The sequence below is a fragment of the Pelmatolapia mariae genome, linkage group LG22 (assembly GCF_036321145.2).
Source record: "Pelmatolapia mariae isolate MD_Pm_ZW linkage group LG22, Pm_UMD_F_2, whole genome shotgun sequence".
NCBI lineage: Eukaryota > Metazoa > Chordata > Actinopteri > Cichliformes > Cichlidae > Pelmatolapia > Pelmatolapia mariae.
In genome coordinates this window covers 1732519-1804607 of record NC_086245.2, presented here as the reverse complement: position 1 = coordinate 1804607, position 72089 = coordinate 1732519, and the positions used below count along the sequence as shown (strand labels likewise).

General features: G+C 41.8%; 2 protein-coding genes and 1 gene segment (V, D, J or C); 1 reads left to right on the top strand and 2 right to left on the bottom strand.

Annotated features, from left to right (window-relative positions):
• Positions 1-13164: 13164 nt before the first annotated feature.
• Positions 13165-34344, bottom strand: LOC134619856 (uncharacterized). Its single transcript, XM_065470042.1, has 5 exons — positions 34338-34344; positions 33995-34233; positions 23204-23366; positions 14359-14466; positions 13165-13643 (listed from the first exon to the last, which is right to left on the bottom strand). The coding sequence occupies exons 1-5, from the start codon at positions 34342-34344 to the stop codon at positions 13318-13320; spliced, it is 843 nt and encodes a 280-aa protein (XP_065326114.1). The 3' UTR covers positions 13165-13317.
• A 1786-nt stretch (positions 34345-36130) lies between these two features.
• On the top strand, positions 36131-39611 carry LOC134619853 (Ig kappa chain V region 3381-like). The segment is given in 2 exon segments: positions 36131-36158; positions 39289-39611. Coding segments are annotated over 2 exon segments (351 nt in total).
• Positions 39612-61452: 21841 nt separating this feature from the next.
• LOC134619825 (histone-lysine N-methyltransferase set-1-like) lies at positions 61453-67770 on the bottom strand. The gene is made up of 5 exons (XM_063465657.1): positions 67605-67770; positions 67359-67521; positions 67046-67238; positions 66025-66126; positions 61453-61523 (listed from the first exon to the last, which is right to left on the bottom strand). The coding sequence occupies exons 1-5, from the start codon at positions 67705-67707 to the stop codon at positions 61515-61517; spliced, it is 570 nt and encodes a 189-aa protein (XP_063321727.1). The 5' UTR covers positions 67708-67770; the 3' UTR covers positions 61453-61514.
• Positions 67771-72089: the final 4319 nt, after the last annotated feature.

The window sequence follows — 72089 nt, the reverse complement described above, 5'->3', positions numbered from 1 at the left end:
CTGAGCCAAAGCAGTTCCGGTGGGCGGCCACGCCGGCGGCGGCCACTGAGCAGGTCCGGAGGTCGACAACGCCGGCGACGAGGTCCAGTCAGCGGCCTGGAAGGTGGCTGCTGACGCCGAATCCGACGTGGACGAGGAGAAGGTGGCGGAATGGCAGCTGCAGGAGGCGGCGTGGGAGCTGGCGGTGACGGAGGAGCAGCTGCACTGCCAGCAGGCGCGGAAACCCCTGGCTGGAGACAGGCAGGGCCAGCGGGTGCGGAAACCCCTGGCTGGAGACAGGCAGGGCCAGCGGGTGCGGAAACCCCTGGCTGGAGACAGGCAGGGCCAGCGGGTGCGGAAACCCCTGGCTGGAGACAGGCAGGGCCAGCGGGTGCGGAAACCCCTGGCTGAGGAGCGGCCAGGCCAGCGGGTGCGGAAACCCCTGGCTGAGGAGCGGCCAGGCCAGCGGGTGCGGAAACCCCTGGCTGAGGAGCGGCCAGGCCAGCGGGTGCGGAAACCCCTGGCTGAGGAGCGGCCAGGCCAGCGGGTGCGGAAACCCCTGGCTGAGGAGCGGCCAGGCCAGCGGGTGCGGAAACCTCTGGATGCTGTGGCTGCCGGTCAGGGAACTGAACAGGATGGTGAATGAGTGACTGGACTGACTGGACAGGAGGAGACTGGACTGACTGGACAGGAGGAGACTGGACTGACTGGACAGGAGGAGACTGGACTGACTGGACAGGAGGAGACTGGACTGACTGGACAGGAGGAGACTGGAGAACAGGACACTGAGCTCCAGGGGACGACTGGACTGACTGGACAGGAGGAGACTGAGCTACAGGGGACGACTGGACTGACTGGACCAGAGGAGACTGAGCTACAGGGGACTGGAGGACAGGAGGAGACTGAACTACAGGGGACTGGAGGACAGGAGGAGACTGAACTACAGGGGACTGGAGGACAGGAGGAGACAGAACTACAGGGGAGCTGTTGCCTGAGCCGGGGACAGCAGCTAGCCTAACCAGGGATAGCGCGAGGGCGTGAAAGGCTGGATCAGGAGGTGGATGAAGAGGTGAAGTAGCAGGTGGGCCGGTTAGCTCTTCCAAGCCTCTAGGGAGGTCAGGCTGGGTTCTGGCTTCCCTCAGCCTGGGCGCTGGGACAGGCACGGGAGGTCGCTGGACACCAGTCACCCCCACCCGAGAAACAGGAGCGGGTGTGGAGGTAGACTGGGTTACAGCTGCCCTCGTCCTCGGAGCTGGCACAGGTTTGGGTGTAGGCTGAGTGATAGGGGTGGAAATAATGACTGGGTGGGTGATACTGACAGGTTTATCAGGGATTATTCTGGTCCTTCTGCCACCACTATTTACAGTCTTTGACTGAACAGTCTTTGGGGAGCAGAGCAGAAAAAATCTTCCCAGTCCACATCGTTTAGGAGGGAAACTCCCCATGAATCAGAAATGAGTCTGTTCTTTGTTTTAAGTGAGGAATCAGATGATGAGTGCGAAAAACAGTCACTGGAACTCACCACCGGGAGTTGCTCAATATAGTCCATATTATGGCGGCGTGTGCGCTGCTTTCTCCGGGAAGAGGAAGCGGGCGGAGTAAACAACTGAGCCTCTGGCGCGGGAGCCTCCGTTGAGCCAAGGTGGAGGGCGTAGCCGCTGTGCCGTGGCGAGGCGGAGAGGCTGGAGAATGAAGCTGCCAACGGGCGAGCAAGGAGCGGAGTGGCGAGGGAGCGAGCGGCCGAAGCTTGGCCAGTGACGCCCACTCTCCGCGGCGAATGCTCCGATGCAGTAGAGGCAGCAGGCGGAAGAACGCGGCGTCCTCGAGGCCCGCCCAGAGCCAGACGAGTCCCTGCGAAGACGTGCTCACTCTCAGCGAAGAACCGCTGTTTCCCCCTAAGCTCCGTCCAGCGAAGGAGCGCTGCCTCCTGCCGCTCAAAGAGTTCAGAGTTCGCTGGGTCCACAACGCGGGGTCGTGTCATTCTGTCAGGGGTTGCAGTGCGGATGAGGGAAGGAGGACCCAAACGCTGGACTCACAGGTGGGTGAAGGTTGGTGTTTATTGTAGACAGAGTGAACAGAACAGAACAGAAGTAGGAAATGGCTGGCTGGACAACTGACTGAATGACTGACTGACCTGACAGAACTGAACATAGGACAACCTAACAGCGACAATGACACGACAGAGAACCGGTAAAGCTGAGGAACTTAAATACACAGACTGGATGATGACGATAATTGGACACAGGCGAATACACAGCTGAACATAATGAAACAGGAAATGGTAGGAGTGGAAAAAACAGAACATGAACTGAAAACGCTGGGTCAATGACCCAGGAATCCTGACAGAACCTGATGATCCTTCTGATGCACACTGTAAAATGTAATATTGTGTTTAATTAAAAATATTAAATAGGCTGAACTCAATTTTTATCAATTTGTTATTAGAACTCGATTTAAATAAGTTGCCAGTACTTTTTATGCAAAAATGCTGATAAACTCAATTTATTTGAGTTGTCTTAACTTAGAAAAACTAAGTAAGCTGGAAGTTTTGCTTCTCAGGGCGGAAGGATGAAAGATGCGTTTTGAAAATGCCACGTGACTACCGTCCTCCTCCCTCGCGGATCAGTCCGCATGTTCATGGTGCATGTTGAGCAAACCCGGAGAAGCGTCAGCTCAAGAGACTATTGTTGTCATTGCTGTGGATCTTTACCTGATACACTGACTTGGTGAGTAAATGTTTGCTCTTATTCAAACTGATTTTGTGGCTTCTCTTAGTTTAGCACCAGGTTTATAATCTTGCTAGCTAGTTAGTGTTAGCCTAGCATTGCTGCTGCCGCTGGGCTCATGTTACTTAAAAATTAACACCACAGCCTTAAAAACCTTATATGAAACTATGTCGGTGAATTTTTTTGTTGATTGTTTGAAATAAATAAGTGAGATAAGAGCCCAGACAAAATTCTTCGGGAGGTGCAGCCGTTAGGGGTGGGGTAGGTGTGGGGTGTGGGGGGTGGATAACAGAGCTCTCCGAAAACGTGGAAGCACTTTTGCAAATATGTGATATTTTGATAAATTAAGTAGATATTTGAGCATTACATAGCTACATTCTCACCTGAAAATATCTTAAAAGGTTATTTTGTGACCCAGAAAGGGTAGTCTGGGGAAAAGGAGGATCGCATTTGTCAGCCGGTTGTCGGAGCCTGTTCGTACTTGTAAGCGCGGCAATGGCGGAGGAGCGCGGCTAAGAAACTTATTATTTTTTCTGGGTCACAAAATAAACTTTTAAGATATTTTCAGGTGAAAATATAGCTGTGTAAAGTTCAAATATGTGCTCGATTTATCAAGACATCACATATTTGCAAAAATGCTCCGACGTTTTCAGAGACGTCCATTTTTTTTCATGCTTTGTGGCAGCTTTTGAACATCTGTGGCATCTATTAATGTCAAATCTAGCCTTTATTTAACAACATAAGTAAACTCTATGTTACAATGATTGCACAGCCATTAAGGATCAAATCAGTTTCTGAAAAATGTTCTGTTTTTTCTCCCTCTGCTTGCTTCTTACTGTCTTTGAGGCTCGGGACCAACACTCCTGCTGTTGGACAGAAAGACATCAAGTCAGTGGTAAGGATTTTGGTTTTCCAATATATTAGCAACTGTCAGTGACATTTATATTAATCAGGCTGAACTTTAATCATACTTTAGATCAGCCTGTTTTACTTATTGTTTTATTTGTGCTTTGATTTGGGGAAGTTGTTTCTTTACTGATCTTTTCCTGTCTTCTGTTATTAGACTTGAGATGTGACAGCACTATGCTGTTGCTGGTGACTCCAGTTAATTCTACAAGACATGCTGTGTAAGTAAACAAATAACAACAGTTTGGTCTGCATTTCTTGAAAGATCACATCCCCCAAACTTACTTTAGAGCAGGGGTGTCGAACTCTAGGCCTCAAGGGCCAGTGTCCTGCAGGTTTTAGATCTCACCCTGGGTCAACACACCTGAATCAAGTGATCAGTTCATTACCAGGCTTCTGGAGAAGTTCAAGACACATTGAGGAGGTAAGTTAGCCATTTAAATCAGCTGTGTTGGATCAAGGAAACATCTAAAACCTGCAGGACACTGGCCCTTGAGGCCTGGAGTTTGACACCTGTGGTTTAGAGGGTCTACACCAGGGGTCCCCAATCCCAGTCCACCATGTCCGGTGTCCCTGCAGGTTTTAAATGTGTCCTTGATCCATCACAGCTGATTTAAATGGCTAAATTACCTTCTCAACATGTCTTAAGTTCTCCAGAAGCCTGGTAATGAACTGATCACTTGATTCAGGTGTGTTGACCCAGGGTGAGATCTAAAACCTGCAGGGACACCGGCCCTCGTGGACTGGGATTGGGGACCCCTGGTCTACACTGTATATAGTGAAGTCTGCAAGTTTTCTTACAGCAAAATTTTTTTTGTGCCCAAATCATTTTGCACATCATTAGAATGAAAGTTATTGGCCATGTTTGCATAGCCCTTTTTAAAATGATGCTTTCATGACATTATTGTGTGTAGGGTGGTGGTCAGGGCTATCCAGACTGACAATTTGGGACATTGAATGTCACCTCTCTGGTGGGGAGGGAGCCTGAGATTGTCTAAATTGGAGTCTGTTTTATACCAAATGCAGAAAAAATGTTTTAAGAAAGCAATTAAGTTCATGTTCCAAAAATATGATTGTTTGCTTGCAGGACAACAGGAGAGATGAGTCCTCCGTCACAGATGGTGTGGTCAGTGAAGATGGTCGCCTACAGGTTCAAGCTCATTGCATCTCCAACCCACATCCACTGCCACTGTACTTAAGGGAAGTTATAGACTTTCTTCTGCACTTACATTTGGATCACCTCGATCCATGACAGTCATTCAGGCAGTAATGCCTGGACTGGAAACAAACCATCCTTAAAATATTACAACATTCTAGCTCATGTGTTGGAATGAAAAACAAATGTGTTCTTTAAATCAGAGACTGCACTTGTGACAGAACAACAAATATTTTATTTTGATTATATAAGTAAGTACAAAACAAACTTGTGGTAGGCCTAAACTTATTTTCAGAATAATTACATCTGAGACTTTGTTTCATTGTAAGATTATAACAGTGATGGCAATATAATTGTTTGTTGTTCAACAGAACAGTGTCCAGTATGTTGGCTGTTATACTTTGGTGTGTTTGAAAATAAAAGTTGGGCTGATTTTAACATCATTACAAAAAGTGTTGTTAATTATTTTTAATCATATTCAGGTTACCACAAATTGTTTTTTCATTTAGTTGAGCTTGAAATGTTTGTCAGTAGGTAAACAATTAGTATTGTACAGTCAGAAATATCAAGTTATTCTTAATACTGCAGACTTGCAATGTATAAGTTGTCCTAACAGTCATCTTAAGTAAGCTTTACTTAGTTTTTTTGAGGCAACGAGTTTCCTCAATTTTTTTGAGTTCTAGGAACTAACAAGGCTGTACAGTGTACTCAAAATGAGTAAGTTGCCCTAACTTGGTCATATTAAGTAAACTTGATCCAATTTTTTTGAGTTCTGGGAACAAATGAGCTTGTACAGAGTACTCAAAATAAATAAGTTATTCTAATTTAGTCATTTTTAGCTAAGCTTTACTCAATTTTTTTGAGGCAACGAGTTTCCTCAATTTTTTTGAGTTCTGGGAACTAATTAGATTTTACAGTGCAGGTGATGGTGACAACTGTAATGAAGATGGGGCCTCTGAAGAAGACCCTGCAACATTGTTGTCTAACAATACAGACAGCCTCATAGATTTAAACATGATTACACCAACTATAAATTAGTACATTTAACAACACATTTTTAAAATAAACATACGGCTTTAACTTCTTACCACTGCATTCTTCAGTGAAGACACTGAAAGACACCTGAGATGACTTCAAAAGTTCATCAAATATGTCCAAATCCACTTCCACTCCAGCAGAACAGGACCAAATTGGTAGAACTTGGCAAACTGAATTTCACCAGCACTAAAAAAGAAACAATCAGTGAAGTTCTATATGAATTTATAATTCATAAATCCGTAATTCACAGTTTTACTTTGATAATATTCATAAATTCTTTATTGATTCGATTACTAAAAGAATTATTCATTTAAATTAGCAATCAATGTAGTGAAGTAAAATTACAGTATTTGCCCTTGGACTGCAGTGAAGGCTTTGAGTAAAGTACAAGGAAATCAAAACAATACTTACATGAATAATATATGAATAAATTTACTTAGTTACTTTTCACTTACTTTTCACTTTTCATCACTACACTCAAATTACCTCCTTGCAAAAATTTGGAGTAATTGTAGGCATCGTCTGTCTTTGGTACCCTGACCCATTTGCTCACTCCCTTAAACTCGACAGGAACCAGCATATCGCCACCTTCCAAGAGTAGAAAGCTATATATAATAAGGTCAAGCATAGAACGTTTCTTCGCAAAATATCTAGCATGTCTAGTCCCTTTAGACTGAGCTAAAATTCATTTTGTTAAGAAAGAACATCCTTGGTCTTTAATTACTACAAACTGCTTAACTGCACTGCAATACAGTAGTCTTTTGATTATCGCGGGGGTTAGTAGAAACCATATTTCTATTTTATTATTTTTATATACTTTAAGCCATAAAAACTCTCCTTTCACTCCAACAAACCCTTATATAAACATATTATTCATTTTTAGGTTAAAAAATGCTTATTTTGCCATGAAAAAAAAACTATCTAAAAAAAGAAAAATGCCTACTTGTCACAGAAATCTAACACCCCCCTCTCAGGAATGTGGCCCGGGCCATAACTCTGGTGTTATGCAAGGTACTTTCCCCCCTCTTTAATGCCACAGGCCTTACTGGAGGACAAAAGGTGGTTGCCATGGTAATGGGAGTGTTGTCTACAAAAGGGTCATCTCTATATATGGATATGTCCAGAGAGGTGCAGAAAAAGAAACGTGAGTCGATATCAGGCCGCCCTCCACTCAGGATGATCTGATATCCTCGTGTCGGTGTTGTTCCCACATCATCATAATAAATGTTGTTCCAGGTTCGTCATTGCGAGTGACTAATAACATTGTTGTGATGTCATACTATTGCAAGCCAAGCGATTCATTCATTTATGAAATTCCAATGTCGCAAGGACAATATGTATAATGCTTACCGTTTATTAAAGAACAGTATCCTGAAATGCAAAGAATTCAAACAGAGGCGGTTTCTCGCAGGTTAAGTAGATTTTTTTTTAAGGTTTTTTTTTCCGAAGTCACAAAAGTATGACGTCACAACAATGCGATTGGTCACTTGCAATGTTGAACCTGGAACAACATTTATTATGATGATGTGGGAACAACACCGACACGAGGATATCAGATCGTGCCTCAACTCATTCTACCAATCATGTTAACAATCTGTTTCTGTGACCAGCAATAAAAGTGTTTGCTGCCTGGGTGTGGTGCTCTTTGTTCGTTTGGGTCTTCTGAGTGGGCAAAGAGACTTTGTCTCTGAGCCAGAGACGGAGGTCCATGGCACCATGTAAAACTCATTTGAAATTCTAACCCTTGATAATAAATTGTGAAAACTTATCATTTGACCATATTTTTCTTTTCTCATGAAAAAAACTGTAACATGAGCCACGGTTGTACTGACTGTGTCACTCAACAATCCAGCGTTAACTGAAGCTCAGTTCCTCTGTAAATCAGTGAGCTTCCTGACGAGTATCATCAGCAGCAGGTGAGTGAGTTTGAAATTTTGTTCATGACCTGTGTAGTATGTTAACACTATTGGAAGTAAAAACAACTTGGGCCATGTCCACACTAATACATTTTCTTTTAAAAATGCATCTTTTTCTCTGAGTTTCGGACTTCTGTCCACACTGAGACTGAGTTTTTGTTCAAGGAAAATGGAGCTTTTTTTGAAAACGCTCTCCAAAGTAGATGAATTTGAAAACACCGTTTTTGAGTGGCAGTGTGGACTGCAAAAACAGAGGCTTTCGATGACACATTTTAGTCATGTGATGCAGTCATGTAACCAATTCAACTACGATGGCGGAAGGCATTGTACAGCAGTTATTCTGTTTGCTCTCAATTTTGACAGCCCTATTAAAGATTAATATCAGTTTGTACATGCTCCAGAAGACGGAATGTTTCCTCAGAGCTGTTGCTCAGCAACTTTGTACTCTTTTGTTACTCGTAGCAACAACTCCACCTCATTGTCAGTGCATTTAAAAAATGTGGTGCTTTTCCTCAACATTTTGGTGCAACGTTTCAAAGAGCCTGGAAGTAAACAAACAGCAGACAGAAATGATGCAGGTCGAATCATCTTACATTCCACGCATGCGCAGTACAGGAACATATGTATTTTCAGTGTGGATGAACAATTTTCAGAAGCGATTGAAAACGATAGTGTGGACGTGGAGCGTTTTTAGACAAAAACACTGTTTTCAGATGTATCTGGATCCTTGTAGACGTAACCTTGAACTCCAATTTTGAAAACACACTTTACATTTTTTATATAAAGCTCTGACTGGTACTCTGAGTATGAGTTTGTGTGAAGCTCCGGCTGTGCACTGGGTGAGATTGTCTGACTGTGGTCTGGGAGAGAGTCCTGTAACTCTTTGTCAGTAAAATACACTATATAATAACCAATGTTGTGCAAGTTACTTTGAAAAAGTAATTAATTATATATTACTAGTTACTTCTTCAAAACAGTAACTGAGTTAGATTCTGACCACAAGTTTTTCAAATAACAAAGTTATATGCAGCTATTTATCTAAAAATGCAGCCATGCATCAAATAAGATGGTGCACAAATTATTTGTGCCACTCGAAAAAATAATTTCTGTCCACTATAAGATAAAGGAGAAACTCACAAGCCTGCTACCTGCAGGCCTGACAGCAGCAGTGTGCGATTGTACATGTGCGCAGCTTAGCGGGAACGGTGCTCTCTACGCCATACATGCCAACCCTCCCGATTTTTCCGGGAGAATCCCGAATTTCAGTGCCCCTCCCGAAAATCTCCCGGAGCCACCATTCTCCCGAATTTCTCCCAATTTTCCACACGGACAACAAAATTGAAAAACCATATCGCAGAATTCATAGCGCGGACCAGCCAATTCCAGTTTCCAACAATGGCAGCAGCTACTTAGTTTTAATATTACTCTTATTTCTCTTTCTGGGTCGCAAAAATCTTTTAACATATTTCCAGGTGAGAATGTAGCTGTGTAAACTTCAAATATCTGAGCCGGCGAGAACACCAAACTCCCGACACACATACTCGGGTTAAACATGATATATAAATCACTTTGATAACTTAAAAATGTTATTGTTTGGCTTTTTCAGTGTTTTATTTGTTCGTGAGTAAATCGGTTTGGCTGAGATTAAAGTTATTCAATTAGATTAAATTAAATTTAACTTTATTAATCCCTCGGGAGGGTTCCTCTGGGGTTTTCACACAGCTGAATAAACGTCAAACAGAAAACTGAATAAACAGAAGTGTGAGACGGTCGAGAGTTTACGCCAGCGCCCGGTTATATTTTAGATAGCAAGGAGCAGACGGCAGAGTTTCACTCCACCGAGAGAGCTCGTGATGTAGTACCCGGCTTTCTTTAGACCGCGAGGGCCAGGTCCTCAGGTGGAAGCAGCCTCTGAATTTGGACACCCCCACTGTTTCTGGCCAGCCAATAATAACGGTGACATTTAACGTATTTTATCCGATAAATAAACACTGTAAAATGTATTTATCCCCCCCTCCCCCAACAGCCCTTTTAAATGTCTCCCTAATTCTGAGGTCTCAAGGTTGGCAAGTATGCTCTACGCCTGGTGTTGGGCGTAAACCAGTACATGTGTACATCCTTTAAATGGGTAATCTTCTGTACTTATATAGCTCCTTTCTACTAAAGCTGACCACTGAAAGCACTTTCTACTTAAAGCCCAAAACACACTTCTTCACACTGTGCTTTGTGTAAGATTCACACTCAGACTTCTGTAGGTGCACTCAGGGTGGTTTGGGGTTCAGTATCTTGGTGCAGGACACGTTTACCATGCGGACTGGAGGAACTGAGGATTTTTTAATAACTGTATCACTTTATTGTTGTAGCGAAAGGCGATTGTGAAAATCAGCTGATTGTTGCAGAAATGCACAGGAAGAAAAAAAATCATGCCTATTTGATTTTTTTGTTTTTTTCCAACCCACACACAGAAAACTGAAAAGCCTGAACACAAGTAACAACATAATTGTAACTGTAATGTAATTACTGACCTTGGTACAAACACATTTCTACTACAGTGTCACAGTGCAAGCCGTCAGAAAACGTAATGGACCCAAAAGACAGTTTCAACACTAAGATACGCAAAAAAAAGAGTTTAATTACAGGAATGTGAATATATATGCACAATGCTTGTGTACAAGTGCAAGCTTTTTACAGGTGAGAGTGAAGCTCTAAGTCATAAACTAACACTAGTGCACAGGCAGGGAATATATACAGGGGGTCAGCCAATATTGATAATACTATGGGCAGTGACAAACACTAACAAGCACAACTATGACATGAGCAAAGACACTATGACTATGAATACTAAGGTGGCAAAATATACATGAACCAGAGCTCTACATCTATGAGGAAACACTAATCACTAATCATGGGAAGAGAACAGGTTACTGTGAGTTGTTTGTTTGCGAGCATGAGCATGATAATGGGTCCCATGACTGGAAGTGGATGTTGAAAGGAAGAGCTAATCAGACCGAGGAAGAAGGAAAGTGATCCAGAGGTCAGGGCGTCTGTAACAGAGGAGAGGTGAGTCAAAAACTGAGAAACAACAGGTTTGCAGTGATATTTCCAATGACAGTATTCTATGGCTTATTTGTCCACAGGTAGAGGCATGCAAGAGAGGAGGGTCGGTTTGAGAAGGTCCGAGTGAGTGTGCAATTAATCCTGATCTGAGACCTATGGCTGAGATGGCTGCACGTAAGTCTAGCGACTGGGTTGAAAGGAACTGTAGGCTGTTGGAGAGGATGTCCAACGATAAAACTAGAAAGAGAAAGCAAGCTGAGTTTAAGCACAAAGATAAAATACATGAATTTTGCGACACTAACACTGGTTAGCTGACGTTCTGGTGAAGAGTAGTTGTCATGGCTAGACTTCCTGCTGCGTTAATCAGCTCCAGGTGCAGCTCCTGAGAGAGAACAAGGACGGCTCCGCCCAGAGGAGGAGACATGACATACAGTGGAAAAACACTGCCACTCACCCAGACCATGACATACAGTACACATTGCTGTGTCAATAAAAAACATAATGTGATAAAAGTTACACATTGTGTTGTAACTCATCACACTGAACACTGGTAGTGTGTGAGCAGTATCAGAATCCCAGCATGCCTCTTCAGGAGTGTGGACACTGGTCTCTCCTGAGAGTAGAGTCTGGGAGCACATTTGTTTAAAGTTTGGCTGAAATTGGGCCACAAAATAGGACAATAATCCCAAACACAACAGCAAATCTAGAACAGAATGACTGAAAAAGGAAACAATATCAAGGTGTTGCAATAGCCCAGACAACTACCAGATCTCAGTCCCACTGAAATGCTGTGATGACAGCTTTGCACAAATGAATGCCTGCAAACCTCAATGAATTGAGGCAATGCTGTAAAGAGCAGAAAGAGCAGTAGGCCAAAATTCCTCTAAAATGATATCAGAAATGATGAAGTCATAATGAAACTGATTATTTCAAGTTATCACAGACTATTGATTGATTATGAACGCTGTTTTCAAATATATGAGCATCTTACCTCATCTGACATTCTATTTAAATAATTTTCTAACAAGGTGAAGAATGTTTTCTTTATTTCTTAATGTCCTGATATGTAAGAAATTAGAATTGACAGCGAGTATCCTTCCTTTTTTTATCACTTAATTTTATTTTTTGAAATGACAAGTTCTTCTATTCAGTCAGATGATTTCCATAGAGAGGCACTTTGCATCAGCAGCACCATGCTCCAGTGCTCTGGGAGAGTTTATAGTCCTGAGAGTTGAACACTGGATGACTGACAGCTGTCCTTCATCACAACAGAAGCCACAGAAATCCTCCTCATCAAAAACATGACTTTGATCTGCGTCCTCATCTGGACTCTCCTCTGCTGCTGCTTCACAGGTAAAGTCCAGAGAATCAAACTCCTCTCCTTTATCAACATCTGTCCCTCTGAAATGAAGCCCACAAAACCATGAAGCTGCTTTATGTTTTTGTCTCTGTATCCTCAGAGTCCAGAGGACAGATCACAGTGACTCAGCCTGGAGCAGTGAGCTCTGCTGTGGGAGGAACTGTGAACATCAAGTGTAGGACCAGTCAGGATGTTTATAGCTCCAACCTTTTAGCCTGGTACCAACAGAAAGATGGAGGAGTTCCTAAACTGCTCATTTACTATGCTAGCAGTCGAGCATTAGGGATTCCAGCTCATTTTACAGGCAGTGGATCAAACTCTGACTTCACTCTGACCATCAGTGGAGTCCAGGCTGAAGATGCAGCAGTTTATTACTGTCAGAGTGATCATGTTATCAACAGTCAGTATGTGAAAAACAGTCGTACAAAAACCTCCCTCAGTCAGACTGAACAGAAAATGAAGTGACTGCTGCAGCTGGAAGATACTGCAGAGACTGATACACTTCACTGAGGACACACACACACACACACACACACACACACACACACACACACACAGAATTAAACTTCAAATAACACACATGAAACATGAATTCATTTTAGAGTTTATCACTTTTAGAAAAATATTATTTTTTATGTTTGACTTTTATTTAATAACATTGAATAAAATAAAGAAGGGTCTCATCATGGGTCACATGCAGGTTACAGTAATCTGTCACCATCTTTTGCTGCCTCTGCTACACCCAACAGGAAATGAAGCTACACAACGAAAAAGATTTTAAAACTATATATAGCAGGGAGCAAATGTTGGCTGTGACTTTATTTATTGACTTATTGCTTTATTTATTCATGAATTATTATTATTTCTTTTTTTTACATTTACAGTCTGATGTGATACAGCACATGTGATGCTGTCAGTAAAAGTTACTGAAGGAGAGATTTTCAGTGTATGGAAGCATCACTGCTGAACCTGAAGGATGATTATCAGACAGAAGAGCAGCTGAATGGAAACACATGAAAACCACTATTTGAAGACCTCAGTTTTTATTTGAAGTATTAAAACCATCAACAGTGCCACAAGCATGAAAACATGAAAACTATCAAAGCAATACAGACACAGAGGGAGCAGACTGAGAGAAGCTGCAGACTAAAGCCAGTATCAGAGTCCCAGTGACTCAGCTCAGGACTGGGAACACTGGTCTGTCATCAGAGTCTGTGAGAGTGGAGTGTGGGAGCCCTGGGTGGCCTCACAGGTCACAGAGCCCACCTTCTCCCACTGGTCTGCAGGGAGCCTCAGGGTGCTGCTCCAGCTGTAGTGGCCGTCATTCTGCAGCGCCCCGGGGCTCCTGCTCTCCTCTCCACTGCTGCTTCTTCCATCCACCTTCCAGGACAGCCTCCAGTCTGAGGGGAAGCCCTTGTTGGCCACACACATGACTGTAGCCTTCCCCTGCTGCAGCTCCTCACTAGAGGGCGCCAGCACGGTCAGGGAGGGGGGGACTCGACCCACTGCAGAGAGAGAGAGAACAGATGTTAGAGAAACTGGGAGTTTGCTCTCCAGTTGTTTCACTTCCCTCTCTGAGCTTGGTAACCATGGTAACAGACAGGCTTCATTGCTGAACCATGGCAACAGACGAGTTTCAGTATCAAAGATAAAAATATTAAAGCGTTTCTTTGACTTCTGATGTTCTCGTGTGTGTTATGTTTGAATAATTTATTAGTTTTATAATTAGAAAACAAACAAAAATTAAAATGTGAGAATTTTGTCATAAACAATTTATTATGTAAAAAAGAAAAAAAACATAGACTTGTTTTTGGTCTATTTGGGACAAATAAAAATAACTGTACTTAATCACACTTTAAAATTGATAAAATGATCAAACCTCAGACAGCTCACTGTTAATGTGTTGTTAATAATGTTAAATCTGTAAGAACTATTAATTTTAAATGGACGTCACATTATTTGCAGCAAAAGGTCGAAGACAAAACTTTTATGGAAATGTAAAATATATAAACTTTTTCTACTTTTCTTCAAGAAAAAAACGTTTTAAAAGTTTAATTTCCAGTAAAAATAAATGCACAAGACAATTTAAGTCTAAATTCAAAATTTACACTGATATTAGATTTTATATTTATGAGAAACATGAAGTCTTCATGTTGAAGAAAATGAAATTAACCTTAATGATACAGGTTTTAGCTTCATAAATGAGTCAAATGTACTTACAGTTAACATCCAGTCTGGTTCCTCCACCGAACGTGTACCACAGTGATACAAACTCATTGAGCCGCCGTACAAAAACCTCTGACTGTAGAGAGACACGGCTCTCTGACTCTGAAACAAACAAACTCAACTAAATAATTCACTGTTTGTATCATTTTATAAAAATAAAAACTGAAACAAGAAACAGTGCAACCTGTTTTTATGAGTTGCATTTTTAAAATTAGATTCACAGTTCAGATAATTTTATTAATTCCAAAATGTGTTTGCAGCTTTCCCACACTACCTGCTCACATGGTCAAACTCACACAGCCTACAGTCTTTAAACAATAATCACAAGCACTGTTGCAGGTCAAGGCAGAGATAAACAAGCAATGAGGTCAAGGACAAAGTAAATAAATACATCAAAATGAACAAAAATGTTAAAAATAAATAAATAGAATATGAAGGGTAAATGTCTCAAAATGAACAATCACAGAAACATTCATCTAAATGACTCCTGTCAGCGTTCAGGAATCTAACAGCTGAGGGAATGAAGGATTTGAAGTTTGTGTTTGTTCTACACTGAGGTACAAGGTAACGGTGACCTGAGAACAACTTCCTGAACTCAGATGACAAAACACGTTCAGGATGGATAATAATGTTTTTGTCCTTCTTCATTTTCAGAGTGAACACAAATCTCTCTGCCTGACCTCCGTGGTTTTGGAGCAGGTAGTTATAAATAAAATACTGAACCAGCAGTTCAAGAAATAACTTTCTATAAATGGACATTAAAAGTGTCATGGTCAGGGTGAGTTGGCTGTTTTTTTCATGATGTCTCTGTGCTTCCACCTCTGGGCAGAGCCCTCGTCAGCACACCTGCTATGCTCACCTGACTGTGATCCAGGACAAGCGGCAGTATTTAAGACCAGCATCGACATCTCTTCTTTGCTGCTCCGTCTGCTCAAAACATGTTAGTTACTGTCACTGGCTGGGTTTCTGACCCAGCGCTCTGAGTGTATTTTGTATTCGTCTTATGTTAGATTTGTGATTATAGTTCATGTGTTATTCCTATTTAACTTTTAGTTGAAGTTAAAGTTAGCCATTATTTATCATTGTCTCCTTGGTTTCTGTGTTTGGGTTCTTGTCTAGTTTACCATGTGTGCCAAGTCTGTTAAGCTGGTATTGTCTTGTCTATGTTTCCTGTTTTATTTTGTAAAGGTGCTGTGTTTCCCTTGGTCAGTGTGCTTAGTTTTATATCTCCCCAGTGTGTCATTATGTGCATTTGTGTCAGCTGTTTCCTCATGTGTTTCCACTTCCCATGATCACCTCTTGTGTGTTTAGTCTGTGTGTTTCCATTCGTTCCTCATCATGCCGTCTGTTTCCTCACCCTTCTTGTCACCTCGGGTCTTTCATGATGTGGCGCAGGACATGTTCATGTTTCTGCTTCTCATAGATATTTCAGAGCTTTCATGTTCTGCTGCATCATGTTCATATTAAATTATAGTCATTTCAATTTTTCACCAGTATGGTTTAAGTTTAGTTTTGCTTAAAGTTTTGTTCTCGCCTGGTTTTCTGTTCCTGAGTCTCAGACAAATACAGGCTCGCTTTTTGTTGGAATTCTTCTGTCTCCTCGTCTGTGTCCACACCTGGGTCCTCCACACACACGCCACACGATCTGCCCCCCGCAGGAAGTGACAGTTACAGGCAATGTTCCCTCTAAGCTGCGCACGTGCGCAATTGCGCACTGCTGGCACGGTCTCTGCGCACAGAAAATCTGCGTTGCGCACAACAAAATCTAACCTCAATTGAAATTAAAATTAATACTTTAACAATTCTGTTTTGCAGTGTTAGTCAGTGAGTGACTGGCTGCTCCCATATGGGATTAGAACGATGCCACCTTATCCTATAGTTCAGCCAATAATGCGTATATACGCAGCCAATCAACGTCGTTGACAGGCTATGACAGCGTCCTTATGTGCCGACACCGGTGTTTGAGCTGGCAAAACGGCGTGGCTGATGTGGAGTGAAGCCACGTTAATGACAACGTGTACAACCATTGGAGATGTGAGCAGGACAGACGGAACAACTGACGGAAAAAGTGTGGACTTTATACCAGTTTTTAAATTGTGTTGATAGGCCACGTAAAACCAGAGTTATGATAAAAATATCTGCAATGTTTGCTTTTCTTCCTGAACACTATCGTTCTTTATGTTTACTGCGGGAAGAAACGGTAAAAACGGCGTTTTATAAGAAAAAAGCCCTCTCCACCTGTGAGCAAAAACAAACCCCACCCCCCTCTTCCTTTCCTATTCGTCCAAAAAAGTACCATGTCGACCAATCAAAAAATGATATGGCAACGCGGCATCTAGTTGTTAAGAAACGGGAGGAAGTTTTAGGAGTGACAGCGGTGTTTTGAGATGTGAGAGATTTGAGACGTTTAGCGCAAATCTTGTGTAGTTAGTGTGTAGTGTAGTCAATAGTTTTGTTGTGTGTGTCAGAACAATGAGGCGACTGCTGAATGTTACAGGTGTTACAGGAGTGATACGTCTCCTGTTGTCAGGCCTGCAGGTATCAGGCTTTTGTTCTCCTTTATCTCATAGTGGACAGAAATTATTTTTTGGAGTGGCACAAATAATTTGTGTGGCATCAGATTTGATGCAGAACAGCTGATTGTTCTGTAAATAGTTTGAAATGTTTATTTAAAAACGCCTTGGCTGCATTTAAAAAAAAAAGCTGCAAAAAACTTAGTTGTTTGCCAAACTCAGTTACTTTTTTGAAGAAGTAACTATATAATTAATTGCCCAGCATTGGTCGTTATATACTATATTTTGCAGACAGAGAGTTACAGGACTCTCTCCCAGACCACAGACTCATACTCATAATACAAGTCAGAGCTTTATAAAAAAAAAAAAAAAAAAAAAAAAAAAAGAAAGTTGTGTTTTCGAAATTGGAGTTCAAGTTATTTTTACTTCCAATAGTGTTAACATACTACACAGGTCAATGACTAGATTTTTTACATTTTCATTGTAAGTGGGCTAAAGCAGTTAATTAAAAGTAGTCTAACATAAATGTAAACGCTGTAATTTGATCATTTTAATACACCATGTAACTTGGATGGATTCGATGCTGGCGTGACCACAGTGCACACGTCTGATGTCGCTCACAGTGGTCTAAGGGATCGCTCAGGGAGTTTGTGTGTTCGCTCAGACACGTGAAAAATTAGAGGGAACATTGGTTACAGGCCACCTTTGCATCTCGTGCTGTGTTTAACTTTCCTTGTTCTCCTTGTGCTCTCAGTAGCTTCTCAGATCCATCAGTCACATTATCAGCAGTTTGCATACCTACCTTTACGCTGGTCATGCTCATGCTGCTTCATGTTCACGGACTCATGTTTCATCACCTGTCTGCTCTCCTGCCTTCAACTGTTCTGGATCACTGGATTAATCATGTTGAGCTCAAAACACTCATCCATCCAGCTCACCCAGCCAACATCGCTCCCACTGGAGCGACCTCCACTCCACCTGCCAAAACCTTCACTTTGTGATCCCCACGCTAAGAAATCTTCTCCGGTGCCATTGTTTATTATTGTGTTGCATAATAAAGCTTGTGAGGGAACTTTATCCCGACTTCCTGTGATTGAATCTGTGTTTGGGTCCACATCCACGTGCTGGCCTCCAGGTTCCTTTGTATAAAGTTAAACTAAACGTTTTTTTATTAACATTATAAGAGTTCAGCCTTCTTAACAATTATTTATTCTCTCTTATTCCTGTTTTACGATGGACTCTGTTCACATTGAACTTGAGCTGACGTTCAAAGATTGTGCTGAGTTACAAATATCTTGGTACAATCTGGACGTCCAGTCCATGAATAACATTGACTTCCTTCTCACTGTTACAGCTTCTGAAACCATTTAGGTTCAAATATTTATCATTAGATCATTTCACAAATCACTTCACAAAAGAGGACGGTGTCATCAGAAAGACTGATTATAAATCTGTTCTCATAAGTCCTGCAGCTGTTGGTGTACATAACTGTAAACCTCCGTCATGACTCGAGAGGCGCAGCGTGCTTGAGGAGAGTTTTATTTACAGCACACACAGTTTTTCTTTCTGTTCTGACTCTGACCAGACAGCTTTGCAGTTGTCTCCACCGTTCACCTCAGGTCCCGGTGTCACTGAAAAAAGGTGAGAGTGTGATTACTGCTCCTCGAGCTTGCTGCACCACCCCTCCCCTGCAGTGGAGCCAAAGACCTCACCTCCACCACAATAATGAAATAAGTGATAACAGAACACAGGCCTGAGGTGAAGCAGAGCTCAACACAATCCTACATTTGTCCATTAAGGAGAACCTGTTGACCCTTTCACTAAGAAAGTTTAAGTTTTGGTAGGAAGTTTAAAATGAGAGACAAGTCTCTCACTCAGCATATGAGGCTGCATCTACCTCTTGAGCCCCAACGCCACTGGTACTGGGGGCAAAGGGGGGTGATTCTGTTTCATTAGCTGTAACACGAGGTCGGCTATGTACATACCAGCATGTGTGGTATCCACTGAAACCTCAGAATCTCAGCTAAAAGCTCATATAAATCATTTCTCCTACCACCAAACACAGTGAAAACAAACAATTAAAAGAGCAGTTATGTCATTTTGCAAAACTTGCGTAAACACAAGTTGAACCCCATGTTCACTCCTCCACATCTAATCAGGAAAATGAAACAATTTGCAAAAGCAGAGGTCTCACAGATTCTTCACGCTCTGATCAAAATTCACTTAACCAGCTGCAAAAGAAGATCATTGTCACGGTTCTGGGTCGGTTCGACCCAGCATTTTGAGTTGTTATGTTTTGGTTTATTTTTGAATGATGGATTATTCCTGTAGTACTGGTGGTGGTGGTGATGATTATGATGATGATAGATTATTATTAGTTTCATGTTTCTGTTTATCTGTGTTTAAGGATTTGTTGTCATATGTATTGTTTGAGTTGCGTGTGTTATTCTGTCTGCGTCTCTGTGTAGTGTTTTCTTGTGTAGTGTGATTACTGCTCCTCGAGCTTGCTGCACCACCCCTCCCCTGCAGTGGAGCCAAAGACCTCACCTCCACCACAATAATGAAATAACAGGTAACAGGTAACAGAACACAGGCCTGAGGTGAAGCAGAGCTCAACATAATCCTACATTTGTCCGTTAATGAGAACCTGTTGACTCTTTCACTAAGAAAGTTTAAGTTTTGGTCTGGAAGTTTAAAATGAGAGGCAAGTCTCTCCATCAGCATATGAGGCTGCATCTACCTCTTGAGCAGTGATGGGAATAACGGCGTTACGAGTAACGGCGTCACCTCACTGCATCTTATATCAGTTGCACGGAAGTAACTGTAAATAATCAGGGCGCTATAGCTTTAAGCAGCTGGGCGCGCTCCCGCAGACGGCAATTACGATCACTTTTTGGCACAACACCTGGAGCTAGGGGGCAAAACAATTGCATGAGTGCTGCTGTTTGACTGAGGAAGAATAAAGTAGTCGTGGTAAGTCAATCACATGACCACTTTAAGATGACAAAGCAACAAGGTGATATATACCAGCTTTTAAATTTTGTTGATAGGCCGCGTAAAACCAGAGTCATGATAAACAATATATACGCGTGTTTTTCCTGAATAGTTTCATCACGTTTACAGTCTAAGGACAGCGCTAGCAAGCACTCTCTGCTTATGACCAAAAAAACCCCCCCAAAAAACCCAGCCCGTTCGTGTTGGTGGAAAAATGTACCATGTCTACCAATCAAAAAATGATATGGCAACATGACATTTGGTAGGAAGAGGGTGATATTTTAGGAGTGACAGCGAGAGAGAGAGAAAAAGAGAAAGAGCGAGCTTTGAGATGTGAGATTTGTGACGTTTAGCGTGTTTGTAGTGTGTAGTTAATGTGTTGTCTTGTGTAGTTAGTGTGTACTGTTGTGGATAGTTTTGTGTTGTGTGTCAGAACAATGAGGCGACTGCTGTCTCCAGGTAGAAAACAGGAGTGATACACCTGCTGCAATCAGGCCTGCAGGTATCAGGCTGTGATGTTCTCCTTTATAGTGGACAGAAATTTTTTTTTTTTTGGAGTGGCACAAATAATTTGTGTGACATATTATTTAATGCAGAACACCTGATTGTTATGTAAATAGTTTGAAATGGTTATTACAAAAGGGTAAAATAATTTCTTTCTCATCACCCAAAAAGAAAGAAGAAAACAAAAATATTCAGGAACTAGAAAAAAGTATCAAATCCTTAGAAGAAGCCTACGTGTGCGACCAAGATCAAGAAATAATGAACAAAATATGCAAAACAAAACTAGAATTAAAAGAAATTATTAATAAAAAAACCACAATTCCTAGTACAAAGACTTCGCTTGCAGAATTTTGAACACAGTAACAAATCAGGTCGATTTCTAGCTAGCCAGTTAAAAATAAATAAAGAAAAAACAACTATATGTGCTGTTAAAGATTTATCTGGAAACACAATATATGACCCTGGAAGAATAAACAACATTTTTTGGGATTTCTATGAAACTCTATATTCACCACAAATTGATTTGTTTCTTGACAACGTAACTCTTCCAAAATTACTAGACAGTCAAGCAATGGCACTGGATTCGCCACTGACGCCAGGTGAACTCCAGGAAGCCCTGATAAGTATGCCCAATAATAAGGCTCCAGGTCCTGACGGCTACCCTGCCGAATTCTACAAAGAATTCTGGACAATTTTGGCACCAGTATTCCACGGAATGTTGTTGGAAATCAAGGAAAATGGCAGACTACCACCAAATATAATTTCTGCCAACATTAGTCTCCTGCTAAAACCAGGCAAAGACCCTTTATTTCCCTCAAGCTATTGTCCAATATCCCTTATAAATGTAGACCTCAAAATAATCTGCAAAGCCCTCTCAAAAAGATTAGAGAAAATAACCCCCCTCTTAATTCATCCTGACCAAACTGGTTTCATAAAAGGTAGGCACTCATCAACAAATACACGCAGATTACTTAATTTAATAGACTACTCATGCAGTAAAAACATTGAAAACACAATATTATCTCTAGATGCAGAAAAAGCGTTTGACAGAGTTAACTGGAAATTTTTATTTGCAACTTTACACAAATTTGGTTTTGGAAACTCTTTCATAAACTGGCAAAGAACGTTATATAATTCCCCAACAGCTTGTGTCAGAACAAATGACCAGACATCCTTCAGCTTCTGTCTCCTGAGGGGCACCAGGCAGGGATGCCCACTCTCCCCCTAACTTTTTGCAATTTTTATCGAACCACTAGCAGCAGCATTTAGACAGGCTACAACAATTAAGGGCATAAAATGTAAGAATGTAGAACATAAAATCAGCCTTTATGCGGATGATGTGTTGCTATTTCTCCAAAACTCACAAACCAACCTTTCTGAGGTAATTACTCTAATAAACTGGTTTTCAAGAGTTTCAGATTATTCAATTAACTGGTCAAAATCTACAGTTCTTCCAATTAACTGCTCCTTCCATAATTCTTCTTCTGCCCCACTACAATCTGGAAATATTAAATATTTAGGTATTAATGTCTCTCCTAAGCTTTCAGACTTAACTAAATTAAACCACATCCTACTTCTAAAGAAAGTAGAAGGCGATCTGACTAGATGGAAATCTCTACCCATATCACTCATAGGAAGGGTCGCCACTATAAAAATGATGATCTTGCCAAAAATAAATTACTTATTTTTAATGATCCCGAACAAACCATCACAAGATTGGTTCAGATCTCTGGATTCATATATTTCTAAATTCCTTTGGAAAGATAAACCCCCGCGTATCAGCTTAAAAATGCTTCAAAGAACCAAGGATAAAGGAGGATAAGATCTGCCTAATTTTCAACAATATTTCTTAGCCAACAGGCTTCAGTACATCTCAGGATGGTTAAAATGTACCTTCTTAGATGAGCCCTGGCTAGATGTTGAACAGGCACTATGCAATAATCTAGAGATTTCAGACCTACCATTTATCAGCTCAAACATCAAAAGACATGAATGCTTTAAAAGCATCAACATCAGCTCTTCTCTGACAGCATGGTGGGAGTTTCTAAAAATAACGGAGTCTTCATTAGTCCCATGCAAACATCTGGAATAACCCTGACATATTACAAAACGTAATATGATTAATTTTCCAGAATGGAGTGGTAAAGGAATCAAATACTTAGAACATATATTAGAAGGAACAGACTTTATTCCATTTGACAGACTAGTTACACAATATGGGATCAACAAGAGAAGATTTTTAGAATATCAACAAATTAAATCCATAGTAAAAAAGAAATTTAACCTCAGTCAAGTTGAGTTGGATATGTAAAGACTTATCAAAGTGTCTGAAATGTAAAATTCCAACCTCCCCTTTAGTGTGCTTGTTGGGCAAATTGGATGATGTCACTAGAGAAACTAATACAGTCCACATGGTTTTTACTGCCCTATGCATTGCCAAGAAAACGGTCCTCATGAACTGGAAAAATAAAAATAATCTTAATTCTAGCCAATATAGAAACCATCTAATAGATCATATTAGTCTCGAGACAGCCTCTGCCACCACATTAGTCAAAGCCAATCAAATGATGCAGCCTTTGATTGGCTGCATCACCTAGTGGGGGTGGGGGGTCGTGGTTTGGTCCCACCTTCGCCATTGTGGTTGATGTGGAGGTAGGGACAGGCTTAGGGCGTCTGGAGAATCCCTAGGGACGTTATCCCTGGAGGGCTTAACCCAGGGGTTGTGGTCATAACCTGGTTAGTGGCTCTGGTTGCTCTTAGAGGGTGTTCTCCTTGTGGCTGCGTGCAGCAGGGCTGGGGGAGGGTCTGTGCTGGCGGACGTAGGTTACTGGCCTGGTAGCCTGGCTGCCCCTGAGTGGATCCGGGGCAGGCGTGGGGGCTTGGGGTTCGGGGGTGCTTCGCCTCCGTGCTAGGGCTCTGGCTCAGAAAGACCCTGTTGTCTCCCTTCAAGCCTCCTTCTCCTCTCACCTCCCTCATTATCAGCTCCTTTTCCTGGAATGACAGAGACAAAAACACCTGCCTGCCCAGCCTTGATTATTTAATATTATCCTGATACTGATTCTATTTATCTATTTCGGGACATTCTGTTCGGACTCCCTTTGGACCAGAAAATATCCTTCTAACCGTTTTCTAGTGTGATGCGTAAGCATGCAGCAAAAAGAGACCCTCTGCTCTTCTACATCAGTTCTCAATATTTCAGTCCAGACATAGTGCTGGACGAAGCTTTTGACCCTCAAAACACAGAGAGCCAACTTGTAAAAAGGGCACATGTGATGTGAATATAAAAATAAAAGTGGAAAATGTTTAACTTCTTTAAAGAGCTTTAAAAAGGCCTTGGGGTCTTAGGTCCTTGTTGGTGTGTCGCCGAGGTTGTGGGCGGGTGGGTGCACGGGGGCTCAGCCCTGGCGCAGGGGGCCTCTGGCGCATCGGCCTAACTAGAGGGCTCTTCAACTGACAGGGAGTTTGTTCCATCCTTGCAGGAGTCCACTCTGCACGTGAAGGAGAGTCATAAGAGAGGTGGAGAATAAACTTAACCTGGGTGTCCACTGTCTTGTGCAGTCTGGGAGATGATTGAATGTTAGGGCGGGTACAGTTTCCTCTGCGGTGGGGTCGGGTGGGCTGCCCCGGGTCCTGTGGGGCTGGGCAGTCTTGCTGCCGTAGACCCTAATCTGGATGGGCCTGGGCTCCCTTGCCTTGGTGGGTGCCAAAGGACGGGGGTGCCTACTGGGGTCAGCGGGGGAGCTGGGGAGCTGGCCCCAGGGAGGGGCATCTTGCTCCTCCCTTCTTTTCCTCCCCATCCCCGGCTGCCTCCCTCTTCCCGCTCCAACACACCCACCCACACAAGTAGCGCCTTGGGGTGCGGGTGTGTCACCAGGGTGCAGGGGAGGCATTTCCCCCCCCCCGTGCCCTTCTGGCCACCTGTGCCTCAATTTTATTTCACAACTTAGACATCCACATTACTCACACTCTCATAACACATACATATAGGGCCTTGAGGGTGGGTACGTTAACAGCGTCCAGTGGACGGTCTGTGTATTCAACCCCACCTCTGGCGCCGGTGCCCACCTCTCAATTTTAAATCCATGTAGACATTGAGGATTCTCGGGACGGGCCGTGCTAACACCTGCTGCTCTCTGGCAGCAGCACCATGCTCTCCCGTGTTTTAAATGCACCTTAGAACAACACACAGCAACACTACACATGAGCGAGAGGAGGGTGGTTTGGGGTCTTCACACACCCCTGTTCTCTGCTGGCCATCGGGGCGGGGGGGCTGGGAGGCGGTATGCTTGCCTCCACCCCGGGGGAAAGGGTAACATCTCCTGGGTCTAGGTGCCGTTTCCCCCTCCAGGGGCGAGGGTACCTGGACCCGGGGTATAGAGAGTGTTTGGGGAGTGTGATTGTGTGTACAGTGTCCATGTATGTCTATCCTTACGTTGGGTGAGTGCTGAGTATTTGTATATGTGTGCATGAGGGTGGGAATGCATGTTTGTGTCTGTGTGTGCCTGTTTGTCTGTGTTTATATGTCAGGTCGGGTCTTACACTCCACCTCTCTGGGAACTCCCAGGCCCTCCAAAGGCCTATCTCCCCTCACCACACTCCCTGCCGGTAACTGATGCCCTCAGGGGTTGGTGCGTTGGTGGTTCTTGGTGTCCGGGGCTGGGCGCTCAGGTATGTACCAGCTCACTCCCGGTGACTACTTAGCGGGGCCTGGTGCCTGTTGCTCGGTCAGGCCTCTTCCGGGGCAAGGGGTCCCTCGGGCCTCCGGCCTCTGGGCCTCTGCGGCTCAGTTCACTCTGGCACAGCTGGCTGCCGGCAGAGCCGGCGGGCACGCTAGTGCAGCCCCCTCTGGCTTCTGCTCCGTGGCTACTGGGTGACCCCTCATCTGGGGCTCTCCTCAGCTCTTCCCAGGAGGGTGGCACGGATGCCCCTCCGGTGGTCCTCCTTGGGCTCTCGCACTCTGGGGCCTCTGGATGACTGGGGCCTGGATCTCCTCCATGCCTGCTTCATGCCCTGGGGGACGGGGCTATGGCCCTCTACACCCTCTAGCAGACCATTACATGGGGAAATCTTTTGAATACAAGCGCGCTGATCCACACGGGTGTGCACACGGGTGTTCACTGTTCGTAGACATAAACTACACCTTTATTGGCTGCTATTTCCAAGCACAATGTGAGCTGTCGGTCCTGCTTGCTACACAACAACATTCAACATTTAGTATTTACTGCTGTTTACACTTAGCTAGATTAACATGATGGTGTTGTGTTTAGTATGTTGCTCTGTTTTTTTTTTTTTGCTTGTTTTCTCTTCTTTTTCTCTCAACAGGTGATCCAGGAGATTTTTTTTCTCTTCTTTCTCTTTTTAATTGCCCTTTCTTACTGTCCCTCTTCCCTTCTGTTTTTCTTTTCCTTCATCTTTCTTTCTCCCTTTCCTATCCCTCAGTCATGTCTGTCCCGTCTGTAACAACTGAAAATAAAATAAAATAAATAATAACAACAAAGGTTGATCAAATGGACCAATACGGCAAAGCCATGATGATCCATTTGGCAAAGTAAATCCATTGGGTATTCTTGTTGGTCTTCAGACAACAATTCTGACGGCTAAAGAACCAAATGGGACAGGCAAAAAAAAAAAAAAAAAAAAAGGGTAAAAGGTAAATGGCTGCAAATAACTTTGTTGTTTGCAAAACTTGTGCATAGGATTTTAAAATTGACAATTTATATTTACATTTAAAGTTATGAAATATGATTCAATACACATGTTTGTGGTTGTTACAGGAAAAAATATAACTTTATTTGCTTTGAATCTCAGCTAAAAGCTCATATAAACCATTTCTATAACCACCAAACACAGTGAAAACAACAAACAATTAAAAGAACAGTTATGTCATTTTGCAAAGTTTGCATAAACACAAGTTGAACCCCATGTTCACTCCTCAGCATCTAACAGGAAAATGAAACATTTTTCAAAAGCAGAGATCTCACAGATTCTTCACGCTCTGATCAAAATTCACTGAACCAGCTGCAAAAGAAGATCACAAATATGTCAAAAAAGTCAAATATGATAATCAAGACTTATGCATGCAATTTCTCTGTAGCTCATTTCAAAATATTCTCGAAACAAGCATCTTTAGTTAGATCAATTCTGCTGTTCAATTGGCAAAATGCCTGATTATGAGTTTATACAACCCACTGTAACATTTCTGTGTTTCACTTCAGCAGCATCAGTCTTTGCACAGATGATGTTCAAATGTTAATCACTGGCTTTCTGGAGTTTATTTGCTAGTGAAGCATATTTTGAAAATGGTTATATGCAATACAATCCAAAAATAAATTGGGCAAGGAAAAAAATCTACGTACTTTTTCTGTGTTCCCACCTCAGTAACTTTGATACAGTAACATCTGCTGTAATATTTACACCTTTACACCCCGACCTTGCATACACAATGCAGGCATCACATGGGGAGACAGGTCGGAGATTGGTAGTATTACGGAAAAACACTGAAATGTACAATACAATGGGAAAGTCCAAGAGTGAAAAAAAGAGGCCTCTACTCATGCTGGGCTCCTATGGGAGGACAGCATGAGAACAGAAAACAAAAAAACTCCTCTGCACAGAAAGCACATAAATGTCCACATCACAACATTTTTGAGCACGTGAAAAGCAACAGGGATGGGCAGGGGCTGAGGAGTAATCCGAAGCAAACACAGCAGCCATCCTGCCCTGCGCTATTATTCCAGCGCTGGGCCCAGACCAGCCGTGTTCTCCAGGAGGGAACAAGCATCGAAGGCGTTTGGAAAGGGAGGGGGGATGAGTGACTGCGTATCAGTATATGTGTGTGTGTATGTGTGTGTCCAGAGTTCAGCTGAGACAGTGTCCTTCGCCCTGCCAGGCTAAGTAAACAGTCTTCCAGCCAACCCAGGTGACCTTGCATAGAATGGGAAGAACAGTCTAAGCACGTGTCGGCTTTATTTGATACCAAGATTGTCTACACAGAGTTTGTAATTGAAGAGAAATACTCTATTCGTTTTGGGCATGTCATTTTCAAACAGGAACCTCAGAAAGACCCTGTTGTCTCCCTTCGAGCCTCCTTCTCCTCTCACCTCCCTCATTATCAGCTCCTTTTCCTGGAATGACAGAGACAAAAACACCTGCCTGCCCAGCCTTGATTATTTAATATTATCCTGATACTGATTCTATTTATCTATTTCGGGACATTCTGTTCGGACTCCCTTTGGACCAGAAAATATCCTTCTAACCGTTTTCTAGTGTGATGCGTAAGCATGCAGCAAAAAGAGACCCTCTGCTCTTCTACGTCAGTTCTCAATATTTCAGTCCAGACATAGTGCTGGACGAAGCTTTTGACCCTCAAAACACAGAGAGCCAACTTGTAAAAAGGGCACATGTGATGTGAATATAAAAATAAAAGTGGAAAATGTTTAACTTCTTTAAAGAGCATTAAAATGGTATGAAAAAAATAATGTTGTAGGAAAATTAAGTGGGTTTAAATAACAGACATTCAGAAAGGAACAATTTCAACACAAATAAGTCGAATGTCTTGACAGTACATTATCCTTTAACTCTCACATCAATAATATCACTCGCTCAGCATATTTCCAACTCCGTAACATCAACCGCCTCCGCCCCTTCCTCACTCCACATGCCACTGCTATTCTCGTCCATAGTCTCGTTACCTCTCGGACTGACTACTGTAACTCACTCTTATTTGGCCGGACACAAAAATCCATCAACAAGCTTCAATGTGTCCAGAACTCTGCTGCCCGTATTATTACTAGGACTCCCTCTACTCACCACATCACCCCTATCCTGAAGCAGCTTCACTGGCTCCCGGTTCAACTCCGCATTAATTTAAAATATTCCTTTACACATTTAAGGCTATTCATTCTCTCTCCCCACCATATCTCTCTGATTTGGTACAGATGTCCATCCCATCCCGGTGCCTCAGATCCTCCTCTTCTCTTCTTCTTTCTGTTCCTTCATTTCGTCTTATTACCATGGGGGGCGGGGCTTTTAGTTGCTCTGCCCCTCGACTTTGGAATTCCTCACCCCCTGACCTCAGAAACATCAGTTCTTTCCCCCTTTTTAAGTCCACCCTCAAAACCCACCTGTTCAAGATAGCCTACTCTGTATAACTACTCCATGCTCTTACTTTGTTTTATTATTGTGTTCATTTCCTGCTTTTATGCTTGTCTTATTTGTTCTGTAAAGTGTCCTTGGGTGTTTTGAAAGGAGTACATGTACTGGTCTAATATTATTATTATTATTGTTATTATTATTATTATTATTATTATTATTATTATTATTATTATTATTAATAATAATAATAATAATAATAATAATAATAATAATAATTGGACACTGTTGGTCAATATTATCATGAAGTGATTGATCCAATGATAGAAATCATCAGATTGATCCAAGTCTCTGTGTGAGTCAGATCATTGATCTGCAGGTCCTCAGTCATCCAGATCATGGTAGTGTAAGGAGCTTGAAAAGAAAACAGCTGGACTTCTTTAAGTTTCTTCAAGATGTTTCACCTCTCATCCGACAAGCTTCTTCAATTAAAATCATCTTTGTTAGAAATGTGTCTAAAATGTTTTCTCTGTTTATAGCGTTTCACATTTTTCACTGGTGGAAATCAAATTTATGTTCTTCCACAAGATGCCATGAATTATTTAATCAATCAGGAATCACTGAGAGGGAAACAGTATGTTATGTTGAAGACAGCTGTCCTTCATATTATTAATACATTAAGGAAGAACATCCTGCTGTACAAACGAACCTGAGGAAGGATCTAGAGATGTGCAGAATGGAAGTGCTGTCAGAGAGCTGACCGATGGAATCAGAATCTATTTATAGAACAAATGTTTACTGTCTGAAAACAGTAAAAGAAAACAATAATAAGAGAGACAGATCTATATGCTATCATGTTCCTCACATTTTTATCTGACCAAAAATAACAATATCGAGAGTTGTTACAGAATACAAGAAAATAGTTGGACATTAAGTTTGTACGTTAGCATTGTTCACCATAATTACCTCCACCTAATATGATATGAACTAATATACAGATGAAGAGACTGATCAACAATTTGGATTGAACTGAATATTTGTATTTCTCAATTTTTTTTTTATACAAAGAAAAACAACATCATAAAATGTGTGAGTCAGTCAGATGATTTCCATAGAGAGGCACTTTGCATCAGCAGCACCATGCTCCAGTGCTCTGGGAGAGTTTATAGTCCTGAGAGTTGAACACTGGATGACTGACAGCTGTCCTTCATCACAACAGAAGCCACAGAAATCCTCCTCATCAAAAACATGACTTTGATCTGCGTCCTCATCTGGACTCTCCTCTGCTGCTGCTTCACAGGTAAAGTCCAGAGAATCAAACTCCTCTCCTCTATCAACATCTGTCCCTCTGAAATGAAGCCCACAAAACCATGAAGCTGCTTTATGTTTTTGTCTCTGTATCCTCAGAGTCCAGAGGACAGATCACAGTGACTCAGCCTGGAGCAGAGAGCTCTGCTGTGGGAGGATCTGTGACCATCAAGTGTACGACCAGTCAGAGGGTATATGTTGGAAGGTATTTAGCCTGGTACCAACAGAAAGATGGAGGAATTCCTAAACTGCTCATTTATTATGCTAGCAGTCGATATTCAGGGATTCCAGCTCGCTTTACAGGCAGTGGATCAAACTCTGACTTCACTCTGACCATCAGTGGAGTCCAGGCTGAAGATGCAGCAGTTTATTACTGTCAGAGTTATCATGAGATCAACAGTCAGTATGTGTTCACACAGTGAAAAACAGTCGTACAAAAACCTCCCTCAGTCAGACTGAACAGAAACTGAACTGACTGCTGCAGCTGGAAGATACTGCAGAGACTGATACACTTCACTGAGGACACACACACACACACACACACTGCATTTAAATTAAACTACTAACATCTTTTCATTAGTAAGTTTGACTTCATTAATAGAATTTCTTAGAATCAGTCATATTTCTCCTTTCTTAAGATATGTCCTGTTGTCCTGTTTGTGGATCACAGGATCAGCTCTTTACACTTTTGAAGACACTCGAGGGTGAATGGAGAGTTTGCCCAGCAGTTCAGTTCAGTGGACTTGCAGATATTTGATTCTGTCCCCTGGAGTGTCCTGTGGGGAATAAGCTTGAAGTATGGGATATCAGGCCTGTTGATAGGTTGTTCAGAGTTTTTCCCACAATACTGCAGACTTATTCCTGATAGTCTGCACATTTCCACCAATTCCATTCATAATTTCTATGGAAATGATTTATAGATGTGAGTTGAAGGTGTTACTTTTGGTGGTCTCAGGATTATATTTTGATGTTTGTCATTTGTGTTCTTTCTTTTTGTTCACTGACTGCTAAAAATCACAGATTCTGATAAAGTGTTAGAGTCAAGATGAACAGTTAGGGTTTGCTTTAGTCTTCAGTGATGACTTGGACCAGACAGGGTTAAACTGGAAGTTTTATTTTATTTTTTTAACTTTCTTTTTACTCCACAACATGTTATAACAACAGTTATTACACAATGTATATGGTCAATATGGAAACACACATAGTAATTACCTTCAGAAACCCAGAGAAACTATGAATCTCTTCATGTATCAAACCAACAGTCTGGAGTTTCTGATCATTTCAGTGGGAATCAGTGTGAGACTGACTTTACCCTCACCATCTAGAACTGACCAATAGCTGTACTAAGATATACATTGTGTGTACTCATGTTGTAGAATGTGTTCAACTGCATTATGGTTACTATTGTCTAACAGAGAGGCAGTATTTTAGTTGTCACCACAAGGGGCCACTGTTTTCACTGTAAGGGCACGTATGCTTCGTAATCCTGTCCCTGACATAGAGACACTGTACCACAACAAAAATGGCATCCATGAGAAAAGGTTTTGCTGGGTATTAACGTGGAATAATATTCCCAAAATGTTAAAGATATTTTTTCCTCCGTCATCATTTTCCTTCAAGTTGATCGCTGTCGATGCTGCAATACTCAACAAGCTGCACTCAAACAGAAACACTTTAGAAGCTAGCATCGATACTCTGATTATCATCCAGGACAGACTCCAGTCTGAGGAGAAGACCTTGTTGGTCAGACACGAGCATGACCTTCACCTGCTGCAGCTCCAACCACTGCTCAGAGAAGGACTGCCAGCTGTGGATTTCAGTAGAAGTTTCAACTCTGCTGATCTTTCATTTCCCACTCTGAGCTCAGTAACTATGGCAACAGACAGGCATCACTGCTGAACCATGGCAACAGAAGGTTTCAGTACTAAAGATAAAAACACAAACACTGACATCAGGTTTAACATTGTTTAAAATAAATGCATAAACTCAAAGGTCAAAGATCAATCACATTAAAATACAATTAGATGAATTAGTCCACTTTATATTTATCTCTCATCTAAATCCTTGAGCTCATTGGTTAATCTAATCAAAAAGTATACTTGTAAATAATGTAAATTTAGGACGTATCAATTCAATTAAAATGACCATTCTACCCAAATTTTTATACCTTTTCCAGGCCTTACCCATTTTCATTACCAACACTTTTTTCAGTGAGCTGGATTCTGTCATCTCGTCTTACTTATGGCAGGGTAAACGCCCTAACGCTGGGCCCTGGCCCCCTTCTTGCTCTGTTTGGCATCAGTGGGAATGAGGTGCTTCTACCGGCCTCTGAAAAACAGACGTTATCATTCTGTTCCCTGTTAGCCAGGAGGGCAATCTTAATGAGGTGGAGGGACGCTGCCCCTCCCACTCACAAACAGTGGTTATGTGACCTCATGGCGTTTCTAAAACCCGAAAAAATAAGACACTCACTCCAGAACTCTACTGGGAAATTTCAAAGCAGGTGGGGTCCCTTTCTTGATGCATTTCAAATCTATAAGAATTTTTCAGCAAATTTTCTTATGTCAGGTGTGGAAATATAGTGTACAGGTCTAGGGCAGTGACCTGGGTGGGAATAAATGGGATTATTTTGCAGCGATTACGTTACGAAATATCATACATATGTTTATATTTCTCTTTTTTTCTTCTCTTTATTTCCCTTTTTTCTTTTTTTTCCCTTTTATTTCACAGCCAAAATGTGCTGGCTACTTAACCCGTATGTACAGATCATCTGTGATCCTTTTCTTTTCTTTCTGTTTATATGTATAAAAGGAAAAACTCTTAATTAAAAGACATTGTTTAAAGAAATAATGTAAATATATATTGTGATGCTGTCAGCACTGAGCTGTAAACAGCTGCAGCTGACTGACTCTGTGTGTTTGCATATGTGTCCTGCCTCTCTGCTCACAGCTGTTAAGAGGCCAGTGTTGATCAGTGGCTGTCCAGGCCTTTCAGAGCCACTCACACACCAGCAGCACAATGATGATGTCACTGACTCTCTCATTCCAGTCCAAGCCCGAAGTCACTGTGACTCAACCTGGAGCAGTGACCTGTACTCTGGGATGATCTGCCACCATCAAGCATACAATCAGTCAGAATGTGTATCTTCATCACTCCTAACCCTGATTATACTGTGACAAAGACAGAGACAGAGAAAATTCCAAAATCCTCATTTATTTATCTAGAACCTGTGCATCCCGGACTTCAGGCAATGGATCAAACACAGACTTTGACCATCAATACAATAGAGTCCAGGATGCATCTGTAGTCTACTGACACCACAACCCACCACTTTGTATAAGCAGAAGACAATGACTGGATGAATCAATGGGCAGAACTGCCTCACAAAACTTTTCCAAAAATATAACACTAGATGTGCAAAAGCCTCTTTTTAAATTAACTTTCTTGTCTTTCTTGTTAAAGTAAATAAATGAATATATAAAAAAATAAAATAAAAAATGCTGTATTTTGTCCCCAGTAAACATGAATAAGAGCAGATAAGTAAGATAACCAGGTGTCCCACCTCATGAGGGACTGCACACTGTTTATATCTCCTGTTTAGTTTCATCTTTTCTAAAGTCTGTCTTTGACTGAAGAAAGCGAGGAAGTGTGTCATCATTAGTCAAATACAGGTTCCAGAAACTCGTCGTGATCTTTTACTGTTTCTGTAAAACCCAACAGAGGAAGCCGTCACAGTCATACATGATGGAAACTACAACAAAGAAACTACTCATACCTGGGTGAAGCTGGTGGATGCAATTCATTTTTCTCTGTTATTTGTCAGTTTTTATAAATAACTACAGTCAAGAATTTGATGTGAAGTGATGCAGCACATGTGAGTGTCATAAATGTGTGTCAGAGACAGATTTGCTGATCTGTGGAAACGTCCTTACTGAAACCTCAGGATGGTTTTCAGACAGAACAACAGTTAAATTGAAACACATGAAAATCACCATTTGAAGATTTTTTTTATTGTTATTTTTTAAAATCATTAGCAATACTACAAGCAGTAAAACATGACATTTGAAATCAGAGTGAAACAGAGACAGAGAGAGAACAGACTGAGGGCAGCAGCAGAGTCTCAGTGAGTCAGGTCACAAATGTGAACACTGATCTCTGCTCAGTATCTTTGAGACCAGAGTCTGGGAGCCCTGGGTTGCCTCACAGGTCACAGAGCCCACCTTCATCCACTGGTATGTAGAGAGCTTCAGGGTGCTGCTCCAACTATACAGGCCGTCACTCTGCAGCACACCAGGGCTCCTGCTCTCCTCCTCGTCACTGCTGCTTCTTCCATCCACCTTCCAGGACAGAGTCCAGTCTGAGGGGAAGCCCTTGTTGGCCAGACATGTTAATGTGGCCTTCCCATTCTCCAGCTCCTTAATGGAGGGGGGCAACACTGTCAGAGTGGGGCGGGTGTCATCTAGAAAACAAATATCAGATTAGAGGACAGAAACCACAAGTTGTTTGTCTCCGTTAAGAAGTTTCCTTCAGGTGTTTTTTCTGCTCCACCAGTCACTGAGTGACCTTCCATCATATAACAGAAGAATAATAAATATTAAAATTGTCATAAAAAATAAAAATTATGCTTTAAAGCTCTCTAAGACTAATTTTAATATACTGTAACAGTTGCAAGGGCTTGAGCTGCATACTTTACTTTTTTTTCCTACTTTTTACTTTCTACTCCTTACATTTTCAAAAAAGGCTCGTTGCTTTTGCGTTATCATTTGAGGGGAGTTATTATTTCGTCACTGCAAGCCTTCACACATAAAACCAATTAAGCCTAATCAGGGACACATGAAAGGCGATTCTGTTCATGTATTAATCGCAAGGGGATGTCACATAAAAAGAGATGACTTGTGCCAAAGTCAGGGTGTCACAGCCGGCAGGGCAACACAGGTGAAGGGACTCAGGTGCAGACACCACTCAAAAGTGAATACAAAAATTTCAAAACTTTATTTACAGAGTATAACAGGAATGTCAGGGTGACACTTAAATTAAAGTGATGCTAAGCGTGATTTACTAACTCGTGGTAATAACATAAATGCAGGTATGACTGACTTAGGCTATAACTTCAAATACTAGATCAACAGGTTGATGCACTTCACAATGCGCTAAGGAAAGGCCAGAAGCAAATAACAGTCATGTACTCAATGCCTCTTAGACATACTATGAATGAACGTTAGACTCAGATCTGCTGGATCCTAGAAAAGTAACACAAGCACAACACAAACACAACCTGAGAAATTACATAAGCGGAGCCTTACAATGAAATGCTACATGAGTTACTCTAAAAACACTACTGAGAGAACGAGGTGCACATCAATCATTAAGTGGTCAGTGAGGGAGTCCATGAGGGAGCTTTGGGGCTGTTGTGGATATGAGTTGGGAACCCAACACTGGGTAATGTCCAGAGCAGGAACCTGGGAAATGGGGATGAGCGAGATAGGGAGGAATGGTGAAACTCAAAGTCACTGAAACAAGGAAACAACATGTTAGTTACAATTCAAATCAAATCAAATCAAATCACTTTTATTGTCACATCACATGTGCAGGTACACTGGTACAGTACATGAGAGTGAAATTCTTGTGTGCGGGGTTCACAAGCAACAGAGTTGTGCAAAAAATACAATAACGTAAACAAGGAAATATAAGAATGGCTAAATCTGAGAGTAATAAATATATGTACAATGTATAAGAGTATATGCATTACTGGATGTGTATACTAAATATGTTTTTCTACGTGTGTGTGTGTGTGTGTGTGTGTGTGTGTGTATATATATATATACATATTTTACAAATTAAATAGAGTAAACAATAAAATAAATATATGAAATATACAGAGGATGGTAGTTGACATGTGCAAAACAGTGGCATTAATGTACAGTATGGAGTGCATAATGTTGAAGTTCCAGTAGTGAGGGTGAGGTGTCTATGACGTGTTCAGCAGTCTGATGGCCTGATGGAAAAAGCTGTCTCTCAGTCTGCTGGTACCGGACCGGATGCTGCAGAACCTCGTTCCTGATGGAAGTAGTCTGAACAGTTTATGGCTGGGGTGACTGGAGTCCTTGATGATCCTCCCCTGAGGATGATCCTCAGGCACCGCTTCCTGTAAATGTCCTGGAGGGAGGGAAGCTCACCTCCAATTATCCGTTCAGAGCACCGCACTACTCTCTGGAGAGCTTTGCGGTTGTAAGCGGTGCTGTTGCCATACTAGGTGGTAATGCATCTGTTTCAGGACGCAGATCCTGTGTGTGGGTTACATTTGCAAACAGAGAATGTTACTTTCGACAGGCGGAGGCAAAGCATAGAGGGGGAAGATGGTCCAGGTGAAAGTAGGTGTCCCAGGTAAATAAACCACCTTCTGACTTTTCATTCAGAGTGAGTCTTTCCTCTCTACGCTTCACCTCCACCTGCGATAAGCAAGACTGTTGTAAATTGCTACTCTCTCTCCGGATCTGCATCTGGAATCCCTGTTAACTCCTGTTTCCCTCATTACAATGACTCTGAGATCCCCACCTCATAACTACCCCTTGCCTCCTGATTCAAAGTTCCTACACTGGATGTTAACTAGTGCCAGGTTTCCCAGCCCTTGTCCTCAACAGCCCCAAGGCTCCCTCATAGGACTCCATCACTGTCCTGTTAACCCTCCTGTTGTGTGCACCCCCACCCCCCTTACTTTAGTGTTCCAGTCACAATTGACCAGTCAGTTTTAACAGGTCAGATGCCAAAGGGGTGGGTGGGGGGTGGATTCCCATTCATTTTCTATGGCAGTCACTTGTGACCGGGAACACCACAGATGCAACAAAGTGGATTAAAACACTCAAAATTCAACGAAAGAGGTGCTCATCACTCTTATATGTTCACGCGCATAGTGTGGAGGATGTCATAAGGCCTTGAGGTAACTGGATGTAAAACACAATATTTATGAGTTTTTTTATTTGTAAACACGACAGGAAGGTGACATTCTAGCTCAAAGCTCTAGCTCAATGTTGTGATTTTGTGTGACTCATAGTACTGCTAGAAGTGTCTCATAGGATTATTCATAGCGTGTCATAGAATTCTTTTAGTTATGCTCTGGTACCGTGCAACTGTCCAGTGCATCATAGTTCATATTAGATCATAGTATTATTTTGAGTTGTAATATAGAGCCTGTTTTTGGGTCGCTCGCCTTTAGTTTATGGTTTACTTGCTAAGCATTTATTGCTTTTGCTTTCACTGTTTGACACCCCTGACTTTCTGTAATAAAGTTCACTTCTACACATTTCCTGTGCCTCCGAGTGCTCTCCTGTGTTGGCCACCCGGCCATGACAGGAGCATTAATGGCAGTGAGTATGTCTGGGTGTCCAAGTGAGGAGCTGAACCGAAGAGTGGAGCCGTGCCATTACGAAAGAACTGTAGCACAAAAAAAACATGGTAAGTACATAGATTTGAGAAAAAAACATGAGAGCCTGTTACCAATGTGAGTAAGTTGACGAACTGGTGGTGAAGAAATGGCAACACTGGACTTAAATATCCTGATCAGATTGCTGAGGTGATGACAGCTCCGCCCTGGGGCAGGCACAGGAGAAAATGGACTCAGTGGAATTTTCCAGCAGCTCACCTGGACTGTGACAGTATCCTGTGTATGGCTGTATAATATTATAGATACAGAAAAAAGCAAAGGTTGAGCTACAATTTCCAGCATAGCTGATCTCATCCTCCATGATATAAAAGGAGAAAGACCAATGGAGCACAAAAAGAAATCTACGCACATCCTCCTCATCCTGTGGGGAAGGTGTAGAGCCAGAAACATGAGACAAAGAAAAAAGAATTCATGATTCCCACCCTGCAGAACTCCAGTTTACGTGTTTCTTGCAACAAGTGATGTTTCAAGCTCTTTATCACTCAATGAAACACTAAACACTAATCAACTGTGAATGGTCACATGACCGGTAACATCCAATCAAAAATCTGATCCTATAATGAAAAACGATGCATGTTTCCTAGAAACAAATGACTGTAGATAAAGAATAAATCAATAACGAAATAAATAAATAAATAAAATACAATGACATTGAAAAAAAGTAGAAAAAAATCCACACAAGCCACTAAAAATATAATAGAAAGAAAAAAACTCAAACTAACAAATAGAAATGAAAAACAAACTACACAGAATAATAAAAACTAGACAATTCAACAACTCACTCACCCAGTCAACCACAACACAACCTATATACTGTCTTTAGTGTAAAAATTATTAAATCATAAATACACAATATACATTATCAAATAATCTTTAATAGATCTTACACTGCCATCAGGTATTTCCACCATCAAGTGTAAAAAAAGAAGTTCCTCTTAATCTTAATTACAGTATTACCCTCAACTGAAAACACACAAAACTTATATTACACTGAAATACATGGAGTTATAGAAAAGGATCGTTGTGGAAAATCTTAAATAAAACTGCAACTACCAGGTGAGCGTGTCTTTTGAAGTGAGGTTTATTAAAGAAATTGAAAAATACTGTATTGGAGAAAATGTTCAGATCAAACACTAAACAGTTTTCTGAGGATGGACACCGCCCTGAACTCTTATTTACCTTCCCAAACAAAGAACTCTTACATGTTGGCCCCTCTCACAGGGGGGTTATACGTTCTCCCTCACAGAGAGAATTATGACCTTGTTTTCTGCTTAGCAGTCACCCAAGGATTTATATCCCTGATAGGGAGAAGGAGTCTCACTATCTGTTTAACGTCTCCCATTTCAATGGCCTCACTGTGTGTGTAGAGCAGACTTTAGAATATTTTTTTTTAGTTTTGAAAAAAGTACAGAAATATAAATGAACAATTTCTAAACAGAAGTTAGAGTCTTCAACCACAGCGGTAAGTGATTTCTGATTCTAAACATTATACCAGTGTTAGTGGTTTTAGAATTTTGTTACCAGGGAAAAAAGTTGGAATCAACACATTTGAAATAGATTATTAAATATAATTAATAAATATAAATCATATTTTATATAGACAGAAAGATTATGGATTCTATTTCATTTCACTGATAATTAAGGGAAATAAGCGATTTGCTTTGAGGACATGACATAAACAAGAGCAGTCAAATGTTGCATATAGTCATCGTAAACAGAATAAATTCCAAACATACTGTTTGATCTATTGATAAACAGCTAAAGTCAGATCATTTCCATAGAGAGCCACTTTGCATCAGCAGCACCATGCTCCAGTGCTCTGGGAGAGTTTATAGTCCTGAGAGTTGAACACTGGATGACTGACAGCTGTCCTTCATCACAACAGAAGCCACAGAAATCCTCCTCATCAAAAACATGACTTTGATCTGCATCCTCATCTGGACTCTCCTCTGCTGCTGCTTCACAGGTAAAGTCCAGAGAATCAAACTCCTCTCCTCTATCAACATCTGTCCCTCTGAAATGAAGCCCACAAAACCATGAAGCTGCTTTATGTTTTTGTTTCTGTATCCTCAGAGTCCAGAGGACAGATCACAGTGACTCAGCCTGGAGCAGAGAGCTCTGCTGTGGGAGGAACTGTGAGCATCAAGTGTACGACCAGTCAGAATGTTTATAACTCTAACCTTTTAGCCTGGTACCAACAGAAAGATGGAGCAGTACCTAAACTGCTCATTTACTCTGCTAGCAGTCGAGAATCAGGGATTCCAGCTCGTTTTACAGGCAGTGGATCAAACTCTGACTTCACTCTGACCATCAGTGGAGTCCAGGCTGAAGATGCAGCAGTTTATTACTGTCAGAGTTATCACTACATCAACAGTCAAGCTGTGTTCACACAGTGAAAAACAGTCGTACAAAAACCTCCCTCAGTCAGACTGAACAGAAACTGAACTGACTGCTGCAGCTGGAAGATACTGCAGAGACTGATACAGTTCACTGAGGACACACACACACACAGACACATGAAGACAAAGATCAGCATCAGAATCCTTCACAGTCAGCAACACAAAAACATAAGACGACGCTCAAAATGTCCTTTTATAATATTTATATTTATGGAAAAGAAAATCTCAGTGTCAACCAGAATCATAAAGAAGTTAAAGTTTCCTCCTGTATGTTTAATAATTATTGAACATATTGTTTACTGTCTAAACTTCTAAACCTTATACACGGACACACAGATACAAACAATACAGATAACAAAAATACAAACAGTCAAATCTTTCAGTTTTCAGTCAGGACACAGTGTCACACATTTTTTTTTTTGATTTCTTGTCCATATTGACTGTAAGGTTTTATATTTGTCCTAAAAAGGAAAAAAAAAAGATTTCTTTATAGATCACAGTCCAGCTGAAAGTATCCACACATGATTAGCCTCATATTACACCCTTTAAACACTAATATTGAACCTTTAAACAGTCAGTGCAAAGAACCTCATGAATATTGATCAATATGAAGGTTATGATCCAGTTTATTTTCAGTTGCATTGTCCCCTTGTAATGACGGCTCATCGCTCGTGCTGCATTACAATGTAGATTCGACCAGTCGGCCCCAATACAGGAAGTCTGGCTTGAGGAGACTCGCCCAGCTCTAAATGCTGGTCCTCTGAATGTCCACCCTGCTTCCACTGAAGGCGTGAACATACAGAGAGATGTTCTCTACCCATCACAGGAAACTAGAGGCAGAACTATGAGACTCTAGAATGTGTTGTTTTTATCATCAAGTATGAACTTGTTTTGTATCCTCAAGAGTCCAGAATGATTGAAATATTCTTAACGAAACATGAAGAGCTTCAGAACACTCACATTGCTGTAACACATGTTAATATATAAACTTCAGACAAAGAAACATGTGAGAAAAAGCAGCAGACAGTTGCCTTGTCTTTGTCCTGGTAGGATTTTATGTGGTTTTATGTTATGACTTCTTCATTCTTCCCCCTAAATGTAGGCAGGACTATACAGCATGACAGATATGGGAACACTTACAGTAACATTTTTCTCTGAGATCATTTAAAGTCTGGATCATACATGAGACTGAAGGAATTACAGGAGAGAAGTACTACAGCTACTCACTGCTATAAAATATATTTAATGTAAATTTCAATCATGAACAGAATAAATCTGAAGCAATAACTGACTAAATACAAATATGAGAGAGTTTATATATTCACAAATATCCAGTTTTATTTGAATAAATGAAATTTAATGAACTCAAAGAACAACTAATGTGGTACAAATTTCAAAATGAATCATATGAGGATGTAGTCTTGTAATCTTGTTTACAGATAAAATTCAGTTTGACATAAATGTAGAGAAAACAGCTGATGTGAGAGAGTCTCCATGGTATAAGAGGAATGAAGGGATGGAAGTTATTTTCCCCAAACATATTCCCTCATTTGATGTGACAGAGAGCTCTGTCTAATACATTTGTAAAAGAATGAAGAGAGACCAAACCATCGGGATATAAATATGCAATTTTGGGATAGTGATGACTTCTTAGAGCAACTTTAGTACACTGTTAAAAAAAACATCGTAAAACAACGGTAATCTTCCGGCAGCTGGGGCGCCAAAATACTACCGTAAAATAACCGGAAATAACTGTCCCATAAAAATACGGTTATTTTCCGTAATGAAAATAGAGTTTGTTGCTCTAATTTTACATGGGATTCTGCCTTTTCCAAGTGCTTTTAGACATTAAACTAGGAACATTATAATGTGATTACACAATGAAATTACCTACAAACAAGGTCAATGAATGTGGCAAGATGAATAATAATGCTTAAATCCACGGAAATATACAGTTAACAGTTGGGTCACATAACATCATTTGATGTAAAAAAGTTGTATATTCAATCATCTTTGATGTAATACTACATTACACAGCACAAAATAATTTGATTTATCTGTCAAAACATGTCAAAAAACTAGATATTGGCTTCAAAACTACAATTCACTGTCAATACTACATAATATCACATGTAAATTTAAATTTTCAAGTGTAATTTAACATAAATTTCCTGAATACTTACTAGACTTTCAGTTTGGATTAAGTGTACTCACTGTAAGATTGTGGGTCATATCTGTCAACCCCTGATTATAATTACATCAAGATCATGTTAATTCTCTATCATATGTTGTGTATGAGTAGTCTGTAGATGTGTATCTTACTTATAAGACAGGAGACATTGTTTCAATCAGTAACATGAATTTTAATGACAAAAAAAACAACCATTCCTGGAACAACCCAAGAACTCCCACTTGTGCTAAACAAAGGCACATTGGGGGAAAAAAACCCAAAAAAACCAACAACAATTCAAAAGAAGGGGACACTGTCACCGAGAAGGTCCATCTGCCTCCCCACATCTGGAACAACGAAAAGAGGACACTAAATACTCTTAACGATCACAATTAATTACTAAAACTGACTTCATTGCATTGTACATCATCTACCTATTAAGGCACTAAGGCAAACCCACTGCATACTACATTATTACACCATGTCCATCTGGGTGAGGGGGTGGTGGTGGGGTTAGTTGGGTGAGGGGGGGATTAGATGCAGCCCTAGTTGTCATAAAGTCTCACAGTTAGGGATGCTGCTGGCCATTTGGGTTCCCCTGGAGAATTGTGAAATGGAATTATATGCAAAGAACAAATAGAGTAAAACAAAAGCCTCAGTGTTATGCTGATTATAAACTGATAAGTATTGATATGTTGTAAGTTGTCACTGTAATACAGACTTTCATGAAAATAACTGAACGGATGGTACTGTGTTTGCAGAGTAAGCACCACAAGTGTCAATGTATAGCCTTTTACAATAAACTGAAATGAAGATAATACTTAAGACAATGCTACACCTGAAGCATGAACAGAGATACCTGTCAGCAGACAGTAACATACAAACTGGCTAGCTCGAATGCAAACTAAATGTGAATAGGAGTTGCAGCTTATATTTCACTCTTCCCCTATCAAGTGGACCACCTGTGCTGTTGACACCGGCTGGTTGACCAGATTATGTCAACCACAGGATGAAAATAAGACCTTTTTAGGCTCTCCACTCATAGTCTGCAATTTTGGTTATCAACGTCAGGACCCTTGGATTGACCGCGAGGTGTGTCTTAGATCCGCACCACTTTGGATCCCTTGTCGGGGTTTATCTTAAAGAGGCATCTGTCAAATGGAAAACAACAACTTAATCAGAAAACACAGGACTGGACTGTATGTGTTTTTCACGTTTGCAAATAATCTAAGTGTAGATTGAGCTTGCTTTTGAGTGCGTGTTTGGACATACAGGTCATTGTGGAACAGAGGGGTGATGCAACGATGTTTGGTTAACCTGTGAGTATCCATTGCAAATACTATTTCAGGGTAGTGAAACATCTGTGAACATCTACTACTCAAAGGTCCCTCTCTATAACTTGACATGAGCACCACTCAAGTATATTTCAGAGACAGCCATTTGAAAAGCAAATATTGAGCATATGTTGATTTATCAATCTACAAATCTTCCCAACACTCTAGCTCAGTCGTGTGCGTTTTAGCTGCAAATGAAAGGAGATGTTTCAATGTATAAAATTGACTGGTGCCGCCTTACCTTTGCAAGAATTCCAAGGTTGCTGCTTGGCCTGCTGGATAGGAAATGTTCATGCAATAGTAAGAGCCAAACATCAGGATAAGTGCCTTGCTGAAGACAGTGATATGGCCATTCACAATGGTCTGGTCCACAGATAACATGTAGTGCTCTGCCGCCAAAGTAGAGTTCCCTGTTGTGTACACGAACATGAGACAAGGGGACAACGACATTTAAAAAAGACAAAAAACAAATCCACACATGACTCAAACAACTTCTATGTTACAACTGATGTATATCAATTACATACACTGGCACGCAGCTTGGGCCCCCCGGTCAACCACAAGGTGCCCAAACTTTTGTGTATAGGGAAATCCCAGGAATGCTTAAGCCAATCAGACAGAAATTAGCAGTATAATAATCACATCAAATGTCAATGGTCTTATTATACCATACCATTACTATGGAATTGAGGAAAGCCACAACAACCAATCAGACCACAATGCAACTCAGAAGTGTAAACTCTAACGGTGTGTTCACACCGAACGCGATAGGCGCGAGCGAAAACGCCCCAAACGCCCCTAATTTGACGTGTGTACATTCGCACCTCGACGCGTGTCCAACAGAAATCCATCGCGCCTCAAAATTGCATATTTTGACACGTGTGAACCGGAAATGTGGGAGGGATGTGGGAGGAAGTTGTGCCAGATGGTATCTTTGCTAGATGGCAGCTGTCGAGCTAGCGCTTGAAGAGAGAGTCTCCCTTCTCTATTTACTGTGGAGAGCAGAGCAGCGGCGTTAAGGACGTCCTCGCCGTACCTGGGTCCGGTCCTCCAGAGACGTGAGCAGTTTGGTGAGTTTCACCCCTTGCTCCAGGAGCTGCGCCTGGATGACGGCGATGACAGCGATATCACTGTCTTTCACTTGCCCAGTTTGAGGACCTGCTGTCCCGCGTCGGTCCCAGGATCGCCCGCCTAGACACCAACTACAGGCGCTCAATCCCACCTGCAGAGCGCCTGTCCATCTGCCTGAGGTTAGTAAAAGTCTTTAATACGGTAGTCCTTTATTGATACCTGTGCTAATATATGCTAAACCATCCGTTTATACACTGCTAACATGGATGTGGTATGCTAACAGTGAATGCCGTCGGTGTTTACTGAAAGCAAACTGTGGTATGGAGACGACTGTTTATAATATTTCTAGTGATACTCGAAAGGTCTCATCAAGTCCCGATTTAATTCGATTTATGCTGTTATCAGTGTTTGCAATGATAGCATGGCTGTGGTGTCTATCGGTGTATGCTCTCCGTGTTTGCTGATATCAAACTGTGGTACGAGGATCACTGAGAGTTAATCTTTGTAGTGATACTCCTTTTTTTATTTTTTTTTTATTTAGACCTGGTTTAATTCTGGTATAGTTGAATATTTGTATATAATCCCTGCAGCTGTCAGACTCTATAACAGGGGTCACCAGCCTTTCTTAAATCTGAGAGCTAGATGAAATTGTGAACAGTTTGGTTCATCTTTAGTTATATGGTTCTATCTAGCATATTCTATCTTGATAAGCTATGTCTTATCACAGGTTAATTTTTCAAAAATATTAACAATGATTTAAGCAAGGAAAGGGCTACATGTCAAAATACAACTCTTTATTTCTATTAACCCTAGAACACTATCGCCGGGTGATTTATACCCGAGAAAATACATTTACATGATTTCTCCCTCCTCCAGCTGTTTGCGTGTCGGGGAGCCTGTGCCTTCACCACGGAAGTCTCAAATGTCCCAGGAATGGGTGGACCAAAGACCAGCTTTCCAGAGTCATTATTTTGTTTTAGGAGGTTTATTTTTCATTTTGTTAGACATGGCACAGTTGAAAGTAAAAGAAGACCACTCTAATTTGTCATGTGTTGTCATATTTTGATATATTTGATTACTTTTCATTGGTTATATTATATCGGGTAAAAATCACCCGGCACTAGTGATCGTGTTACTATTTATAGCGATAGTGTTCTAGGGTTAATGTCTTACTTCATTCCTACCTGATTCACATGTTGAGGAATTATAAGTCATTGGCTCACTGTAGTGGTAAAAGTTGCTACCAATCAAATTATGATATTTGAAAGTTAAAATAAAACACAACTGACTGTTTTATATTATATCTAATATATATTATGTAATTATCCTTATAATTACATAATGTTTTATGTAAGATTTATGTTTTGTGATTTAAATCTGACATCACAAAAGTATTTTGGAATTTGAATAATATATTTTGTAACTGCAGTACTCATAATACTAATTTTGAACAATTTTGTCCAGGTTCCTTGCCACCTGGGGACTCCTTCAGGACCATCGCGTTCAGTTTCAGAGTCGGTGTGTCCACGGTGTGCCAGATCACCCCCCAGGTAGCGACGGCCATCTGGGACTGTCTAGTGGACGACTTTATGGCTGTGCCTTCACCTGGAGACCGGCGGTCTATCACAGAGGGATTCCAGGAGCGCTGGAACTTCCTTCTCTGCTGTGGAGCTCTGGATGGGAAGCACGTCCAGACAAAGGCACCCCATATATCATATAGGAGACACACACACATTGATATACACTAAATATTTAATCCATTTCTTTTTTTGTGGTGCCCAAATTTATGCACCTGCTTGATTTTGTTTAAACAATTATTGCACACTTTTTGTAAATCCAGTAAACTTCTTTTCACTTCTGAAATATCACTGTGTGTGTCTCCTGTATGATATATTTAACTGACCTTTTTTATTGTAACAACCAACGATTTATACAGGAAAATACTGGCTATTATCAAGGTTGCCCAAACTTTTGCATCCCACTGTATTAGTATATTTTGTCATTAGTATAATATGAAATAAATTCTACATGTGTCAAGTCGTGTGCCAACATTTGCTGTGTAGTAGAACTGAGACATTAGTCATTATAAAAATTTATTTGAAATAATAATAAAATTCTCAAACAGAAAAACATTAAACATAAATATATAAAATATAAGTATTTAAAGAGAGACAGGAATAAAAAGGACCCAGCTGCTCTCCAGAGCAGGAACAAGGCTGAGGAGGAAATGCTCCATTGGAGACTGGCGTGGCCTCTTCAGGGACTCCAGGATGACCGTCCTGGGACCAGTCCCTCATCTGCCTCGGAGCTGTCCTCCTCTGTGGGCCTGTAAAACAGCACAAAACACAAAGAAATGAGAAGGCTGCTACTAGATTTTAATTTCAACATTGAAAAAAAAACAACAGGATATAATCAGATTGGTTGTAGATATTTAGTAAAGGTGATCACAAGGGAATCCCACTGAGTAAAAAGCTATCAGTGCGTGCTGTACATCTGATGCTACAATTGCATACCTGTGGGTGCAGCAGCAGGAGCTCAGGGACTGGGGAGCCAGGAGAAGCAACAGGTGATGCTCTGCTGCAGAATCAGCTGGTTCTATCAAGACAATATTAAATGTTAACAGGTTTTAAACAATAGTCATAGAGAAATTATATACAGTGGTCCCTCATTTATTGCAGCAGGGGTTGTCAGAATAACTAGCCCCTCGCCACGCACTTTATACACTTTTTTTCACACACACATGAACATTAGTCACAGTTCTCACAAGTTGTTTCTCAAAGTGCAAACCTTTGTAGATTGCAAAACGTAAAAGTATTATTATGCCGTGTTTTGTCTTCGTCTGCCTGCCACTTTTGTGCGCCTTTTTCCCTCGCGGTGCAGGTGTCTATTTCCGAATGAGGGTCATAGTTATGGGTGTTTTTGTGCTGTTTTATCTATTGGATGTGATGGTTATCAAAACAAAACATGATAAATTTGACAAGCGCAGGAGACACGACACGGAGATTTTTCAATCAGGCTGCAGAATGCAATGCTGTACTGTGCAAAAAAAAAAAAAAATTAAAAAAAATAAATCAGCGAAAAAGCGAGGCAGTGACGGATGAGCGGGACCACTGTGTGCTGTTTATTAATAAACAAAATATATTCCTATATGACAACATGCATAAAAGCAGAACGGTATTTGTACATCAGTGGGAAAATAACGGTGGCTTGCTAGCTTTTGTGCGGCTTCCCGGGTCAGTGAAAACTGTAAAAAGAGAAATGAATGAACTTACCAGGTTGCCCGATCTCTTCACGTTTCTTCCTCCAAGCTCGGTCCTTTATATTCCTGTCTCAGTACAGAAAGCAGCTGGTGTCGTACAGCTCCGGGTTGTTTGCTATGGCGTTGATTAGCCTTCCCTCCATTGAAGAATGAAGGGCTTTGGCTGGATCTGCCCCTTTGACCTAGGTTACAGCCACGTCACCAGGCTCCTGATTGGTTGCCGCGGCGCGATTTGACGCTGGAGTTCAGATTTTTCCAACTTGAGCGGTAGAGGCGAAACACGCGTATGCACAAAATGCAACACAAAAACTCACGCGCGTGGTTTTCTTCGCGAGTCAAACGCGCCAGACGCGGTACACTGACGCGCGTTTCACGGGTTTTGGCGTTTTCGCGACGCAAATATGCTTCCGAATTGTCGCCGGACGCGCAATCGCGTGTCATCGCGCTCTTTCCATTGACTTTACATGTAAACCTGACGCTCTGGCCGCCTCTATCGTGTTCGGTGTGAACACACCGTAAGTGTTAGTGACCAAAATATAAAGAGGTATCATGCACAAAATGTTTAAATAGATAAAGACAAATATTAATACCACAAAGGACAATGCATGGTGAACTTGGGAGTTCAGTACAGTCCACTTCAGAGGGCAGGGTTGTTTGATCCACTTTGAAGAACATCTGGTCTTCCTCTTCATTGAAGTATTTGAGCAGTAGTGGAAGAAACACTGCAACATTGATGTCTGCAACATTCTTGCTAGATGTTTCCATTTCTCTGAAGATGGCCGCCATTCTCTCGGTCTTGTCATTGTGTTTAAGGAATGAAACAACTCTGGCACATTTATTTGCTATGTCATGCTCATCTATGTCCATGCCGGTGAGCTCTTCAAAATGAATCTTCATGCCAGTTATCTCAAACAGATATGGCCATTCCTCCGTCAAGTCAGAGGTCTCAGTTCCACTAATAATGTCCTGTCTCTGAGTGAAGAATGTGACCCTCATCATATTCTCTATAGCCTTGGAGTCACAGCATCTTTCTCTGTACATTTTTTGTAACTCTTCCTTTCCACATTTTTGGGACCCAGGGGTTTCACCAGGCGGAAGCAGTGTTGGTTGCCAGTTTATGCACCCATAACTGTCTAGCCTTCTCTTTTGGGTGGTGCTACCCTCTCCTCCACTGCTGCTAATAAGCTGTCTCTTCATGGCAAGTGAAGTCATTCCTCTCCTAAGGTTATCCACTCTGCTGACCATCTGTTTGGTGAGAGCGTCATACCCACTGCCTACAACTTCCCCTTCAATTACATCAGTAAATGCCACAGGGTAGGTCTTTGTCATCCGTCTTGCTATCTCACTGAGGTGTTTCTTCCCAGTTGTTGGGCATATGGTCAAAATTTCACTGACAATGAGTCGGATGATTTCAAGTCTCACGTCTTATTGGCCGTTTCCCTGTTTCCAGCTTCCTGATGAGATCAGATGGAGTCTTATGCCAAGGAATTTGAAATTGAAAATGCCAACTAACTGTTGTCAGGCAGTCGACGAGGTCTAAAAGCCACATCCATGGAACCACTTGACTGTGGTGAGAGTGTACTTGCTGAGCCAGAACCACCTGACGAGTAGCAACATAGAACAGAGGCTGTTTGGACATAATAATACAACACTTTGAAGCCAGCAATTCATATAATATGACCTCCATTATTTTCTACTTTGGGTTTCCTTTTTTTCCCCAGCCTGTCCCGTTTGGTTCTTTTGCCATCAGAATTAGTGTCTAAAGGCCATAAAGGATGCCCAACGGATTCACTTTACCAAGTGGACCATCCCGGCCTTGCCGTTTTGGTCCATTTCATTGACCTTTTTAGTTATACCACACACACACACACACACACACACACACACACCCCTGTTGGGCGACAATAACAAAGGCAGAGGGAACAAGCAAAGAACAGAGCAATATAATATACAACATCATCATGCTAATCTGTGTATACAACAGTAAATACTACATATTGGATGTTATTGTGCAGCATGTCAGATCGACAGCGCACAGTGTGCTTTGAGGTAGCAGCCAAAAGGGGTGTAGTTTGTGTCTGTGTGCACCTGTGTGTACACCTATGAGCATGAGCGTGCTTGTATTCAAAAGGTCCCTCATGTAATAATCTGCTAGAGGGTGTGGGGGGCCAGAGCCCTGTCCACCTGGGCATGAAGGTGGTATGGTGGAGATCCAGGCTCCAGACATCCAAATACCCTCACAGAACAAGGAACCAGGGATGACCAATGGAGGGGCAACCATGCCACCCTCCTGGTAAGAGCTGAGGAGAGTCCCAGATGAGGGATCACTCAGCAGCTGCGGAGCAGAAGCCAAAGGGGGTTGCAGTGACGTGCCCGTGAGCTCTGCCGGCAGCCAGCTGTGCCACAGTGGACCGAGTCCCAGGCCCAGAGGCCGATGGCACCCCACCCCTGAAGGGGCCCGACCGAGCTACAGGTGCCAGGCCCTGACAAGCAGCCACCGGGAGTGAGCCGGCGCATACCTGAGCGCGCAGCCCCGGACACCAAGAACCACCAACGCACCGATGTCTGAGGGCATCAGCCACCGGCAGGGAGATTGGTGAGGGGAGCTAGGCCTCCATACTTTCCTTAGATGTTCTCAGAGAGGTGGCGTCTAATACCCGACCTGACATATAGACACAGGCAAACAGGCACACACAGATACGGACATCCATCTCCCCTTCCCCTACATAAGTAGTTTGTTCAGTGTCTACATGAGTAGACACTGTACAGACAATCACACTCCCCAAACTTACTCTATACCCCCAGTCTAGGTGCCCTTGCCCCTGGAGGGGGAAACTGCACCCACACCCAGGAGGTGTCATCCTTTTCCCTGGGGTGGAGACAAGCAGACCGCTCCCCACTCTGCAGTAGCAGGTAGGCCCCACATTCCAGACCCCAATCGGACAGCCAACTCCTCCTCCCAGCCCCCCCGCCCCAACGGGCAACAGAGCACGGGAGTGTGACGACTCCAAACCTCCCTCCGCCCACTCATGTGTAGTGTTGATGCATGTGTGTGCCAAGGTGCATTTAAAACCCAGGGGGGGCATAGTGCTACCTCCCAGAGATCAGTAGGTTAGCGTATAGCCCCTCCTGAGAACCCTCAATGTATAGATGCATTTAAAATTGAAAGGTGGGCATCGGCGCCAGAGGTGAGGTTGTATACCCTGTCGATCTTCTGGATGCCGTGTGGTGTGCCCACCCCCAAAGTCCTGTATGTATGTGTTATGAGTGTGTGAGCAATGTGGATCTCTAAGATGTGTAATCAAATTGAGGCACAGGCAGCCAGAAGGAGACAGAGGTGGGGGGGAATGCCTCCCTTGCACCCTGGTGACACACCTGCACCCCAAGGCCCTGCGTGTGTTGGTGATTGTGGTGGAAGAGGGAGGCAGCTGGAGATGGGGAGTTAAGGAAGGGAGGGGCAAGAGGCCCCTCACTGGGGCCAGCTCCCCCGCTGACCCCAGTAGGCACCCCCACCAGAGGCAAGGGGGCCCAGGCCCATCTGGACCGGGGCCCACAGCAGCAGCACTGCCCGGCCCCACCACAGAGAACACTCCACCCACCCCAACATTCACCCATCTCCCAGACTAAACAAGACAATAGACACCCAGGTTGAGTTTTTCCTCCACCTCTCCTGTAGTCTCTCTCCCACCTGCAGGGTGAAGTCCCTGTGACCAGAGACCCTCTGCAACAGCCTCCCCCACCAGTTGAAGAGCCCCCAGTTGGCTCGATGCACCAGAGGCCCCCTGCGCCAAGGCTGAGTCCCCATGCACTCACCTGCCCACAACTTCGGCGACACACCAACCAGGCCCAAAGCCCCCAAGGCCCAGCCAGGGCCCCAGCCCAGAGACAGAGCACCCCCAGAACCCCACGCCCGTCCCGGACCCACCCAGGGGCAGCCAGATTACCAGGTCAGTTACCCAGCACAGACCCTCCCCCAGCCCCGCTGCTTGCAGCCACAAGGTAGAACACTAAAAACATTCATGAGTGATCTTACAGTCTTCATAACCTATCTATGCTGACACTTCAAGAGGGTCCTTCTGTTAAACAGAGGCTTGTACTCACCAGAACTGAGCAACTCGTCAGACCGCGTCACTGGACTTGTACTGGTACTAGCTCTGCTGTACTGTTGGTTGGTTGGAGGACTGTCAAACACATCTTGATGGCCTAATAAGGGACACTGTACTGGAATTACGTTTGTACACAGACATCACAAAGCTCAATCTGGGAATATCAATACGTAAGGCAATTGTACACTCAGCTCAATTGATACACTTCGAAGTGTTCGTCTCTCACTATGATGCCACGCAGTACAACACAACTACCATCCACTATTGACTGTGTCAATAAGTGTGCCCAGTAAGTTTATTCGACTATGCATATTTTTCTGACATGGAAGTTTCGTTAAATACTGACTTGGAATACATACTTGTCTGTTTGGACTGTGAGAGAAGTTTTCTCACTTCAACTGGCCGCAGGACAGGTAGGAGGTCACTTTCCTGCAGATAGCTCAGGTCCTCCAGTCCATCAACTCCTAAATCTTGTAGACGCTCAAGCAAAGGCTCAGGGTCTTTCAATTTAGGTAGACTTGACTAGATGAAGGACAGAAGCGCAATTTTTGTATCCATGACTAGGAGGACTAGAAGGGATGAGAGATTGCTTTTTGGAGCATGGGTGTGAAATGTCAGAAACTTGATCCTTACTCTGGGTCAAGAATGCTATGCTTAAGTGAAATTACTCTTGTCCCACACAGCTTGTACACAGGCAAAGGATAATAATCTAGTCTCAGCCCAGGTTTCCAGCACCTCATGCTCTGCCTTGCTTTTTTCACTTTGTACAATCCAAATTCTGGCATATAGGACACATCATGAGGTGTAACAATAAAATAAACATGCTGGTCCTGCTTCACCAGCATGAGCTCGATCTGTCCGAATTCAAGTGCCTCACCTTGGTTTAGACACAGAAAGAGTCCCTTTTTGTATTTTGTGCCTTTCCACTGCACCTCAGTAGTTGACAAAACATTGGGTTCTTTGACTAAAGTATGTCCAACTGCAGTGCGCACTGCTTCACTATACAGTTCAGCATGGAAAGGAGTGGGGTCCTCAACCACCAATGAGGGTGCAAAAAAGGAGCCAGAATGTAAGTACGCCTGCAGTAGCTGATGGTTCTTTGCAAGTGTGTGACATACATTTCTGAAATTTTGTGTCCTTCTCAGGCATCTTTTGAAATAGGAATGTTTGCTCTCGAACCTCATCGTCCACAGTTGAATGAGTGGGCCAAACTTTAGTTTTAGAGCAGGGTAATGAGTGAGGTAATGATGCTTTGGTTTTAGTTTTTGTGCAGGAAAAATTTCTTTCCTTACCTCCAGATAATCACCAATTAGAACATTTAGCAAAGCAACCTGAGATACTGATATGGTTGGGGCACAAATCAGTTCCACTAGTTCTTTCAACTGGACAGTCAGTTGCCAAACAGGATCCTCTGTGTCTGTGATCTTTTCACCAATGATAATGGGGAGGAGCCTCAGCAAACACCAGTTTTCTGTTGCCTGGCCACCTAATCTTTTTACACCCTTTTCTGGAACTTCAGCTGGTTTAGAGCTACCATCAGATCCTTGGTAACTAAACTGTCTGATCCTACGATTAAGCTGTGCATATGTGAAGAATTTCTTCACTTTGACAAAATAGTTCAGGTAAATGGATAGGTCAGATGCCACTACACCCTCAAACAGATCATGACCAATACAGGGTGGGAGGCCTGGCTGGCAAACATGGAAAAATGCCAGTGAATTAAAGACAGAGTTAAATTTCAAACCTCTGACTACACTTGCATCACCATTTTGCAGTTCTTGAACAGTGTAATTGTACTCCTGTACTGTATGGATTGGGGCATGGTGTTCAGAATTTTCTAGCTCACTTCTGGTTATGAGACAATAACGGCAGAAATGGTGAGAGGTACTAAAATTTTCTGTGAATCCACCGACATTATGTGACCCCAAATTATCACCAGCAATGCAAAAGACAGTTGCCTTAGCAATGTTTCCATGAACATTCCGTCCATCTATCTCCAGTTCTCTAAGATCTGCTACCAATTGAGAAAAAACTTTCTCATGGCCAAAACGTATAAAATCAGCTTCTCGGCACAAAAGCAAAAGCTGCAAGTTGTCAACAGTGGATCGATGAAAAGCATCAAAATTTGCTAAAGTGAAATAGACACCCAGCATTTTGTGTTTTTTCTTTGCCGATCCAAGGGGATTGACCACCTCGAAAGTATCCTGATACAGTATCACTTTTAAAGTGAGACCTGACTCAGAAAAAAGAGGATTGGATTGAAATACAGATCCATCGCATACATCATTTAAAATATGAGGTGCACTTTCATTCATTGATGTAGAACCCTGGTCCAGCATACCAGCATATTGTAGCAGAGCTTTCAATGTATGTTTTATGGGTACATATTGAGCATATTACTCCTTTCTGTTTTCGTCAAACCCCAAAAATATGGGCTGTGGATGTACATACGGGAAATTATCCTCGAAATACTGTTGTCTTTTGTACTCTGTTGAAAGGGCTGAGCTGCAGGATGCATGGATATCTATCTCATCTAGGGTCTTGAACACATCTTTCATTTCTATCTCAGATAGTTTGGTTCTTGTTTGTAACACTGTTTTCAGTGGATTCTTGGTGTATTGCAGGCACATTCCATTAAGAGTATTCATTTCTTCTATTATCAGCTGTATTGTAGAGGAAGGGATGAGGTGTTTTGCCTGTAATTTCATGTAAAACATGCACAGATTCTTCATGTACAAACTTTTCATTTGTGCAATGTCTAGTACATCCTCCTCCTCAGGGACATCATCCTGTGACCCTTCATCTAACTGGCTTTCAGCAACAGGGGACTGAACTTCACTAGGAACTGATGGGAAACAGTATGAACCACAGACATGGACAGCTGTAGAGTGTTTGTGATTTCTAGATAAGTGGGCTGTGAAAGACGACACCACTGAAAAAGCTTTTTCACAGTTTTTAAAAGGGCAACGCACTTTCTCTCTTCTTGAAATGTGCGATTTTAGATGACAGAATAGGTCTTTCAGATCAATCAACTGTTTCTGACAATGAGGTCGTTCACATATAAAGGGTGCTTGCAAAGTCGGACACTGTGACACAGCAGATGACCGCTGATGATGGCGGTAAACATGACTTTTAAAAGAATTATAATTTCTGAACTGAAACTTGCAACCTTCTATACAACACACAAACTGATAATGTGGCTCATTTTTATGGAGCCCTTGATGCTGAACATACCCTTTTAGGGTTCTCATTGAAGCACCACAACTGCGACAGGTGCAATGTTTTGACATCCTTCAATGCAGCACAATACTCACCTTTACAACTTACTGAGTAAATCTTAGAACACACGGCACTAATCTGCAGAGACAGAAAAAAAACCCTTATGAATCATGAAACCTGCCAAAATCAAAATACATGTAAATGGTAAAAAAAACAAAATAAGGCCTGTATTTGTATTGCGCTTTACTTAGTCCCTGAGGACCCCAAAGCACTTTACACTACATTCAGTCATTCACACACACATTCACACACTGTATGCTACATGTATGCAATGTACGTTTATATGTAGTCTAATAATTCGCCTCAGGTGCTTTAGCCTACTTCCTCTCCACAAAATAAAAGGTAATACTTGGCTTATCCTTTACATGTCCATTACATTTTACAGGGCAAAGCTAGCACAGTGGGCTACTTCTATTTCCTATTTCTCTCACTTCATCACGCAGCACATCAAGGCGCACACGAGCTCTCTACAGGAGTGCAGGTGTGTTGCTGGAGTGGAACAGCTCGCCTATTAGCTGTTATGTTGCACACTTCATTTCACATTGAGACAAATGCATCAGTGGCAGCTTTCGTTGCGGGCCGCCTAACGCGTATTAGCGATGTAGAAACTATACGCGTAGCAACTGCTGTGTTTACACGGTCACATAAAGCGGGCAGCTGACAAATTAACGAAAAACAACTCTGCTAGCCAGCAAATTAGTATATAGCTAGACCAGCCGCTAACTGGACCTTAAACTGACAGACAACGTGCTTTTCCTTCATAGCTAGGGATGCCATGCCTTCTACCGTCTCAGTAAACTACGAGCCATAGTGGTCAAGCAATGCCAAGTTAATTCTACTGAGCTGAGTTTGATATACTTGCCTTGCAGCACTGCGTAGATGATCTTTCAATCTCTCTCTTCCACTGCGCTTTCCACCTTGTGGTTGTCAGTTCTAATTCATTGGCCGATGTTTATGGTCATGTTGTTATGTGTCCGAACATCCAATGGCATGTCACATTGTTTTCATGACCACGCCCTCACCCCAGGTGCAATGTATTTTCACAATCTAACTACGCATATGTACAGAAAAATAGATTTGGGTAACAAGGAGATTATGTTTTATTACATTTACAGTGATTTTATGTTATTTTACATTTCACATGTGACATCACAGTCTATTGATGTAAATTTGATGATATTGTGGAAAAACAGTACACAACTGTAAAATACACAGTAAAATACTTTGACATTACTATTTTTTGGAACAGTGTACATTTTTAGTGACCGTTCACTCTAAGAGGACAATTGGTTCCAAGTCAATGCAGCAAACTGACTCACAGCAAAGGAGTCAGATCATTTCCATAGAGAGGCACTTTGCATCAGCAGCACCATGCTCCAGTGCTCTGGGAGAGTTTATAGTCCTGAGAGTTGAACACTGGATGACTGACAGCTGTCCTTCATCACAACAGAAGCCACAGAAATCCTCCTCATCAAAAACATGACTTTGATCTGCGTCCTCATCTGGACTCTCCTCTGCTGCTGCTTCACAGGTAAAGTCCAGAGAATCAAACTCCTCTCCTCTATCAACATCTGTCCCTCTGAAATGAAGCCCACAAAACCATGAAGCTGCTTTATGTTTTTGTCTCTGTATCCTCAGAGTCCAGAGGACAGATCACAGTGACTCAGCCTGGAGCAGTGAGCTCTGCTGTGGGAGGATCTGTGACCATCAAGTGTAGGACCAGTCAGGGTGCTTATAGCAATTTAGCCTGGTACAAACAAAAAGGTGGAGAATCTCCCAAACTGCTCATTTATGCTGCTAGCTCTCGAGAATCAGGGATTCCAGATCGTTTTACAGGCAGTGGATCAAACTCTGACTTCACTCTGACCATCAGTGGAGTCCAGGCTGAAGATGCAGCAGTTTATTACTGTCAGAGTTGGCACTATCCTAACAGTCAGTATGTGTTCACACAGTGAAAAACAGTCGTACAAAAACCTCCCTCAGTCAGACTGAACAGAAACTGAACTGACTGCTGCAGCTGGAAGATACTGCAGAGACTGATACAGTTCACTGAGGACACACACACACACACACACACACACACACACATACGGGTGTATGTGGTATGGCGGGACTATACTACGTCAATCCGCCCGGCCGTGGTTTACGGGGACTACCATTTCCAGAGGACTTAGAGCCAAGGGAGCGAGGTTAAAGTGTTCGAAAAAATCTGAAAAAAATTTGGGTCACTTCAGGCCTAATACACTCCCTATAGAAGTCTAGATACACCGATACACACCAACCAGACTCTATTGTGTTTTGTGGAGACATTGTCCACTTGACAACGATGTGTTTTATGAGGTCCAAAAAAACCAATATCGGGACTTTAAAGGGACAATGATGTCATTATTAAATAGCTCATCATTACCATGAATACACATCTGACAGGACACAGGATTACTGGGACATCATTTTATTAGTGTTCTTGTATCTGAACATTAATTTTAACCATAAAATTAATGGATCTGAACATTAATTTTAACCATAAATAAAAAAGAAATCTAACCCTAACCCTAACCCTATGGACAAAAATGCCCACGCTAACCACAGAAATATAAAAATATAGAAGTTTAAAGGTAAATATTAAGGGGAGAAAATATGCATTTATATTTTTTTATTTTAAATATAACCTGTCAAAAAAAATATATTAAAATAAGAACCTGTCAAAAAAACTAAATAAATTAAATAAAAAAATTATGAAATGCAAACTACTTCTGTAATTAACAAGAACTTTTTTTTAAACAGAACATCAGGCAGCCTGCTGCACAATAACTCAGTTTTAACAACAGTTTGGCCATCTGACCAAGATGTAAAACCACATCTGGCTAAACAGTTATTTTAGTTCATTTTTTTCTGCCTTTTTGCAGTTAATCCTATGTTTCTTACAAAATCTCTTATGTTTTGAACTGTTCTTCCTGCCAACATCGGATCTTCTACCAATTTGCAATGACTGCATTCATTTTTGGTGGCCAGTTTCCCTTCGTTTATGTGATCTTTAAAATGCCTCATCACTGCAGCAACCTCAGCCTTGGACCACATGTTTTTGGGAGCTCTTCGGGAATTGTGGGATTGAGCAGCATTTTTATCTGGAAGATATATAAAGTAGTAGTAGTTAAAACAAACAAACCAAACAAAAAAAAAACCCAAAAATCATTTGCTGGTAAAAAGAATGGATGCTACCCTGTCCTAACTTCTGAAATGTGTTGGTACCATCAATATCAAAACGAGCTAAAATTCTCTTTGAAAATTTATCAAATTTCTAAAATGAGACAACATTTAGTGTTCCACTGTGAATAAAAGACTGAATAAAAAGTTGAATAAAAGTCTCTTGATGCATGCTCAATCATCCAGGTAAGTAAATCCCAAAACGTTGATTCTGTTAATCTGGATGTAGCGTTTTCAGTGGGAGAAACATTTTGTCACTCATCCAAGTGACTTTTTGCCACCACTCTGCAGTTTGCCATATGTTGCAAAGTGATGAAACAATAGATGATGAACAATTCAAGAACCTTAAAGCACAAACATCTAAGTGACGAAACATTTCTCCCACTGAAAAAACTACGTTCAGATGAACAGAATCAACCTTTTTACTTACTTAACTGGATAATGAGAATGCATCATGCAAGCACCATAGTATGTCCCATGAAGTAGTCTGTAGACAGGCCTCACCCAGTCATTAAATTGTTTGTCAGCTATACAATTACCCTTGAGCTTCTGAGAATAATAGACTATGCATAATGGCTGTGATGTGATGATTCTGTCAAATCCCTAGAATTAAAGCAGGAAGTCTACTTTAACACATATGGATATTGTTTGATTTTAAAATCCATTGTGGTGGTGTAGAGAGACAGAATTGCAACGCAATTACAAAGAACGTGTCCATAAGCTTAGAGAACCAACTGCACCCCTTACCTTCAGAGGGAGCAGCAGTCTCACTTGCTGCAGGCATTATGAGTGGTTCTTCATCTGCTGATTACACAATTTGATTAAGTTTTAATATTTGTAACAAACATTTTATCCACAGAAACCAAGCTAGTGGTAACTTACCACAATCTACAGTGTCTTGGAGCTGCGCTGTGTTTGTGGAATCAGCTACTGCATGTACAGGCTCACTGGTGCCACACGCCGACATTGTGAGTGCTGTGTCATCATCATCTGATTCACTCTCACTGTCCTTTGTTTCAGCATCACTTAATGCAATTTCATCTGAGAAATTGTGGGAAAAAAAAACCCCAACACATACACAAACCCCCCAAAAACCTCACATTAACAACGAGATGACAAAATACAGAACAAATACTGGAAATTATACTTTTTCCACAGTACATAGTTTTACTATTTAAGGCCACCACTCTGCAGTTTGCCAAATGTTGCAAAGTGATGAAACAACAGACTTCAAGAACCTTAAATCATGGACATTTAACAGAATGGTCTGTGCTTTTAGGTTTTAATTCTGTTGATAAAGCATAATATTCAACTACTGCCCTAATATTTGCTCCTTTCAATACAAACCTTCAATTTCGATCTCATCCAGTGATTTCCCCTGGATCTGGGAAAGATGTCCTTTTTCCAGTGTTAAAAGCAGTTTGGAAATCTTGGCCAGCTGTGTTGTGGGAACTGGTAATCTGTAGAATTCGCGGTGAACGCGGATATCATGACCCAGGAAATCTGCAATCTGATCAAGTTCATTGTTTTTCAAATTAAGGACTTGTGAGAGTGTGGCAACATGTTTTCTGAGCTGTGTCGATCTTAGATACTCAGGGTGCTTTGCTCCACACTGGTGTGCATGAACACGCAAGGAGTCCATTCCTCTGTAATGACTCATTGATCGGGGTCTTGCAAAGAGGTAGATATTAGTGGCACAAATACCACAGTCAGGCCTCCTACTAACCAGTAGTGACAGAGCATCCAGCATGCTTGGTGTTAGCAGAACTGGAACATTTCTGTCCCTTTTTCCCATTATTTCTATTCTACAGAAATAGTTACAGAGTCTCTGTTCCATTTCTGAGAGCCCCATGGAAACATCTGTGTGGAGTGCCGTTTTGTCTCTTTCAAGAAAACTTTTGAGGCGCATCTTTGAAACCTCTCCAGAACGTCTTCGATTGAACACAATGATTTGTGAGAGTGTAACTTGTGCAAGTTGGGCATAATTCTGAGCTGTGGCTTTGTTCTCCAAGCTGCAAAAGGCACTTTCTGCAGATTTTTGAAGGTAGTGATGGAGAATCCGAACATCTTCTGTAAAGGGCAATGTTGATGGCTTGTTAAACTTTGCCTCACTCAATGTGTTCAAGGCACGGTGAGACACCATCTCGGACCATTTGGAGACATACAACTTCTTGAACGCATCAGTGGACTTGATTAGGGCTTCATCCTCTGTCATGAGGGCACGACAATGGATAATGTCAGACATTTTATGCAGTGTATGTCCCAGTTTCAGCGCAAGGCTTGGAGTTTTGTATGACAGTGTCTCTTCATCAAAACCTGAAACTTTCTTTACTGCTTGCACAACTCTCTGGAAGTTAGCAGGCTTAATAGCTTCTTCGATGTTATGCACTGAGAATTCTGTACGCAGACACAACAACAAACGTCCTGCTTCACGAAGCTTCTGTCGTATATAATCATACTTAGTAGGGTCTTGTCCATGTTTATTGTAGAGGGACTGGGCAAACTGAATAACAGTAAAGTCATTTCGCACAGCTGAGGCAATCTTATCTTGTTTCATAACAGCAAGAACCTTCCACACTCCACTTGACACCTGCGGATAACACTGAGACTCCAGAGTTAAAGCCAGGCCGAGTACTTTGGTTCTTCCAGGTTCTTTATCCGTGTCATCTTTTGGTTTGTTAGGACATCTGCGGACATGTCTCCAAAGATCCTTGCGAACATACATCCCTTGACAATAAAAGCAATGAGCAAACTTTCCCTCTACTGCTTTAATCTTGGGTCTTCTCTTCACTTTCAGTGGTCCCACTCCACCATGCAAAACTGCAGCATTATGCTTAAAATTTCCCTTATTTCTCAATTTCTCTAACAGGCTTTTACGCTCGTTTGAGTCTCTAGGCAGGGAAAATGCATGCACAACATCAGGAGCTGTTTTGTGCGTTTTCAGGTGGCGGGAAATTTTAGCTTGTGGTTTGCCACAAAAATAGCAGTAATTTCTTTTACTTAAAGTCATTTTTTCTGATTCAGTTTCGCAAAGCTCACTTTTATCTTCTGGCTTGTCCTTTGTCAAGTTGTGGATTAAATTCGTTGAATCTGATTGTTCATGCGCTTTGGAGATGTCATCTTGGCATAGCAGACCTTTTGATGTGCTTGGCAATAATGAGATGTCTTCATCTGAATCTTCATCATATGACTCTGAATCTGGCACATATTCTTCTTCTGATATGCTGTGGTTGCCATCATCATCGCTTGATATTTGATCCAGAACTGAATGTGGCAATCCATCTTCCCCTGAATATTCAGAAATTTCTTCTTTCTGGAATGTAAGAATAAAAGTTATTTTAATTGATCAATACTTTAGACAGGTAAAAAAAATAAACTGAAAAAAAGTCAAGCCAAATATGAATGGGATACACACCTGTGTTGACTGGTGACAATTCTGATTTGACAATTTTGCAAGGCAGGATTTGTGCCAGACCCCTAAACAAACTGAAACACATTTTGATAGACTTCATTTAGCTTTGCAGTTCTATTTAAGTGAAGTAGTTTTTTGTCAAAGCACTGCAGTAATGTCAAATGCTGAAAAAAAACCAAAAAACAAACTGTTCACACTTAAGGATATTTTAATGACTACACATACACTGCTAACCCCCTCCCCCCCCAAAAGGACATCCCAGATGTGAATGAATGAATTATTCTTATTAAATACTTTGTTCTTCAGGTAGTTGAATGGCATGAAAGTGTGTAGTTGAATGTGTGTGGCCTCCAGATGCCTGTATGACTTCCCTACAATGCCTGGGCATGCTCGGGATGAGGTGGCGGACGGTCTCCTGAAGGATCTCCTCCAAGACCCAGACTAAAGCATCCGCCAACCCCTGGACAGTTTGTGGTGGATGGAGTGAGACGCGATGTCCCAGATGTGCTCAATTGGATTCAGGTCTGGGGAACAGGCGGGCCAGTCCATAGCATCAATGCCTTTGTCATGGAGGAACTGCTGACATACTCCAGCCACATGAGGTCCAGTGTCATCTCGCATTAGGTGGACCCCAGGGCCAAACGCACTAGCATGTGGTCTCACAAAGTGTCCGAGGATCTCATCTTGTTACCTAATGACAGTCAGGCTCTCTGGCAGGCACAGAAATGCCACCCCACACCATTACTGACCCACTGCCAATATGATCATGCTGGAGGATGTTGCAGACAGCAGAACGTTCCCCACGGCATCTCCAGACTGTCACATGTGCTCAGTTTGAACCTCCTTTCAGCTGTGAGGAGCATAGGGTGCCAGTGCCGAAGTTGCCAAACTTTGTGTTTTCTGGCAAATGTCAAACGTCCCGCATGGTGTTGGGCTGCAAGCTCAATCCCCACCTGTGGACGCTGGACCCTCAAGCCATCTGACCATTTGAGCAGACAGATGCACATTTGTGGCCTGTTTGAGGTCATTTTGCAAGGCTCCTCTTGTTCCTCCTTGCACAAAGGTGGAGGTAGCGGTCCTGCTGCTGGGTTGTTGCCCTCCTATGGCCTACTCCACATCCAGGTAACACCTCCATGCTCTGGACACTACACTAACAGACACAGCAAACCTTCTTGCCACAGCTCACATTGATGTGCTACACTAGATGAGCTGCACTACCTGAGCCACTTGTGTGGGTTGTAGACTCTGTCTCATGCTACCACTAAAATGAAATCACCACCATCAAAAGTGACCATAACATCAGCCAGAAAGCATAGGTGCTGAGAAGTGGTCTGTGGAGTTACATCGCATTGTTTAAGTGTTCCCTTTATTATTTTGAGCAGTTTATGTTATGGAATGGGGAATTGAGGACAATCCCAAGTATACCATTTTTACAAGGTCCTGCACCAAAGAGGTAATACTACATTTCTTTAATTAGATGTGACCACCCACTGATTAAAAAGGGAGCAGTGTTCATTTCAGCTAGTCTTAACTTGTTGAACTCTATTAATGCTTTTTACTATATACTGTACCTATTCACTAAGTGTCTCACCTTTGCACTTATAGCCAAGCCACTTGAGGGAGGAAACCGGTCCCACACACTGAATGCACTTGTCCAAAGATGATATTGTTGTGCACACCAGACGATGACTGTGACACTGTTAGCAAAATATTGCAACATTTACAGTCAGGTCCATAAATATTGGGACATCGACACAATTCTAACATTTTTGGCTCTATACACAACCACAATGGATTCCAAATGAAACAAACAAGATGTGCTTTAACTGCAGACTGCCAGCTTTTATTTGAGGGTATTTACATCCAAATCAGGTGAACAGTATAGGAATTATGACAGTTTGTATATGTGCCTCCCACTTCTTAAGGGACCAAAAGTAATGGGACAATTGGCTTCTCAGCTGTTCCATGGCCAGGTGTGTGTTATTCCCTCATTACCCCAATTACAATGAACAAATAAAAGGTCCAGAGTTCATTTCAAGTGTGCTGTTTGCTTTTTGAACCTGTTGCTGTCAACTGCCAGGATGAGATCCAAAGAGCTGTCACTACCAGTGAAGCAAGCCATCATTAGGCTGAAAAAACAAAACAAACCCATCAGAGAGATTGCAAAAACATCAGGCGTGGCCAAAACAACTGTTTAGAACATTCCCAAAAAGAAGGAACGCACTGGTGAGCTCAGCAACACCAAAAGACCCGGAAGACCACGGAACACAACTGTGGTGGATGACCAAAGAATCCTTTCCCTGGTGAAGAAAACACCCTTCACAACAGTTGGCCAGATCAAGAACACTCTCTAGGAGGTAGGTGTATGTGCGTCAGAGTCAACAATCAAGAGAAGACTCCACCAGTGTGAATACAGAGGGTTCACCACAAGATGTAAACCTTTGGTGAGCCCCAAAAACAGGCAGGCCAGATTAGAGTTTGCCAAACGACATCTGAAAAAGCCGCCGCAGTTCTGGAACAACATCCTATGGACAGATGAGACCAACATCAACTTGTACCAGAGTGATGGGAAGAGAAGAGTATGGAGAAGGAAAGGAACTGCTCATGATCCTAAGCATACCACCTCATCAGTGAAGCATTGTGGTGGAAGTGTCATGGCGTGGGCATGTATGGCTGCCAGTGGAACTGGTTCTCTTGTATTTATTGATGATGTGACTGCTGACAAAAGCAGCACAATGAATTCTGAAGTGTTTCGGGCAATATTATCTGCTCATATTCAGACAAATGCTTCAAAACTCATTGGACGGCGCTTCACAGTGCAGGTGGACAACAACCCAAAGCATACTGCAAAAGCAACCAAAGAGTTTTTGAAGGGAAAGAAGTGGACTGTTTTGCAATGGCCAAGTCAATCACCTGACCTGAATCCGATTGAGCATGTATTTCACTTGCTGAAGACAAAACTGAAGGGAAAATGCCCCAAGAACAAGCAGGAACTGAAGACTGTTGCAGTAGAGGCCTGGCAGAGCATCACCAGGGATGAAACCCGGCGTCTGGTGATGTCTATGTGTTCCAGACTTCAGGCTGTGATTGACTGTAAAGGATTTGCAACCAAGTATTAAAAAATGAATGTTTGATTTATGGTTCTTATTCTGTCCCATTACTTTTGGTCCCTCAAGAAGTGGGAGGCACATTTGCAAACTGTTGTAATTCCTACACCATTCACCTGATTTGGATGTAAATACCCTCAAATAAAAGCTGACACTCTGCAGTTAAAGCATGTCTTGTTCGTTTCATTTGGAATCCATTGTGGTGGTGTATGGAGCCAAAAATGTTAGAATTGTGTCGATGTCCCAATATTTATGGACCTGACTGTATTTGTTTTGGACAGTTGGAAAGGTGAGGTGTTTTCAATTCAGTTGCAGATATCAACTAATACACTTCATCCCAGTATAAAATTTGAAGGCAATCAACCTCTTCACTTTTTTCTACTGGAACCATTTTACTGGGATTAGGGGAATTGATTCTTTCACTTTGTTGTTATCTAGAATAGTTAATTGAGTTAAAACACTGCAACTTCTTAAAAACGGCACATGCATTCTTATCTGTGTGGAGTGGGTCAGAGTAAAAAACAAAAAACCAAAAACAAAATTAAAAAAAACAATCCTTCCTTATTTGCTTATCCTTGCGGCTGGAACCTATTCCAAATATGATGGGTGTACAGTGCCTCTCACCCGAGTTGTATCTGGGAACTACAGATTCCGCCCAAAGACATGCAGTTAGTGGGGTTAGCTGGACTGGTAATTCTAAATTGCCCATAGGTGTGAGTGTGGTAGAGTCTGTCAGTGTAATACCCTGCGACAGCCTCTCACTCCAATTAACAACTGATTCCTTTGCAATCATCCATCCTCTTCCACTTATCCTTATCAGGATTGTGGGGTAGCAGGTTTGGGGCCTATACCAGCTACCATAGGGCAGTACAACCTGGACAGATCACCAGTTTAACATGGAAGGAGAAGCATTTGCATTCACACCAAAGGGCAGTTTTGAATCACCAGTTAACCTAACCCCATAAGCTACATCTTTGGACTGTGGGAAGAAGCCAGAGTACACAGCCAGAGAGAACCCATGCACTACAGCAGTAAAAAGTGCCTAAAACAAGTTAAGAAGTTGTATAGTACTATCTATCTTAATGTTCAAGCCTGAGTTTCAAACCATTTCAACATAGAAACAAAGCACATGCAATCAGTTCTGCATGCTGTAGGTGAAACTGTCAAAAAATAAGAGAAGACCCCTCCTAAAACTAGAGTGATGTCACCATGAAGCAAACTTTGACGGAGTCCCCCAATAACAGTGTGGTCCTCCTAAGTCACATTTGGGTGGTTAACACACACACACACACTCAGATGCTGTCCAGACTTGCACTTTGAAACAATGAAAAGGACCTACAAGCCACGGTCCATGTAAATCACATTACACCCAAGTGACTGCCAAACACACACACACACACAGCATCCATAAAGAATGATGATAGATTAAATTATTAGTTCATTAAGTGGTACACTGGATTATATTTACCCTTTCAGGCTCTGGATGTTTCAGGTCCAGATCATTGTTTGGAATGCAGTTTGGTTGCGGCTTTAGGCAGCTCACAGTCTTCTGAATCTGGCTGGTCTCAGTCTTCGTGTGTAACAGATAGAAAATGAAAATACAGTGCATTTTTGAAGAGGTTTTTGAAACATTAAAGAAACTCTATGAGAATGATAAGTTTCAAGCTAATGTCTTTAAAATATTCACTGTCATGTATAGAGAATATAGAGAAAAATAGTCTGTGTGATTTCTTTAATCTTTTTTAAGCCATTGCTAAAGGAGTAAAACAATCACCTGTAGCAGCAACGAACTATCACTAGGGCCCATTTATCCCCGAGGGACAAAATTTAAACTGAATCTAACTAAAGAGGTTAGAATCACATTAAACATCAATCACTGTTAACATTTAGAAACCGAAAGCCATTTTTTATTTCTGCATACCTGCTGATATTTTTTTAGTGCTTTTAGAGGGCTCTGATGTGGCAGCAATCACAATTGCCTGTTTTCCATTAGTACCTACCCCGGTTTTTCCAGTAGGTTATAGTACCATGTAGTTTTTCAGTAACTACTGCACCAAGGTTCCAAGTGATCCAAAGTGATCAGAAAATTTGACATAGACAGACTGAATGCCAACAGGTGGCTGGTCAATGGTGTCACTCGATAAGTTATGAGTGCGCCTCCTTCATGAAAATCCAAGCCATCATTTTTGAAACTCTGAAATGTTTGAAATGGCTACCAAAATTAACAGCATGATCCCTGAATTGAACACTAAAGTATAGACTGAGCAGCAGGCATTGTGTCACCTTGACATCCATGCTTGCTGTGGCATTTATATCACTGGATGCTCGGCTGCATTGCTATAGTGACCCCAGGCACAGTAGGTGATACTCAATTTCAATGGAAAACTAGATGCCCTAAGTCACGTTAAGCCAATTTGAGTAGGTACAAATGTAAAAATGGCTTACGGTATGCAATTTATCAGTTCCAAAAAGTACAATTGTAGAAATACCTTGCATCTCCAGGGCCAATCCGAGTCACCATAATTATAGTCTATTTCTTCGCCTGGACTTATGTCTCTGCTTGCAAATAAGCATAGATGGGGCTTTCCATTGATATTTAATATTTTCATCTTAGCACTTGGACTGATGTGGTTGTCGTTGACAAGTCTGCCTAATGACCCATCTTCTTGAGATGCATCCACACTGTGGGGTTAGGCAAAAAAGTATTAGCTTAACTAGTTTTTGTTAGGAAGCTTTTTTTTTCATAAATCAAAAGCAAAGTGTAATTTATTCTTAATCAAACTACACTGATATAATACGCACCACCAGAGTTTTCCATCAAACTTGAATTCAAACATGAACACCTTCAGGCTGTCATGATAAACTCTGTGTCTCCGCTCACATTCGTCTTTTGTTATGAGTTTACCTCTGTATTCCAAAAGGAAGTCTCCTTTTTGGAATGGAACAGTCGTGAAAATGCCCCGACCTGAATTGCAGAGGCATACCAAGTGAGTGGCAAAAGACAAAGTGACAAACTCCAAATCTAATCCAAACTAAAGACCAACTTACCTTTGAAGGCATTTATGTAGTGGATATCAAGTCCCAGTTTGTCCCTTCCAGCAGAAACATGACAGACTGCATCCTCCCGTGGAGGAATGCGTCTCCTTCGCATGTTCTCCTGTACGTTTTGATTGCCTGTATTACCAAAGCATATAAAGTATTACGATTATCGTCATCATTGTCATCATCATCAGTAGTAGTAGAACTAGCAGTAGTGTAGTTTACAGCATAAACACAGCTGACTTATTCATAGTCCTAATTTATGCCTTCTTTTAAAATGTTAAAGGCCATGTGACATTTCTGCAATGGCGACTGCAGAGAGTGATACAAGTACTGAGAAAGCTTAGGCATCAAAACTGTAAGAAGTTTTTTCTTCAGGCATATAAATAAATACACGATTAAATACACTTATACCCCTTGCTTTTATTTTAGGGCTGTTAGCAGAATGGATAGACATTGGACAAACTGCCCGAAATTAGATGACAGCGACATCAGGGATTTTGACTCAGACTGCGCTGGTTTAATTGTTAATCACGTTAGTCGCGATGTCGGCATTAACACGTTTAAGCCACATTAATGCTTTAACACCGAGTAAATCCTAACACGGGTTAGCCCGCTTTATCGCGTTGACGCGGTTAAGTCATCAGCCCTATTTTATTTACTCAATGACAAACGCTGAGGCAGTTTTACTTCTTCAAAAACTAGCTAACAGTCCACAAAGCATATATTAAAGCAGTTTAATATAAGCCTGTGCACCTATAATTTCATATAGTATTAAAGTCATGGTGCATTTTACATTAAAAAAGGCTTACCTTTGTGGTTTTAATCAGTCTTCGTATTGCCGTCGACATGTACTTGTTAAAGGGCACGCGCGCGAAATCATTTCCGGTAGGTACCGCCTATATATATAGCCTACCAATCACAATGACTTCCGGCCGTGTGTATTGAAAATGTGTATTAAATTGTAGTACTTACACACATCCAGTCTAACTCGAAACGTCGCTGTGCAATAAACTGGAATACACAAAAATCAGGTGAGTGGTATAGGTGGACTTTTAAGAAAATCAGAAAATCTTTTAATTATAGTTTAATAAATGAATTTACAGTACAGTTTAAGCAAATACAGGTCAAAAGATAAATAATGACCTCAAAAGAAGTAGAAAAAATTATTATTTAGACACTTAAAAATGCATTTACAATTCATGTTTTAGGGGGACACATGAATACACAGCAAAAAGTCGAAATGTCCCTGTAGCCCAGGTACAGCGTCAGGTCAACTGTCCATCCATACCACATAGACGCACGCACACACACACACACACACACACACACACACACACTTTAATAAAAGTTAAAATAGCACTCATGAAATAAAGACAATTGAATATACAAACAAAAAATCAAACATATGTCTTTATTGCAATTTATGTTTCAACTTCCTGCTTCTACCATCAGTTAACTGTCAATGAACAGAAAAAAATGGATAAAACTGCCTCGCATTTATTATTTCCAAAATTAAAGCGTAAACTTACTGTGAAATTTACACGTTTTGTTCTAAAGTGATTTTTTTCATTAAACTTTTTTCAGTGTTTCTCAATTTTATAAAAAAAAAAAAGATGAAAAGTTCCAGATTCACTGAATGAATTTGAATAAAACAGTTAAGGGTCCCATCACGGGTCACATGCAGGTTATAGTAATCTGTCACCATCTTTTGCTGCAATTTAATAATTCATTCATTCATGTTTTGTTTTTTTTTTCCAGGTTTAGAGTCTGATGTGAAGAGTGTCGGATTAGGTAAACTGCCCCTGCGTGAGGTAATTGGCGATTTTCAGAAGAGCAGGTTGATCATTGTAATTCGCAGCGGTAGGCCTGTAAGTGATATGAGCAAACATATTGGCAGCTTGGGGAGTACCCCTCCATAAGGAAAATGATTTTAATCTTTTATACATGATTGCATTTGTGCTTATTAAAAGAGCTGTGGCTCTGGGTCAAGTGAAGGTCAGAAACGCTTGGCCGGCGTTATGATCGGCCAATACATGGTGAGGACGACGGAGCCTGTGAGAGGAAATTGCAACACACCTGCTTACATGTCATAGTTTTAAGTTTTATCATTCTTTATTACTTATATTCTCTTAGAGTTAAGGTTAAGGTTTAAGTTTTATCATTTTTATTACTTATATTCTTTTGGAGTGAAGTTTTAAGTTCTAAGAGTTAAGCAGTCTCATTTATACTCTCCGTAGCTTCTTTCGAGTGTGACATTTAGCCTAGAACTTACACATACAGTTCAGCCGCGTAGGCGAGGGCCTCCTGTCTCGGGATGACTGCAGGTGCGAGGTGAGCCGAGGTGCAGAAGAGGTCAATGACGCGCATACCGCACTCGCACACACACACACACTCACACACACCCTCACACACACACACATGAGTAGACTTAGTTTTGTAAGTAAGAAGTTGAGATGAGTTGTTGCTGTATTTGCAAAATTGTGCTGAGAATGTCTGTTCCAGGAAGACATCAGATGTCCCAGAGATAAGAAGCGAGCTTGTGGGGACAACACCTGGATGGAGACGAGACATACTGTTTTTTCTAAATTGTGTCAAAAGTTAACTGAACGTTTGTGGTTTTGGGGTGACGTATGATTCTGTTGTATCTGCCTAACAACAGGGGAGGAGATGTACTGTTTCATTCCTATAAAGCCTTTGTCTTATTCTTTGTCAGACAGTTCAATGCTGAAATTTGGTCAGTGTTGAACTCCGTGCATGTAATCAATAAATCTTCGCTTTGATCATACCTCGTGGACCAGAGTTGTTTTTGCTTGAGAGCCCTCCGTACTCCTTTTCTCCAATTTTTGAATCCTAACAAGAGAAACAGTAGAAATGTGACTGAAGGAGAGATTTTCAGTGTGTGGAAGCATCACTGCTGAACCTGAAGGATGATTATCAGACAGAAGAGCAGCTGAATGGAAACACATGAAAACCACTATTTGAAGACCTCAGTTTTTATTTGAAGTATTAAAACCATCAACAGTGCCACAAGCATGAAAACATGAAAACTATCAAAGCAATACAGACACAGAGGGAGCAGACTGAGCGAAGCTGCAGACTAAAGCCAGTATCAGAGTCCCAGTGAGTCAGCTCAGGACCTTTTTTGGCCACACACATGACTGTAGCCTTCCCCTGCTGCAGCTCCTCACTAGAGGGCGCCAGCACGGTCAGGGAGGGGGGGGACTCCCTGACCGTAGCCCATCAGTAGCTTCTCCACAGTCCATTTTATCCCTAGAAAAGATAGACTCATACTTTTCCACAAGCTGCAGAAGCTGATCTTTCCATCTGTCAGACACCTCACAACTGTCTAAGTCCAAGTCTTGTAGTCCTAGTCTGTGCAAGAGTTCCTTCCTTTGTTCAACAGACCTTATGGGCACAGAACCCTGTTCAAAAGAGTGGCTGTTAGCCATGATCCCTTCAGGAGGAGACAGCTCTTCAACCGCGATACAAGGGTAGACATCAGCGATTTTACAGTTCTTCCTCAGAGTCACACGCTTGTTGCTGGGGTTAATCAGCTTGAGGGGAAACCATTTGTCACCCCACAGTGATGAGATGGAACGGCCAACCAGGATGTCTCTGGGTCTACATCTTGACTGTGTAGGCTCAACAATAACAGTGCAGCCTGCTGATAGAGGTGAAGAGGGAGGTAATTTACCCCACACAAGGTGTTCCTGAAGAGGTTCCAGCGTAACATGCTGTCTCAACTTCACTGTGCCAATCTTATCAGGCACCGCCCCTCCCTTCCAACGCTCAACATTGGAAAGCAAGGATAAAAACTGGCCACAGTCATCATTGGTGACATCACCTGAAATAGATAGAAGCCTCCAATACTCATCCGTATTCTTCATCACATGAATCAACGACTTAATAGCGTTACTGCCAATAATCATGTCATCACTTTGGCCTGGAATAACCAGTGTGGGGATGAGCAGCTTGAAACCATAAATAGTCACTTCCAAATCACAAACTGCTTTTGGTTGGATCTGGTGACCCCCAGCACCAACAACAACAATGTCATTAGCTGGTTTGACCTTCAGATCAGGGCAGGACTGTAAAATCCGCATAGCAGCAGCCTCACTAATAGAGCATGACATAGAACCACTGTCGATCATGGCTCTCAGTGAAATTCCACCCACAGTTCCTACAGTTGTGTAAAACAAACTGTCAGATTTCTTAATTCTTTGCGCCATTTGGAGGACAACTGTCACACCAGGTGGCGAAGCAGAACACAGAGATTCATACATGGATCCCAGGTCATCACTGTCGCAGCTGGGAGAGTCACTCAGATGATCCACACCGTCCTCCCTCAAATGTGGATCAACTAGTTTTCCGACTGTTGAGGGACAGAAGACGACGAGGATCTAGGACAAGCACGCCTGGCGTGGTCAGGTGAGTGGCACAGAAAACAGAGTTTGTGATCTCGACAGTGCATAAAAGCTGTGTGAGACATAT

Excerpts from the sequence above, each read along its gene's own strand:
- LOC134619856 (XM_065470042.1), bottom strand. Across the intron at positions 14,467-23,203 it reads GCAGCCAGGCTACCAGGCCA|AGTCAGAGAGCCGTGTCTCT; the intron begins GTAACCTACGTC and ends TGTTTGTTTCAG. Across the intron at positions 13,644-14,358 it reads AACCAGACTGGATGTTAACT|TGGGTCGAGTCCCCCCCTCC; the intron begins GTAAGTACATTT and ends CTCTCTCTGCAG.
- LOC134619825 (XM_063465657.1), bottom strand. The coding sequence starts at position 67,707 with ATGCGAAGGAGACGCATTCCTCCACGGGAGGATGCAGTCTGTCATGTT. Across the intron at positions 67,522-67,604 it reads CTACATAAATGCCTTCAAAG|GTCGGGGCATTTTCACGACT; the intron begins GTAAGTTGGTCT and ends TCTGCAATTCAG. Across the intron at positions 66,127-67,045 it reads ATTGGCCCTGGAGATGCAAG|ACTGAGACCAGCCAGATTCA; the intron begins GTATTTCTACAA and ends TTACACACGAAG.